General features: G+C 42.8%; 3 protein-coding genes and 1 pseudogene across 8 annotated transcripts; 3 read left to right on the top strand and 1 right to left on the bottom strand.

The window, feature by feature from the left end:
- Positions 1 to 2,388: 2,388 nt before the first annotated feature.
- LOC144462531 (E3 ubiquitin-protein ligase TRIM21-like) lies at positions 2,389 to 8,516 on the top strand. 5 transcript variants are annotated; one of them, XM_078166550.1, is made up of 5 exons: positions 2,390 to 2,641; positions 2,743 to 2,833; positions 5,059 to 5,341; positions 5,481 to 5,549; positions 5,722 to 8,516. In XM_078166550.1, exons 3-5 carry the CDS (start codon positions 5,065 to 5,067, stop codon positions 6,810 to 6,812), a joined length of 1,437 nt encoding a protein of 478 aa, XP_078022676.1. In that variant the 5' UTR covers positions 2,390 to 2,641; positions 2,743 to 2,833; positions 5,059 to 5,064; the 3' UTR covers positions 6,813 to 8,516. The 5 variants fall into 5 exon arrangements, with proteins under 5 accessions (XP_078022678.1, XP_078022676.1, XP_078022675.1 ...); XM_078166549.1 differs by having other exon boundaries at positions 5,056 to 5,341; XM_078166552.1 differs by lacking the exon at positions 2,743 to 2,833 and having other exon boundaries at positions 2,389 to 2,641; positions 5,056 to 5,341.
- A 220-nt stretch (positions 8,517 to 8,736) lies between these two features.
- LOC144462532 (E3 ubiquitin-protein ligase TRIM21-like) lies at positions 8,737 to 17,374 on the top strand. Its single transcript, XM_078166557.1, has 3 exons — positions 8,737 to 8,976; positions 10,094 to 10,651; positions 15,969 to 17,374. Exons 2-3 carry the CDS (start codon positions 10,096 to 10,098, stop codon positions 17,054 to 17,056), a joined length of 1,644 nt encoding a protein of 547 aa, XP_078022683.1. The 5' UTR covers positions 8,737 to 8,976; positions 10,094 to 10,095; the 3' UTR covers positions 17,057 to 17,374.
- A 4,962-nt stretch (positions 17,375 to 22,336) lies between these two features.
- LOC117255924 (mitochondrial import receptor subunit TOM20 homolog) lies at positions 22,337 to 40,212 on the bottom strand. Its single transcript, XM_078166536.1, has 5 exons — positions 39,962 to 40,212; positions 26,559 to 26,605; positions 24,819 to 24,900; positions 24,552 to 24,694; positions 22,337 to 23,009 (listed from the first exon to the last, which is right to left on the bottom strand). The coding sequence occupies exons 1-5, from the start codon at positions 40,083 to 40,085 to the stop codon at positions 22,965 to 22,967; spliced, it is 441 nt and encodes a 146-aa protein (XP_078022662.1). The 5' UTR covers positions 40,086 to 40,212; the 3' UTR covers positions 22,337 to 22,964.
- On the top strand, positions 27,802 to 34,273 carry LOC117255106 (E3 ubiquitin-protein ligase TRIM21-like; annotated as a pseudogene). The gene is made up of 3 exons (XR_013490801.1): positions 27,802 to 27,909; positions 31,012 to 31,297; positions 32,534 to 34,273. The product of XR_013490801.1 is annotated as an E3 ubiquitin-protein ligase TRIM21-like (transcript).
- Positions 40,213 to 60,948: the final 20,736 nt, after the last annotated feature.

Here is a 60,948-nt window from a genome sequence, read left to right as displayed (position 1 = left end):
CAAGTCCACAAGAAGACAAGTCTACAAGTCCACAAGAACACAAGTCCACAAGAACACAAGTCCACAAGAACGCAAGTCTACAAGTCCACAAGAACACAAGTCTACAAGAACACAAGTCCACATGAACACAAGTCTACAAGTCCACAAGAACACAAGTCCACAAGAACACAAGTCTACAAGAACACAAGTCCACAAGAACACAAGTCTACAAGAAAACAAGTCTACAAGAACACAAGTCCACAACAACGCAAATCTACAAGAACACAAGTCCACAAGAAGACAAGTCTACAAGAACACAAGTCCACAAGAACACAAGTCCACAAGAACACAAGTCCACAAGAACGCAAGTCTACAAGTCCACAAGAACACAAGTCTACAAGAACACAAGTCCACAAGAACACAAGTCCACATGAACACAAGTCTACAAGTCCACAAGAACACAAGTCCACAAGAACACAAGTCTACAAGAACACAAGTCCACAAGAACACAAGTCTACAAGAACACAAGTCCACAAGAACACAAGTCTACAAGAAAACAAGTCTACAAGAACACAAGTCCACAACAACGCAAGTCTACAAGAACACAAGTCCACAAGAAGACAAGTCTACAAGAACACAAGTCCACAAGAACGCAAGTCTACAAGAACACAAGAACACAAGTCCACAAGAACACAAGTCTACAAGTCCACAAGAACACAAGTCTACAAGAACACAAGTCCACAAGAACACAAGTCCACAAGAACGCAAGTCTACAAGTCCACAAGAACACAAGTCCACAAGAACACAAGTCTACAAGAACACAAGTCCACAAGAACACAAGTCCACATGAACACAAGTCTACAAGTCCAGAAGAACACAAGTCTACAAGAACACAAGTCCACAAGAACACAAGTCTACAAGAACACAAGTCCACAAGAACACAAGTCTACAAGTCCACAAGAACACAAGTCCACAAGAACACGAGTCTACAAGTCCACAAGAACACAAGTCCACAAGAACACAAGTCTACAAGAACACGAGTCCACAAGAACACAAGTCTACAAGAACACAAGTCCACAAGAACACAAGTCCACGAGAACACAAGTCTACAAGAACACAAGTCCACAAGAACACAAGTCTACAAGTCCACAAGAACACAAGTCCACAAGAACACAAGTCTACAAGTCCACAAGAACACAAGTCTACAAGAACACAAGTCTACAAGAACACAAGTCCACGAGAACACAAGTCTACATGAACACAAGTCCGCACAAGAACGCATATTGAGAACCGGCTTATGTGATAAAGTCATGTCCAAACATGAGGAAGAACAAACCTCTCCATCAGAGCTGCAGTGAGAGGCGGAGTGAAACCGGACATTCATTAGGTTCGTTCGAGATGAGCCAGGCCTGCACAGATTCGATCACTGGCGACCGGCGCACAATGCATGGGTCAAACTATGGGGCTCCCCATCACTTCTTATTGCCTGGGCGAGTGTTAAATGACTACATAGCAAGCATTACACGGCATCACATCACAGATAGTGAGGGGTGAGTGCAGTTGGACCACTAGGCCCTGAAACCCAGTGGTACAGGGTACCAATCCTGCACCCTGACTGCAACGTCAGACCCATTGGTATAGCTATTAAGAATACACTCTACCTTGCTACAGCTATCCATCATAGTGTTGAGCATTGAAGACAGCCACATAATAATTCCAGGGGAGTAAAAGTCCTTTGTAGCTCATATATTTAGAAATAAAAGCATAAAATACCCCATAGTCCCATTGTAACTCAACTGAAACTTATTGACTAACTCTGGAAATTTAAGACTCGACCAAGTCCCAATGTCCTCTACAGAGGACGTGATAAAAAATAAATAAATACTATTTTTGATGGGGGTTTTTTTGATGCAAAATGTGTTTTTCAAGTCTAATACTTAAATTACATAAAACAAATCTTGATATCAAAACTTTTTTTCCTCTGGGTCCCAGGAGGATATTAACATTGGACTTTTTTAATTATTGAAGTATTTAGCAACACAGAGACTTGTGGTCAGAGGGATGTGAGGATTCTCAAACTAACATCAGATGTGAAGCCCTGACTGTATCTGACTGATCTTTAATGAAAGCTGTTGTCTTGTATAAAATATGAACCTTATAGTCAAACACAGTTTATTCAGCCTGTGTAGTTGAGGGGACAGGTCAAACTGATATGATGCTGATTTACAGGAGAATTCATATCAAATGGAGGATAAACCATAAACATAAACTACAGATCACCTGTAAAGCATTTTAATAAATGTATCTATCATAATTAAAACAACTGGAGACTGAGAACAAACTGATATATGGGTCTGATCACTTTTTTAATGAACTGACATCATTCCAGACAGGATGTGAGTGTGTCTGTGACTTCCTGTACGGACTGAAGGCTGCTGCTGCAGCTTTTTGTCACCGCCCCCGCTGCGGCCGCCTGCTCTCGTCTACTTTCCAGGCGGGGCGCAGTTCATCTTGAACTAACGTAACATTTCAACGTCATACTCCTTACATGAAACTACACGTTTGTAAGCGTCGCTGTGGAGTTCAAGCAGTCGAGACGAATCTGTTTCTACCCCAAAGACACATTTCAACAACAACACAGCGCAGTCTCTGCTGAACACTGGTGAGTACAGCTGATCATGTTTTCTGTGATTTCTGTTCACTTGTGTTTTAACAGTATAACATGATGTTGCTCAGTCTGGTTCTTTTTCATCCATTGTACAGAGTGACAAACAGGAAGCTGATTGACTGACTCTTCTTTGTCCTCTGCTTTATTCATGTTAAGAGATGTTAATCGTGTTGAAGGTCATTGAAGGTAGGCGTGTTTCCCTGCTCACATACCTGTTTATTTCAACAGGCAGGTGTTCAGGTGATTTTCACCCGACGTTAGTGTTTGAGAGTAAAATATTTTTTGGGTGGATTTTAGCTGAAGTTAGTGTTTGTGTATTAATTATCATGCCAACAAGTGAGTAAAACACAGCTAAGTTTCCTTTATGTTGGTAATCATTAACTATATTTCTTCTTTGATATGAAAGCTACGTTGTCTAGCTAGCTACAGGTAAATTTGTCGCAGTCATAGAGAAAAAAAATGTCTGGAAAACCAGTGAAATACATGTCCCAGAAAGAAAAAGAAGAGCTTCTGTTCAGGGAGAGCATTGATGAAGATGTTGATGATGTGGAAGCAGAACTGATGTGTGACAGTGACAGTGATAAAGACGACAAACCAGAACTGAGTGGTGATGATGATGGTGAGGAGGATGATAGTGATGGCATTGAGCCTAGCACTTCACGTCATCAGAGAAAAGAAATATAACATCATGATTCCAGTAGGCCTACCACCAGACAAATGGCAGCTCCAGGTGTGTGTCATCGCCACTACTGCCCTGCCTGTACCGACTGTATGTAAGGTACACGGTATTTAGAATGGTCCTGGAATTTGTATGTTATTCTTATTGAGTGTAATGGTTATGAATAAATATCACTTAGTGGTAATTTCCAAGAGAATTCATATGGTCAAAAAAATGTTATACTCATTTTTCCCTTCTAAAAAAAAAGCCATTCTTTGTTTATCTCTCCCACAGTTGTCAGTGATGCTGGGAGACTGTGCCTTCACTAGACAAGGCTCACATGTCCCAGGAACATGTGGACCAAAGAACAAGTTCCCAGCTCCATTATTTATTTATTTTTTTAGGAATCTTTCTTTAACGATTCCCTAATTTTTCACTAATTTTAGAGCCTTTTTATAGGGTCCCCCCATGATACCTTTTTTTCGTTTTATGAGACGTTGTATAAGGAGGAATATAAGAAGGGATGAGAAGTACATTTTATCCGGTATATCGGGTAAAATATACCCGACGTTAGTGATGGTGTTAATAATTGTAATGTTAGTGTTCTAGGGGACTTTGAAGGAAGAGAAGCTAACGAAACACGTGACAGACGTCAGCTCTTTATACGTGTGGTTTTCATTCATTAGCGTTTTGCTTCAACATTTACCAGTGCCGTGCACAGACATTTTGCAGAGAAGGTGCTCAAGTGGAAAAAAGGGAATACCCTTAGCTTGTGTTTTTGGATGCTTAAAGGGCTGGTGTAAACAAACAAATTAACAAACAAAACAAAACAAAACACACAACAGTTTACACATGCAGAGTGCACCCTGCTGGGAGGTTTCTATCCGCCAGCACCAGAGGGTTTCTTGAGCAGGAGAAATGTCTGTCTGACATATGAGTTGTCTCAGTCTCTACACTACATGCACCTCGCAGCTGCTACACATTCACTTTCTACAATCATCATTTATTTATAACATCCAAAAACAAAGAAAACAATGACACACTCTGCACGTTGTCGTGCTCTATAAAGTAAATAACTGTCACAATCAACAAATCTTTACACTGAATTTAAAAATGCTGTTCTCTGAATTAATGAAATAATAAAACAACAATCTATCAATTCAATTCAATTAATTTTATTTATAAAGCCCAATATCACAAATCACAATTTGCCTCACAGGGCTTTACAGCATACGACATCCCTCTGTCCTTATGACCCTCCAAATTACAAAGTAGTCCTCTCCTCTCCTCTCCTCTCCTCTCCACTCTTTGCAGACAGCATGTTAAAGCAGAATGAAACCATATGTCAGATTTGTTTAAACCAGTTATTATTGCTGCAGTGTGGGAGATGAAAACAATATTTCAAGTTGAGTTTTGGTTTAAAAAGACATCCATTCAGTGTCTGTCTCTGCTCACACTGGGCAGTTGGTGAAAACGAATCTGGCAGAGTTGGAGGGAGATGATGTGATTATACACCAGACTAGCTTACTTGTTGTAAAGCTTAATGGTGGTTGACTGCCTGAGTTAGACTCACTGTAGTGAGATGTTTTAATAGTGGTTTAGTTTCATAACTCTGGCAAACAATGACGAGGCTCAGGGTAAACACTATTGCTAGCTGGTTTTTCATGAAGGCGGGTCAGGACGAAGTGATGCTGCTGTGACACATCTGTGTGACAGTTTTCCTTCAGTTGACAAAATGCTCTGATTTTAGCAGGAAGCCATGATGACGGCAGAGGACCTTTTGAACGCTCTGGAGGATCTGAGAGAAGATGAATTTAAGACCTTCAAATGGTACCTGCAGCAGCCTGACATCCTGGAAGGCTACCAAGCCATCAAAGTGTCCAAACTGGAGAAAGCAAAAAGATGGGACACAGTGAATGTGATGGTGAGCAGCTATAAACCTGATGGAGCTCTGAATGTGACCAAGAAGGTCTTAGAGAAGATCAACAGGAATGATCTGGTGCAGAGTCTGTCAGACACCAGCTCAGGACCACGAGGTCAGTCACACCTTTTTATTTTGTATTTTCAGGCAAAAACAGTGAGTTGACATGAGCAACACAATACTTGTAGAGGAACAGGCTCTTTGTACAGACACTTATATTCACCAAACAACAACACATAACCTGTCTCACATAGTGTCAGTGGATGTCAGTGATGATGGAGAGACTTCAGAGAACAGACGAACTTCCTCCTCTCAGAGCGAAGGTAAAGCTGCTGTATTGTCTGAAGCCCTGAGAGACAGAGTTTAGATTTAAAGGTTGAAGTGTATGTTTTATTTTCTTTTGAGACATCATGACTCCATTATAACTGAGCTTAAGTAAAGACAGGAGAACCCACTGACACCAGACATGTGTCTGCATGCTCTGCTCTGTTTCAGGCCAGAAGACACATGATGTTGTTCCTCTGAAAGAAGAATATGAAGAAAAGAAGGCTGAGCTGGAGGCTGAAATTCAGCAGATGATCCAGAAGAGACAACTGAAGATTCAGGAGATGAAACTCTCAGTCAAACTCAGTAAACAAGATGCAGACAGAGAGATAGCAGAAGGTGTTAAGGTCTTCACTGCTCTGAAGGAGTGTGTTGAGAGAGGCCAGGCTAGTTTTACTGACACAATCAAAGTGAAGCAGGACACAACAAAAAGAAAAGCTCAATCTTTCATCAGTGAGCTGGAACAGGAAATTTCTGATCTGAAGAAGATAAAGACTGAGGTGAAGCAGCTTTCACCCTCTGAAGACCACCTCAGCCTTGAACAGTGTGTCCAGTCCCTAAAAGCCCACCGATCATCAAGGACTGGACAGAGGTCAGCATCTGTCCATGATGAGGGGACTGTGGTGAGAGCTGTGTCTCAGCTGGAGGAGACACTCAGTGAACAGATGAAGAAGCTGGTCGCTGAGTCTGAGCTGAAGAGGGTCCAGCAGTATGCAGTGGATGTGACTCTTGATCCTGATACAGCATATCCTAAACTTGTCCTGTCTGATGATGGGAAACAAGTGACTCATGGTGATGTGAAGAAAATTGTCCCAGACAACCCAGAGAGATTTTCTTGCTGTTTTTTTGTTTTAGCAAAGCAGAGTTTCTCTTCAGGCAGATTTTACTTTGAGGTTCAAGTTAAAGGAAAGACTAACTGGGATTTAGGAGTGGCCAGAGAGTCGATCAACAGGAAGAAAAACATCAGAATGAGCCCTCAGTGTGGTTACTGGACTGTATGTATGAGAAATGGAAATGAGTACAAAGCTCTTGCTGGCCCTCCAGTCCGTCTCTCTCTGAAGTCTCGTCCTCAGAAGGTGGGGGTGTTTGTGGATTATGAGGAGGGTCTGGTCTCCTTTCATGACGTAGATGCTGCAGCTCTTATCTACTCCTTTACTGGCTGCTCCTTCACTGAGAAACTCTTCCCATTCTTCAGTCCCTGTAATAATGATGGTGGTAAAAACTCTGCACCTCTGATCATCTCTCCTGTCAGAGTAAAATAATCACTTCTCTTATTTTATGTATTGATTTATTTTTATTCAAAGAAACATTTAGTTTGAAAACTGTAGTTTATATGTGATTTTCTACAGACTTGCGATTGATTTCTACTTCATTAAGATTATTCCTATTACAGACCCTTTCCAAAAAATTAGAATATCATGGAAAAGTTGTTTCATTTCCATAATTCCATTCAAAAAGTTAAACTTTCATAGATTATAGATTCAGAGCCCACAATTTAAACGATTTCAAGTATTTACTTGTTTATTTTTACATAATTTGGGCTTCCAGCTCATAAAACCCACAAAAACAGGAATTCAAAAAATTAGAATACTGTGAAGAAATCACCATTTACTTCTCAGTTTTTGCAGAAAAAAAGAAAGAAATTAGGATCACATCAAATCAATCAAAATATGGTACTTTCAAAACGATATGTCAATCTTCAATACTTGGTTGGGAATCCCTTTGCCTTAATCACTGCCTCGATGCGCCATGGCATTGAGGCAATCAGCCTGTGGCATTGCCTGGGAGTTATGGAAGCCCAGATTTCCTTGATGCTTGCTGTCAGCCCTTCTTTGTTTTTGGGTCTGGTGTCCCTCATTTTCCTCTTGATAATACCCCATAGATTCTCAATGGGGTTTAGGTCCGGCGAGTTGGCTGGCCAGTTAAGCACTGTGATGGCATGGGCATCAAACCAGGTTTTGGTGCTTCTGGCGGTGTGGGCAGGGGCCAGGTCCTGCTGGAAGATGAAATCTGCATCTCCATACAGATCCTCAGCAGAAGGAATCATGAAGTCCTCTAAAACATTCTGGTAGACTGTTGCGGTGACCTTGGATTTAAGAAAGCAGAGTTTACCAACACCTGCACCGGACATTGCACCCCAAATCATGACTGACTGTGGATATTTCACACTGGACCTCAAGCAGCTTGGGTTCTGTTCCTCACCCGTCTTCCTCCAAACCCTTGGACCTTGATTCCCGAATGAAAGGCACACTTTACTTTCATTGGAAAAGAGGACCTTGGACCATTGGCCAACAGTCCAGTCCTTCTTCTCCTTGGCCCAGTTGAGACGCTTCCTACGTTGGCTCAGGCTCAGAAGTGGCTTGACCCGAGGAACCCGACAGTTGTAGCCCATCTCCTGGATGCGTCTGAATGTGGTGGTTTTTGAAGCTGTGACTCCCGCCTCATTCCACTCTTTCTGGATCTCTGCCAGATTCTTGAATCTTCTCTGTTTGATAATCTGCTGAAGCCCACGGTCATCTCTTTTGCTGGTGCATCTTCTCCTGCCACATTTTGCCCTTCCACTAGACTTTCCGTTGATATGCTTGGACACAGCACTCTGTGAACAGCCAGACAGCCTGTTTTCGTGGGTTTTATGAGCTGGAAGCCCAAATTATGTAAAAATAAACAAATAAATACTTGAAATTGTTTAAATTGTGGGCCCTGAATCTATAATCTATGAAAGTTTAACTTTTTGAATGGAATTATGGAAATGAAACAACTTTTCCATGATATTCTAATTTTTTGGAAAGGGTCTGTATATGTATCTTATTACATAGGTAACACATTCGTTTCTGCAAACTTTTGTTTCTGGTTTTAGAAGTTCTGATTCAGAGTGATCTTTCTTGGTGATGACACATGTTGTATTTGTTGTTTGAGCTGATGGTAATATGTCGTACGAAGAACCACAATAAAAATAAGTCTGAGAAGTTACTGTGTTATCGTTGACATGTTGCAGAAATGTGTGATGTCTCCGTCTTTGTGTCCAATAAACTAAACTCTTCTGGTTAAAATAAAGCTGAGGCACCTTAAAGTTCACACACACATAATTAAAGTTAAGCAGCACCTTCTCACACACCTCACTCCTCCCACCTGTCAGGCACAGCTCCACCTTTGCTCCATATTATCCAGAGAAAACCCTGGTGCTTCCCAATAACTGTGTAAATCAGAGGGAGGAAACAAAACCTGACCAACAGAGCTGCAGTGAGAGGCGGAGCAACACTGGAAAGAGGAGAGCTGCAACGTCACACTCCAGAAATGAAAGTAAAGTTAGTCAGAGTGTGAGCCACGCTGCAGTCGAGACAAGTCTCTGTTTCTCTCTAAAAGAAAATTCACACTGACTTCATCAGGTCTTTGTCAACAACACAGCAGAGTCTCTGCCCAACACTGGTGAGTACAGCTGATCATATTTACACTTTCAACAACCAGGACTAACACTAAACTTCAGCTACACTCAGACAGCAAGTTCCACTCTTTTCTCTTCATACTTATGAAACGGATAACAATATAACTGTGGCTGTTTGTCCACAGACCCACTGTACAGTAGCTCACTTTGACAGCTTTAAACAGTCTCTGTGTGTCAGGTAGTGATGTGACGACCGAGTCTTTGAACTGGCTCTTTGAAGTGAACGAGCCAGTTCCTAATTTCTTTGTTTTTTGCTTTCATTTACTCTGTATCCATTAATTTCAGATTATTTGATCCAGATTCATTTGAGAGAGACTAGTTAGTGAGGGAGAAAGACAGTGCAGCTGCTCACTTGTTCACTTCAAAGAGTCGGTTCAAAGACTCGGCTCGTTCGCGAACATCACATCCCTAGTAGGAACTTAACCCACTATCTGCTAACACTTGCTTGTATTGACAGGCTTGTTGTTTATAAAGGGCGTTGCTATGGCTACACCAAACTTTATATCTGCGGAGTCTATTCTGGGTCCATGTTACAATATCCAGATCACGTGATGCGATAAATCAGCAATGCGATTCGTCGTTGAACCCACTATCAACCCCCCTCACACACACAACAAAAACAAAACAAAAAACAACAACGAACGAACTAACGGCATCTTTGAACCGGCTCTTCAAAGTGAACGAGAAATCCCATCACTAGGTCACTTTAACTGATCACTTCCTACATACTGCTTTCTGTACTTCCTCTAGTTGTTTCACAATAAAAGCCTCTAACAGAGAACCAGCAGGAGGCTTTTAATGTGAAGCAGCTGGAGGAAGTGTGATGCTTTGCTTAAATATAAACTGATCTACACAACAAGATGTGAACATATTCTGTGCTGTTTTACCAGTTTGGTGAGTTCGTCAGCACGACTTAAGTGATTGCAGTTGCTCACAGCTCAGTGCAGGTCAAAACACAGCATGTATGATTAAATGCTACATTACCCAATATCATATGTTAAACTTAAAGGAACAGTAATAACATTCCTGTCAGTTGAAACAAATTATTAAAACTGTAAAATGAGTGTTTGTATGTTTTTTTCTTTCCCACTACATATGTAGATATGGCTGCTGCAAACTATCTGCCATCTGAAGATCAGTTTCTGTGCTGCATCTGTCTGGATGTGTTCACTGATCCTGTCAGCACACCATGTGGACACAACTTCTGCAAAAACTGCATCACTAAACACTGGGATACAAGCTACAGGTGCCAGTGTCCCTTATGTAAAGAGACTTTTACCATAAGACCTGATTTGAGGGTTAACACTTTGCTAACTGAGATGGTCGCTCAGTTCAGACAGTCAGCTCAACAGAAAGCCAGCAGCAGCAGCTCACAGCAACAAGCTGCCAAACCAGGAGAATTTCCCTGTGACGTCTGCACTGGAACCAAACTGAAGGCCCTGAAGTCCTGCCTGGTGTGTCTGGCCTCCTACTGTGAGACTCACCTGGAGCCTCATCTGACAGCTTCACGTCTGAAAAGACATCAGCTGATCGACCCTGTGGAGAACCTGGAAGACAGGATGTGTACGAAGCACGATAAACCTCTGGAGCTGTTCTGTAAGACCGACCAGACATGTGTCTGCATGCTCTGCACTGTTTTAGACCACAAGACACATTATTTATTGCCTTTATTTAACCAGGTCGGTCCCGTTGAGACACAATGATCTCTTTTTCAAGGGAAGCCTGGCCAAGACAGCAGCATAGAAAAGTTGCAACAATTATAAGACACACAGCAACAGAGATAAAATACATTACAGAATAGAAGCAACAGGACTAAAACTCCGGATTCACATTAAAACAAGAACAAGTGCGGTATGAAGCTGCTCCAATTTCTCTCACACGAGTTTTCAAAGATCCAAGGTTGATGAGCTCCTTTAACTTTAGAGTTTTCTGCAGTGCATTCCAAGCAGCAGGTGCAGCGTACTTAAAGCAGTGCTTACCAAATTCAGAATTAACTTTGGGCACGTTTAATACATAAAACTCGTTAGAACGCAAGCGGTAATTGCTTTGGGATTTAGAGAAATAATTACATAAATATTGGGGGAGCAGACCCAAGATGGCTTTATAAATAAAAATATGCCAATGTATAAGGCAGCGTGCTGCCAGAGATGGCCACTCAACTCAAGCATATAAAGTGCAATGGTGAGTGAGGGCTTTACATCCAGTGACAAACCTTAAGGCACCATGATACACGGTGTCCAGAGAACGCAGACAATTTGCAGGGGCATACATATATAAGAGGTCGCCATAATCAAGTACAGGGAGGAAGGTGGCAGCAACCAACTTTTTCCTGGTAGAAAAAGGCCTGAGACACCACCTATCCCCCATTTACAATGCGGCCCTTGCTGCTGTACCTAAGAGATTGAACAACAAAGACTGCCCGAAACTAACCTCAAGTGGCTCAAAGAAACTCAACGACAGTTGTTCACTGGTAACCACACATCATGCCTAACGACTGTTGCTCACCAGTGGCCCCACCCACTCCTAACAACCGTCGTTCACTAGTGTGACTCACCTGACCCAAACAATGGTCTAGTGAAACTCCACTAACGAAGTATTGTCTTATGAGGGTGGTGGGTGTACACCTCCACAGTACACCCCAAAGACAGGGTACCACACACTCAGAAAAGCAACTTGGTATATGCTGTCCAATGCAGTGAGGAATGCAAGGACTCATACATTGGTGAAACCAAACAACCATTAAACAAGCGCATGGCTCAACACAGAAGGGCAAACTCCTCAGGTCCAGTTTCTGCTGTTTATTTACATCTAAAGGAGAAGGCTCACTCCTTTGAGGACAGCAATGTGAAAATCTTGGACAGAGAGGACAGATGGTTCGAAAGAGGGGTGAAAGAATCCATCTACGTTAAAATAGAGAAACCGTCTCTAAACAGGGGAGGTGGCCTGAGACACCACCTATCCCCCATTTACAATGCGGCCCTTGCTGCTGTACCTGGCTCAAAGAAACTCAACGACAGTCGTTCACTGGTAACCACACATCATGCTTAACGACTGTTGCTCACCAGTGGCCCCACCCACTCCTAACGACCGTCGTTCACTAGTGTGATTCACCTGACCCAAACAATGGTCCAGTGAAACTCCACTAACGAAGTATTGTCTTATGAGGGTGGTGGGTGTACACCTCCGCAGAGGTTAAAAACCTGAGTCTTACTCCACTGTTTGTCAGACTAGTGAGGACTAGTCAGACTGATGCGTTGAGAACTGATGAAGCCGCTTGGATAAGAGGCGAAACGTCTTCTAGACAAAATCAAAGTCCAGTTGCCTACGATTTAATTGTTGCCAGAATGGATTTGACCTGGATAAATGAGAATATCCACAGACCTGGTAGAAAAAGAAAAACAAGATCTGTGGCGGAAAAATAATCCCAATTTCAGTCTTAATTTTTTTACCAGGTTTTCTACATGTGGTTTAAAAGAAAGCCGATCATCAATTAAAATGCTGAGATACTTGTAACAGGACAAAAGTTCAATCTCACACCCTTGTAATGACAAAATGCTGGGAGGAGACACAGGTACTTCCCTGCCATTGGAAAATATCATCAGTTTAGTTTTGGCAGCATTTAAGACAAGTCTTAATTCAATGAGCTGACTTTCCACAAGGTTAAAAGCAATCTGTAAGTTGCCAAGGGCCTCGGCAAGAGTGGAGCCACAACAGTATATAACCGTGTCATCAGCATAAAAATGAAATTTGGCATTTGGGATGTTTCTGCCCAATGTATTTACATAAATAACAAACAAAATCGGGCCCAGAACTGAGCCCTGAGGCACACCGGTAGAAACATTTAGCAGAGTGGATGAGCTGCCTTCAAAATAAACACATTGTTTTCTATTTGACAAATAATTATCAAACCAACCAACGGCCTGCTCAGATAAACCTATGTCAAACAGTCGTCGTTTCAGAATAGAATGATCGACTGTGTCGAAGGCCTTAGAGAGGTCAACAAAGAGAGCTGTACAAAATTTCTTATGATCCAGCCAATCTATTGTATCATTGGTGAGTTTGAGGGTGGCTGTAATTGTGCTATGTTGCTTCCTGAAGCCGGATTGATATGGGGAAAGAATGTTGTAAGTATGAAGGAAATCCTTCAACTGGTCATTTACTAGACCTTCAAGGACCTTCGACAGGATGGACAACTTGGAGATAGGTCGATAATTATTTAAACAAGTAGGGTCCCCTCCTTTCAAAAGGGGAAGGACATAAGCAACTTTCCAAATTTCAGGAATACAATTCGTAGTGATAGAAAGATTAAAAAGATATTGGAGAGGTTTGGCAATAAAATCAGCAGCTAGCTTTAAAAAATATGGTTCCAAGTGGTCTGGGCCTGCAGATTTAGAAATGTCGAGAGAGAGAATAGCTCTATGGACCTCTTCCACTGAGAACAACCTAAAAACAAAGGAAGGTTGACCAGCAGAGATATGGCCTAGAGACATGTTACCAACATCTAGGGCAGAAGACACAAGATCAAGGGCAGGCATAGCAATCGTGGAAGAAGACCTAGAGAATAGGGAACCAGAGGCAGAAAAATGATTATTAAAACTATCAAGTATAGTAGCCCTGTCAGTTACAGTAGTAGTATCATTAACAATACAGGATGGGAGTTCGCAATGATTATCAGTGGCTGAGACAGATTTGATCACTTTCCAAAAATTTTTAGGGTCGTTTAAATTTTTTGTTATTGCAGAAAGATAAAAACTGGACTTTGCTTTTTTGATAAGAAAGGTAAAACGATTTCTGAGTTGCCTAAATATAAGTTTATCTGCCTCAGACTGAGTCTTTCTGGCCTTAGCCCAGGCAAGATTTCTATTATGCAGTAAATCGGCTAAGTCAGACGTGAACCAGGGATTATCCCTCCCCTTGACCTTATATTTTCTGAAGGGAGCATGCTTATCAAGCAGGGAAGAGAAACCTTCAGAGAAGAATTGCCATGCAGTCTCTACATCATCAATTAATTCAATACGGTCCCAGTTAGTATTATATAAATCATAGAAGAACCCCTGTTCAACAAAGGCCTTCATATTACGTTTTATCAAAATACGAGGTTTGAATTTTGGAATTTTGGCATTTCTGACTGCAGCAATCACACAGTGATCACTTATATCGTTTGCAAAGACACCTGACATAGTATACTTGTGTGGAGCATTAGTCAAAAACAAGTCAATTAAAGATGATTTGTCAGGACACTTCAAATTGGGGTGTGTGGGGCTTTCAATGAGCTGTGTAAGATTTAATGAAACACAGGAATCTTTGAAGGCATCGGATTTAGAATTTAGCCAATCCCAATTGAGATCACCGGTTAATATTATTTCATTATAGTGCAGGTCAGCTAAAAGCTGATTCAGAGAAGTTAGCACTTCAGCAGTGGCTGATGGGGGTCTATAGCAGCCCACAACAGTGATGAAGAACTCATTTGAAATTTCAAGATTTATGGCTAAGAACTCAAACTGTTTACTAATTGATTTGGACTGCAGGACATTTACATTAAATTTTGTTTTACAATAAATTGCAACCCCGCCCCCTTTCTTGGGACGGTCGGCCCTAAATACATTATACCCTTTAATGGAGATGGCTTTATCAGAATAAGATTTACTAAGCCACGTTTCAGACAGAACAATGACATCTGCATCAGTTGATTTTGCCCAGATATGCAGCATATCAATCTTTGAAGGCAGACTACGAATATTCAGATGGATTAAACCTAGCCCGGTCCTATCCTTAAATTCAGCAGGTGTGTTACAAATAGCGGTACCAGGACCAGGATTAGGCTGGATACCAGAAATCAAGAGTAAAATAAACAACAGAAATCTTTTCCTAGTAATTTCAAGGTTGCTAGGTGTTTCTGTTTTAGAGTGTAGTCTAGCATGCAACATGACAAGAGACTTATCGGACAATATGAAGTTTGATTCTAAGACAGAGGTGCAAACAAGACATAACCATTGTGCAAAAATAAAAGGATCCATATAAGAATGGGTCAGCACTTGTTCACTTCGTTCACTGAGCAAGTTATTAGTTTCAGGGTTTGGAGTAATTGGAGGAGAAAGCACAATAGCTGGTGTGCACTCCCCATGGTAGGTAGTTAACCCAAAGTCCAAGAGAGTCACAGTAGCGATGAGGACCATGAAGAGAGAATGCATAGTACCTGCACAGAGTTCAATCCCAGGAGAGAAAATGGCGTGCAGGAAGCGGTGTATCGCAGAGCAGGGTGGATGGAGCAGGCCGCAGGCTGCAGAGCAGGTTAATGAAGCAGGCTTCAGGCTGCAGAGCAGGGTGGATGGAAAGGCCTCAGGCTGCAAAGCAGGGTGGATGGAGAGGCCGCAGGCTGCAGAGCAGGGTATTGAAGCAGGCTTCAGGCTGCAGAGCAGGGTGGATGGAACAGGCCTCAGAAGCAGTGCAGGATGGGTGAGGTGGATCCCAGGCCCCAAAGCAGTGTATAAAAAACTGCTGTATGCTGCTATAATCCAGGACCAACCTCGAGCCCCGACACAGCAGCTCCAGGCAGAAAGTCAATCACACCTCACAGTTCCAAAAAGCTCAGAGCAAGCCACGACTAGCAAACCAGTCCACAAGCAGAACGAGCAGGCCAGAGCGTACAAGGCAAAGCAGCCTTCCAAAGCAGACAAAACATGAAACAATCCACAGACCTTTGAGAGTTGGCCATTCGTCAGTGCAAAAACCTTAGGTAAAAATCCTTAAAAACACTAAAAAAACACTACAACAAACAGACACATGACAGAGACAAAGGACATGCTGCCATCTTGGTGGTGGGAGGAGTCATGATGCAATGATCCCAATGAATCAAGTGGTTTTTTTGTTTTGCATTCATCTAAAACATCCAGTGTGTGTAGAAGAACACAGGACATCAATTAACATTAAATCCTGACCGATCCTGTCAGCATGTCTAGGGATTCTAATCATCATGTTGTTCCTCTGAAAGAAGAATATGAAGAAAAGAAGGCTGAGCTGGGGAAGACAGAGGCTGAAATTCAGCAGATGATCCAGAAGAGACAACTGAAGATAAAGAAGATCAAACACTCAGTCGACCTCAGTAAGGAAGATGCAGACAGAGAGATAGCAGAAGGTGTTCAGGTCTTTACTGCTCTGAAGGAGTCTGTTGAGAGAGGCCTGAATGAGCTCATCAAAATGATAGAGGTGAAGCAGAGGAGGACACAGAAACTGGCTGAGGCTTTAATTAAAGACCTGGAACAGGAAATCTCTGAGCTGACAAAGAGAAGCACTGAGGTGAAGCAGCTCTCACACCCTGAAGACCACCTCCATCTTCTCCAGAGGATCGAGTCCCTGAAAGCCCCTCGTCTCTTGAAGAACTGGACAGAGGTCAGCATCCGTCCATCTTCACATGAGTGGACTGTGGTGAGAGCTGTGTCTCAGCTGGAGGAGACACTCAATAAAGAGATGAAGGTCCTGCTTGCTGAGTCTGAGCTGAAGAGGGTCCAGCAGTATGCAGTGGATGTGACTCTTGATCCTGATACAGCACATCCTAAATTCATTCTGTCTGATAATGGTAAACAAGTGAAACATGGTAATGTGAAGAAAAATCTCCCAGACAACCCAGAGAGATTTTCTGATGATGTCTGTGTCTTTGGAAAGCAGAGTTTCTCTTCAGGCAGATTTTACTTTGAGGTTCAAGTTGAGGGAAAGATTGAATGGTTTGTAGGAGTGGCCAGAGAGTCGATCAACAGGAAGGGAGAAATCAAACTGAGCCCTAGGTATGGTTTCTGGGCTATACTATTGAAAAATGGAAATGAGTACTGTGCTGCTGCCGGCCCTCCAGTCCGTCTCTCTCTGAAGTCTCGTCCTCAGAAGGTGGGGGTGTTTGTGGATTATGAGGAGGGTCTGGTCTCCTTTTATGACGTAGATGCTGCAGCTCTTATCTACTCCTTTACTGGCTGCTCCTTCACTGAGAAACTCTTCCCATACTTCAGTCCTGGTGATAATTATTTTGGTAAAAACTCTGCACCTCTGATCATCTCTCCTGTCAGAGTAAAATAATCACTTATTTCATGTACTGATTTATTTCTATTCAAAGAAACATGTATTGTGAATCCTGTATAGTTCACATCTCACTCTCACTGACAGAAGAAATCACTGTTTGTAAAGACGCCAAATATGTCAGGCTGCAGTTTGACTTTGAACAAATGTTTCTTTTTGATTTTTTTTACTTGATTATTTTGTCTGGAAAGTGGTTTGATAATTACTGGTGACTTTGGACAAGTTTAATGTGTTTTGTGAACACTGGTGAGATGGTTTATGAGTCACAGAAATCTGTAAATATGTGATTGTTGAATAAAATAAACTAGTTGTTGAACACAGGGCCTGAGTAAGCAGTGACTTGAACATTAAACACTGAACAGAAAAACCTGGTTTATACATAAGTTGTATTTCCTGACAAACACACTGTGTTTCCTGTGGCTGCTTCACAATAAAAGCATCTAGTTAAACTTCAGGCAGATTACACAGTACAGACTGTTTAAAGACATTTCCAATTTAACAATAAATGTGTGGTTTTCCTATTTTCTTTTGTTGCTCAAAATTCTGCATGAAAATCAATATGTTTTTGTATCAGTCCTTTCAAGACAGGTTTAAAGAGTTCATCAGTTGTTGTGTCAAAATGGTGCTGGTGTTATTCAGTGCAATATTAACAGCAGGTAAAAACCATAAGAACCTCAGTGCTGAGTTGACAGTTGCTCGTTGCACTACAGTAACAACAGCAACAAGCTTCCACTTCCTGGTGTTATGGCACAGAGCGACCACTGGATGGACCACAACACAAAGGAACAACCAGCATGGAGTCACTGTACTGTTAACCAAACACTGACACACCTTGATGATGCCTTTGGGCTGCTGGTAGTACAGAGTACTCTTACTCTCCCACTTCTTGATTCCTCTTATTCAGAAATAGGTTGTACTGTCTTCAGTTCATGTTGAGCCATAAAGAACTTGTATGTGATAAAATCATGACCAAACATGAGGAAACTAAACCTCACCAACAGAGCTGCAGACAGCATGCCAATAACACACTCCCTCAAAACTTGTGACATCTGTGTCATTGTGTCATGATCAAACATTTTACAGTATCCTTTTATTGTGACCATCCCAAGGAGCACCTGTGTAGTTATGATGCTCTTTATTCAGCATCTTGATGTGCCACACCTGTCAGGTGGACAGACCATCTTGTAAAAGAAGAAGAGCTCATAAGCCAATAAACTAATCTGATCAAATTTGTGACCAAAATGTCAGAGCAATATATCTGTTTAGGGAATGCAAAGGTCTGAGATCTTTAACTCAAAATTGTGAAAAATGGGATCAAAATCAAGTGTTGCATTTAAGTTTTTGTTCAGTATATTTGGGTCCATTTTTTATGAAGGTAACTTGCATCTGTGTTCTACTTGTTAACAGTCATCAGTTGCTTTTTCAAATAATATTAAATTATTACAATTTTAAATGAAACAATGCCAAACGTTTTATCTGCTCCAACATGTAGGAGCAAATGTAACAGCACTGGAGGCATTTTATTTAAGTTAATTTAACATCTACAACTGTGTACAGACATGTCTACAGCTTCTCGTGTCAGAGGACACAGTTAAAATCTAATTTGTATTTATTATTATATTTCTATTCAAGGGAACAAATGTCTGACTGTTACATGTTGGTCATGTCTACAGGATACAGTACGTGTCATTGATTTACTGGACATTAAAAGGTTAACAGACGTTAACAATAGAAACCACGCTGACAGGATTTTCTACTTTGTGTGAGATACAGTTTGGTTATAACTGGTTTTTAATTTTTTAGTGAATAACAGTGAGATGACTGATGAGTCACAGAAATCTGTAAATATATGGTTGTAAAATAAAAGCTGTAACATAAAGTAGCTGTTGAACACAAGGCCTGAATGAACAGTGACTTTAACACTCAACAGAAAAGTTGAATTTCACAACAAATACATTTTGTTTCCTGGACGGACGAACATCGAGCCCTAGAAGGCTTTAAAGGAATACGTCACCTTCAGAGTGATCATTTGTTTATCAGTTACTCACCCCGCGTTACCTTGAATTCTTGAAGGAAATTTCTTTTGCCTTGCATGCCTCCACTGGGAATAAAGGATCCATAAAACCGAGAAATGTCTCCATGAATAGAAGTCACAGGGGTCCACCTTTAACAACAGCAAAACTACATCAAAACACGTGTTTACAAACGCTCACACAACTCATGCAGTTCAATCCAAGTCATCATTTATCCAGTCGTATGCTCAGCACTTCACAAACACTGAAACTGAAGTGTCCTAATTTGAAAAATTAACGCATAAACCGTCTCACGCAATGAGGAGTAGTGCACCTGAGCACGTGCAAGCCGATGGAAATTCAACCACTTGGCCAGGCGCACTACTTGTTTGCCGAAGTGTTTTAATTCTATATGTCAGTGAAAATGTTTGTGTTGTCTGCTGGAGGTGAACAACACTAAAATTAATTTGAATCACACTTCTCTGACAAAGACTAAATTAAAATACACCATTTATAACTTTGTAGTTGTTGTATTGCATTAAATAGAATTTGTACAAAGATGCTGTTGAACTGTTCCACTGATGCTGCGTTCACATGGTATCAGAGTAAACCTGTTTGAAACCTGTAAATAACATCTCCAAGTGAACGTTCGCGCCAAATTTGAATAATAATGGCTCGTCCTGCAGCTATCGCCAGTTTCCATTCAATTTTCAACCACTTACTCGAGGCCGGGTCGCGGGGGCAGAGGGCCAAGCAAAGTACTCCAGACATCCCTCTCCCAAGAGACGCTTTCCAGCTCCTCCTGGGAGATCCCAAGGTGTTCCCAGGCCAGACGAGATATCCAGCATGGTCTTGGTCTGCCCCAGGGACATGCCTGAAACACCTCTGACGGGAGGTGCGCAGGAGGATCCTGATCAGACGTCCAAGCCACCTCCTTTCAAAGTGAAGGCGCAGCAGCTTTACTACGAGCTCCCTCCCAATGTTCGAGCTCCTCCCCCTATCTCTAACTGTGCATTCACAACAAAAGCGTCATTAGCGTCATAAGCGGACGGCAGCCATTCATTTTCAATGTACGCTTGCTATGAAGGGTGTCTGGAGCGTTGGCAGCAGCGAGCCGCAGCGAGCAGCGCGATGCCAGCGATCGGAGCATCAAGTAGAAGTTGAAAGAAGCTCAACTTTATGCAAATGAGCAGCGACGCTGCCGAAGCAGCAGCGAGCAGCAGCCAATTGCAGACCGTGAATATTCTCAAGGCGGGACAGTGAAAGAAAGAGATCTTCTGCAGCGCAGCTTGAAAGCCCTGCACCTTGGCAGCCTTCTGCAAGCCCTGCCAGAGCTGCCAGGCAGCACGATGCCAGGGACGTGAGTGACGACTTGCGCTCATGACGCTTTTGGTGTGAATGCACAGTAAGGCTGAGCCCAGCCACCCTCCAGGAGAAACTCGTTTCAGCTGCTTGTATCCGTGATCTCATTCTTTTGGTCACTACCCAGAGCTCATGACCATAGGTGAGGGTTGGGACATAGATGGACCTGTAAATCAAAAGCCTTGCCTTCTGGCTCAGCTCCCTCTTCACAGCGACGGTCCGGCGCAGCGCCCACATCACTGCAGACGCCGCACCAAATTGCTGATACGTCTCACGCTCCATTCTATCCTCACTTGTGAACAAGAACCAGAGATTCTTTACCTCCTTTGCTTGGGGTTGTAACTCTCTCCCAACCTGGAGGGGGCAGTCCACCATTTTCTAACATTTTCTGGAACCGTGGCCTCAGACGAGGTGCTGACTCTCATCCTGACTGCTTCACACTCTGCCGCAAACCGCCCCAGTGCATGCTGGAGGTCACAGTGTAAAGAAGCCAACAAAACCACATCATCTGCAAAAAGCAGATATGCAATTCTTGGGTCACCAAACCGGACCCCTTCCTCCCCCCAGCTGCGCTTCAGAATCCTGTCCATGAATATCACAAACACAATCAAAGACAAGGGATAGCCCTGGTGGAGGCCAACACCCACCATAATCGTGTTTGACTTTGTGCAAGTATGTGGACACAGCGATCACTTTGGTCATACAGGGACCGGATGGAGCAGCAACCCCAGTGCCATGTCTTCCTGCAGTACACCCCACAAAACTCCCTGTGGGATGTGGTTGTATGCGTTCTCCAAGTCCACAGTGCACATGTAGACTAGATGGGCAAGCTCCCACAACCCCTCTGGCTTCTTTGAGGCCAACCAAAAGTCCATCTTTGCAGCCGCTTCTACAATGAAGGATTTAACATGGGCCACTCGGATTCCATGTCCCCAACCTCCCCTGGGATGCGCAAAAAATTCCTCTGGAGGTGGGAGTTGAAGACCTCATGAATAGGGGACTCCGCCAGATGTTCCTAGTTCACCCCCATTACGTGTTTGGATTTACTAGGTCTTCCTGGCAGCTTTTCCCAGCATCTGATCCGACTCACTACCAGGCGGTGATCAGTTGACAGCTCTGCTCCTCTCTTCACTCAGAGTGTCCAAGACACACGGCCGTAGATCTGACCACAAAGTCAATCATCGATCTTTGGCCTAGGGTGTTCTGGTACCAAGTACACTTATGAACCTCCCTGTGCTTGAACATGGTGTTCGTTATGGCCGATTCATGAATAGCACAGAAGTCCAATAACATCACACTGCTTGGGTTCAAATCAGGCAGGCTGTTCCTCCCAATCACCCCCCTCCAGGTTCCTCCATTATTGCCCACGTGAGTATTGAAGGTTTAAGTCCCCCAGGAAAACTATAAAGACCCTGTTCCGTACCCTTTCAAGGACACTGCCCAGAGACTCTAAGAAGGCCGGGTACTCCGTACTGCTGTTCGATGCATACGCACAAACAACAGTCAGAGACCTCCTCTTAGCTACTCGCAGTCCAACTGGGGCCACCTTCTTGTTCCTTGGGGAGAACTCCGAGTCCCTGTGGGTGGTGGGCAGGGTACCTCCATGTCATTCATTTGGGATGAACCGGGCCCTAGGCCTGGCCACCTGACGCTTGTTGGCGAGTCCCCCCCCCTCCCCCAGTGTCCCCATGTCGGGCGAGGTACTCTTTTCCCTCGAGTGTCGTTTCATCAAGGTCTTCTTGAACCGCTCTTAGTCTGGCCCCTCCCGTAGGATCACTTTGCCTTGGGAGACCCTACCAGGAGCTATTAGCCCCGGACAACACAGCTCCAAGGTTCACTGATACAAGCAAACCCCTCCACTACGTTAAGGTGGTGGAAGCATAATAAAATAAACTCAAAAGACAACTTTATAATTTGTTCACATTTTTTATTTTCTTCCTAAAGAGGGCCGTCCTCTTTATTATGAACAAAACATTTCATCACTTTTTAAAAAGTGTTTCCAAGTGGAGAGCGAACAGAAAGACGACTGATAACAAAAACAATAAATAGTTTGTGAAGCCTTCGAGCAGACAGAAGATTCCTGTTTGTGTCACTTTCTACGACTGATATCATGATAACCATGAACATGTCAGACAGTGTAAACCTGGTACATGATGCTGTCAGGATGTGAGCTACACCACCCTGAAGGAAGGATTCATGTTAACAGCCAGTCCAGCTCATGAGTACAAACCTACTGATGGTGGAGTGGGGACGGGCTCTTGTATTTGTCTGGACGTTGTGATCCAGATCCTCTTTACACCCCAAAACAGGTCATTTAAGTCAAAACAAACAAACACTACTGTCATGGATAAACCAGGAATAAAAAACTAATTCCCTTTGGACGCCTTGATGGGAAGTGATGGACGTCGGCCGGAGTGATGGAGGCCGAGGCGTTGGCAGGTCGTCATGGGAGGAAGGGTCCACATGAGGAGGAGGAGGAGGAGGAGGAGGGTGAGGAAGAGGAGGGGGGGGGGGGGTGTTTCCTCTGCATCCTCTCATTCTATATCGTCTTCGCTCAGACTCTGTGCACTCACAATACGCTGCAGGACAGAAAGACAACACAAACAGAGACAGACACATATTAAAGAGTTAACAGGGTGAAGTTACCAATCAGGATGAAGATGGACTGTCAAATTCAAGGTAATTTCCATGAGTGTTTCCTTTTTATGCAACCTTATACTCCACTACATCTCAGAGGTAAATATTATACTTTGTACACTGGCTCTAGATAGGACCATTAGCATTTTCATGTTTACACATGAGCCGCTGTAGCCAAGCAGTGTCAGCAAAACACAATTTGTTTTTTCATACCCTCAATAATAGCGTACACTTGATTTTAAGGTGTCTAAAACATGTTTTGCTGCTTCCCCGTCCACAGCAGTAGATTACTTAGCTTCTAGGGCTGCCCCCTAACAGTCGACCAGAAAGGTCATTAGTCAGCAAAACTTCATTGGTCGCTTAGTCGCAGGACAAAACAAGAAACAAATATGAAACTCTATTAGGAGCTGCACCTTGTCAAAATATATCCAAACCTACAGTATATGACTGGACCATGTGTGACTTTACTTTGAAAGGACAGACACAGGAAGTGTCCACGCTCTGCAGTCAGACAGGAGTCAGGTTAATTTCCAGGGCTGGTACCTGCGGTTATTCCACAGGCTAGTTAATAACATGTCGGGCAGGAAATCCAAAGTGTGGCATCATTTTGAGAAGGTGAAGGACGAACCCAAGGTGATATGTAAACTCATCTTCATTGGTCGACTACAAACATGACGTATCATCTGAAACATGGAAGTAGCTACATGCCCATTAGCCCACAGCGTCATTAACAGGCGGCTCGCTCAGTGTGTGACGTGCACTTGGAGATAAAATATAGGCCTATATTAATGAAGGTTCATTAGTACGGTTTGTATTTCTCTGTAATGTAGCACAGTGTTAACAATGTTACTGATACTATTCTTTCTCACACCTTCAACTCAAACCACCAAAATATATCATTTAGCGTCCATGTCAGACTCCTGCCTGCTTCACCAAACTGGGCCGTGCCGACTGACATCTACTGTGTGTAATACACTGACTATAGATAAGTGTCCCATACAACCCTCTTCAAAAAAATCCAAGCTTTCCCTTTAAGTGAGCTTTTCAATGCAGGACTTTTACTTGAAGTGTTTTCACTGTGTGGTTTTAGTATTTTTACTGCAGTAAACCATATTTACTATATACTTTACTTTTTCCACCACTAAAATGTGAAGTGAGCTCTGATCAGCTGCTGGTTTCTGGTCCATTAACACATTATATGATGAGAATTGTTCTTTAAAGAACTCCCCATCTTCAACATCAGACTCATCACAAGCAGATTTCATTTCAAAAAGTCCCTTTAGTTGTTTTTGATAAGTTGTTTTATTTGTGAAAATTTTGTTTTCATGTCGAGTCCTTAACTTATTGTCTGATCTTTATATTTGTCTTTATTGATACTGTGTGATTTTAAACTGTTTGTTCTGGTGGTTCTTGTTTCTGTGTGAGAGAACATGAAGACTAGCGGAGAACCATGTAAAGACTAAAGAATGAAGTGTGTGGCCCACCTGGCTGATGCTGGGCAGTTTGGTGAGCAGCATCTGGAAGACGGGTGGAGGCAGAGTCTGCTGCAGCACCTGCAACAGCTGCTGAGGCTGACCGCACACTGCGATGGCGTTGGTCAGGTGGTCCACACCTTTCTCATAGTCTCCTGTGGAGCGAAGCACAAGCACGAGACGTTAAGATGCACTGAGAGACTCCACACGGACCAGAGGAAGGACTCTGACACAAGAACCAATGAAATCCCATGAATCTGACTGTGAAGGAGGTGTTACCCTGAGCCAGCAGCTCCTCCCCCAGCTGGATCTCCTCCAGGAAGAACTTCTGCACCGCCTCAGCGTCCTTCAGGTCTGGGAGCTGCAGGACAAATGACAGGCAGACACAGGAAGTCAAACTCTTCTCTCTGGTTTTTACGGTTTCTTTTTGGGGCTGTGGGTGATGTCACGAAGTCAAGACTCAGTCAGCCCTCACAGAAAGTCATCATCCCATCAACAGTAAAAGCTACAGAGGCCCTCAAGGGTCATTTTGTTTTGTTGCATTCTCTTGCAACAGTTTCACTGCAGCAGATGAGGTGAAAAAAACAGTGGTTGATAGCTCACAGCTGTGAGAAGCCTTTATGAAATAAGAAAATACAGGAAGTCGATGCTAAAACTACAAATACCATCATGTTCTTTCATTTGTGTCTTCACATGCTACATTTTATGCCCACTGTCATCAAACTGTCAGAATAACACAGGAAGTGAAGAGGTTCTGCCTTTAAAAATAAAAGCCCAAAAATAGTGCACACTGGAAACACAGTCAAACCAAACTGTAATTTCATCCATTTTCAGCCACTTATCCGAGGCCGGCTCACGGGGGCAGCAGGCTGAGCAAGATACTCCAGACGTCCTTCTCCCCACTGCAACACTTTCCAGCTCCTCCTGGGTGATCCCCAGGTGTTCCCAGGCCAGATGAGATATGTAATCCCTCCAGTGTGTTCTTGGTCTGCTGCACGGCCTCCTACCAGTGGGACATGCCCACAACGCCTCTCCTCACCCCATCTCTAATGCAGGATTTATACTTCTGCGTCGACGTAGAGCCTATGACGTAGCCTGATGTGCACCATCCCTGAAATGTAACTATACATAGCAGTGACGCAGACCTCCTGTCTGTCTCTGTAAGCTGAAACCATTTCCCTCAGTGGAGACGAAGCTTTGATTTACTTTAATTTCACAGATAAGAAACAATAAATTGTGAAGACAATAAAGCCTCCACTAAAATAGCATTTTAAGTCTTGTGTGTGATTTATCCTGGCTTCATATGAGCAGAGGAAATCTCTGCTCGTCGCTATACAATATAGCTTATACAATGTAAAATGCCATAGGCTTGTGCTAATAATGTTAGCATGTTGTATTTGTTTGGAAAACGTGTTTAGTATAAGACAGTTGTTTTGCCGGTGAACCTTGTGAGTTGTAATGGAGCTGAATTTTGTAACGTTACCTTTGTTAAATGTTGCTGTTGTCCCTGGTTTTATATGAGTAGAGAAGTCTGCTAGCTGCTAGGCTAATTTATACAACGTAAAATGCCATAGGCTTGTGCTAATAACGTTAGCATGTTATATTTGTGGGGAAAATGTGTCCAGATAAAGACAAGTGTTTGTCTGTGAATGCTGCGAGTTATAGTGAAGCTGATTTGTGTTTGAAGACCAGTAAATCAAAAGCTTTTCCTTCTGGCTCAGCTCTCTCTTCACCACGTCAGTCCGCTGATCCATCTCACGCTCCATTCTACCCTCACTCGTGAACAAGACCCCGAGATATTTGAACTCCTTTGCCTGGGGCAGTAACTCTCTTCCAGCCTGTTATAAACTGTTATTTCACTAAAATGTTTTTGCATTTTTGAGTCACTGAGAAATATTTTACTATACTTTACAACTTCATCAGATTTTTCCCCTTACCTTAATGCATACTGATTTGTTGTGAACTGACTGACAGCTGATTTCAGGAAGTGTTACGGCACAGTGTGGTGTTGGTGCTCACCTTTGCCAGGCCTGCCCTCTCTTTGGCTGCCTTCTGCTTTCTCCTCCCTGCAACACAAACACAACACAAACACCACACTCAGTCAGAGGCCATATGATCAGGTTTACTACATTAAAATCCACCGCTGATGCACTGAGAAAACAACAAGCTGTGGGTTTTGTTGTTGGTTTAACTATTCCTTCAAAAGTTGAAATGACTTTGGTCGAAGTTGTTTAATCACTGACAGCTGACAAGTCTCCATTATACTGTCACTTCCTGGTGTTATGGCACAGAGTGACCACTGTCCACTGACAGACATGACTAGACGTACAGACTACATGTTGGTCCATGACCAATCATACCTGGGCGTCTTTCATGCTGTGTGATGTCATCGGATTATTCTTGTCCTATCTTTATTATTATTAGTATTATATCAGTCACTGTGTCTGTTCATGTCTCAGCTGAAATGTTACTGTAGTAACGTAAAAAGCGTCACCAGATGGGCGGAGCTACATTTGAAGTAGCGCACTAAATCTTCCACAGGAAGTTCCTGCAAATGTTTCACAATAAAAGCCTTTTTTAGAAAATGAAGGGATTCTCTCAGCTGAGACTATGAGTGTCGTACGCAATAATCCATTGCTTTATCTTGTGTAGTGTGTCATAGTAGACGACGTCCCCACAGAACGTCTAGCATGTTTGATTTTCTTCTCCCGTCACAGCCGTCACTTTGACCAATAGGAACACAGAGCGATCTGCTGCCGTGGAAACTGTAGGACAACAACAGCCCAGGCTTTTAGATATTTCCTGTAGGGACGTTAGCACACAGAGTAAAAAGGAAACAGCAGAGGCACTTTATCAACCCGCTGAGTACTGCCATTAGCATCAAGCTAGCAAAGAATGTTCTTTCTTCATAATGGAGGATATAAAGGAATAAAATAAAACAATAGTGGCAGAGTTGAGACACCGTACGACACCACATTGGGCTATAATCGGGCTGATATCATGTAGTCTGAACCCGGCATTACTCTTCCACTTTTCACATTGTGCCTACACTGCTCAGTGCTTCCACTAAAAACATGTAACTAGATCACAGGTTAGCTTCTATTCATGCTAAGTCAAGGAAAAATAATGTGTTTAAAATCAGGTCTAAATATGAGGAAGAACAAACCTCACCGTCAGAGCTGCAGTCAGAGGTGGAGCGAAACTGGAAAGACAACATTTCTAAGTCACCTTCCTTAAACGTATCTAAAGGTTGACAAGTGTCGCAGTAGAGTTCAGACAGTTGAGACGGATCTGTGTCTCTTAGAAAAAACATTAAACTGACTTCATCAGGTCTTTGTCAACAACACGGCAGAGTGTCTGCTGAACACTGGTGAGTACAGCTGATCATATTTACTTTTTTCTGGAGATATAATAGGTAACAAGGTAATGTGAGATTTTCATGTCCGTGTTGTCTGAAAACACCCTATTCTATATATTTGTTGAGTTGTGTACTTAAACTGTCCAGAATGTTTCCAACTATACTGAGAAATCTGTAATTTTATTTGAGGTAGCAGTTCACTTTGTGTGATAGCCTGTCAACAACGTCGTACCCCCTTTACTCCCTTTAACGACACGTCATTCCAAATCAAACTATTTCACAAAATTATACACAGTTACAGTAATACCACATCTTTCTGCTACATAGCTTTTTGTCATTTATTGCACCCGACACAGACCTAATAACCCACCCCACGGCCCCTCAGCCTCACTCCCTGCCTATAGGAGATCACCTCGCCAGGGGGGAGAGCTGGTGTCAACTTTGGTGACAGACATTCAGCTCGGTTGAAGCAACTCAAATTCAGCCGGTATAAAATATGTGAACATCAACATGAAGAACATGATTTCTGCCCGAGGCGTGTCAGACAAACTTTTTATCAGTGGTGTTTTAACAAGACAACTCCCATGATCCCACGCTACATCACAACACCATCAACTAGTGGCAGAAATGATGTACTGTGTGTTTAAAATCAAACTTAAGCTTGATTTCTTGCTGCAGCTACTGTTCACATTATTGTCTCTGTCTCTGTCCAAATGAAGACAAAAACAAGTAAAAGCAAAAGCACAATTGAAGTGCTGTATGTAACTCTAACGGCCGGGTTCCACCGGCTGCAAACGTAAGCGTCACGTCAGCGCAGCGTCGCAGCGTTTTTATCTGGGCTCCACTGACTGCGTACGGAAGCGACACGTAGAGAAGCCAGCGGGGTTGTTTACCGTTTGCCGAGCCGAGAGGCTGCATGTAGGCTGCATGAAATGTTAAAGCATTTTCCACCTAAGTTATTACATATATTTGAGTTATCTACAAGTTTACTGTACTGTTTGTCATCTACTCACTTTCAAATGTCCGACACGGACATTTACACAATGTCGTGGATTAACATGGGTTAATGCATGAAAAAAAATCATTACATATCACCTCTGATAATGGTTTATTCATTTAAAACACACTGTGCTCGTTTAGCACACTATTTCATGCAGTTTTTATCTCCTGGAGGGCCGTGTAGGGGAGCGAAGCGCGACAAAAATAGAGGAGCCTCCTAAAATAGAGAGTTGTTGCACGACAGACGGGGGTTGTCGCACCGCTCCTGTAGCCGGTGCAGCCGCTGTAATTGATTAACAGGGGGGCGAGCTGCTACGGGACCTGCGCTGCTGACGTGCCCGGTGGATGTCGGCCATAACAACAAAGAAGATGTTGGCCAAACAGAAGCTTGAAAACCAGCTATCACTGGAAGTCTACCTGGCACATCCTGATGCCTCTGTTCCTGAATCAAATGGAAGAGTAACTGTAAATTAGGGCTGCGTGGTACATGCGGTAGACAGTAGAATTGATATATGTTTGGCCCACGGTAGAGATTTGCGCTCTACCGTCCTATCGTCGATGACGTCATCGCACCTGCCTCAGTGTGAAAATGGCTGCAAGCACAGAGACTGCGGAGCAAGAGGAGCTTGTTTAAAAAAAACGGTGCTTCGTCCTTGATCTGGACTTGGTTCGGCTTTTAACGGTTGGATAGTGAGCAGAAAAACAGAATTTGCAAGAAGTGTCGAGTGACAGTGACAGCAAACAAAGGTAACACGAGCAATTTAGTTTACCATCTCAAGACAAAGCATGTGCTTGAGGGCTGGGCGGTATTCGCGGTGACGGTAACTTACCGCAATAAACATGAGCCGCTGCTTTTGTGATTAACGTTACCTTCATACCGCAGTACTTGGCAGCAGAACTGGGCCCGGCGGCCGGCCGGCCTCACGCACCTCCCTCACTATGTGATGGAGGTAGCCTGGCCGACCGCACCAAACCCAGGCCCGCGGGAGAAGGGGGCCCGGGAGCCGTCGGCACTCCCTCTTCCCTCTAACGTTTATACATACGATATAACGTTTTATACACAATAATAGATGGATTAGCAACTGTTTTACTTCTGACAATAAATAGTTTCCATCCTAGACCTGTATGGCTTTTTAAATTGTTTTATTTAAGGTGGAAAAAAAAAAAAAAAGAGAGAGAAGACGATACCACGATATCATACCGTCACTGCATCCCCCCCAAAATAATACCGTGATAATGATTTTAGGCCATACCGCCCAGCCCTACTGTAAATTAATGAGTTTGCATGTCAAAAGTCCTGTTAACAAGACATTGACATTGCGACACTGCACGGCCTCATTTGTGACGAGGCAACATTTATAACGGCGCCCACAAGCCAAAATGCAGTGAGACAATGTACTTGATTTCAATTCAATTGGATTTTATTTATAAAGCCCAATATCACAAATCACAATTTGCCTCAGATGCTTTACAGCATACGACATCCCTCTGTCCTTAGGACCCTCACAGCTGATCAGGAAAAACTCCCCGTTAACAGGGAAAAAATGATAGAAAGCTCAGGAAGAGCAACTGAGGAGGGATTCCTCTTCCAGGATGGACGGACGTGCAATAGATGTCGTACAGAACACATCAACATAATAAATTTACGGTAATTTAATTGCCTAACATACCTTCTACAATGGCACAGCTGTTGCTTTATATGCCGTGACCTCAGAAGTAGCAGTAGAGTGACCTGCTTGCATATCACTATGTTTATGTTTACATCATGCAAATCCCAAGTTCCATATGGTCTGAGTTCTCTGGAGTGCCCTCCAGTGGAATCCTCTAGTAACACGCACAGTACACAGGTCCTTTGATGCAGCAGGTTCTCTACGTGAACACGTGGTTAAAAGCAAGTATCTCCCTGGCCTAACACAAAGATAGCTCTCTTAAACTGAAAGAAGTTTCCCACATCAAAAGAGCATTAACTCCAGCTAACAGAGCAGCAGCAGCTCTGACTGTCCAGACTCTGCACACAAATCACACCAACACAGCTCCCGTGTCAGCCAATCAGAACCCCTGTTGCTGCTCCGATACATCTGTGTTACACTTTTCCTTCCTACTGTCTGATTTTAGCAGGAGGCCACGATGACGACAGAGGACCTTTTGAACGCTCTGGAGGATCTGAAAGACGATGAATTTAAGACCTTCAAATGGCACCTGGAGCAGCCTGACATCCTGGAAGGCTACCAAGCCATCAAAGTGTCCAAACTGGAGGAAGCAGAAAGGCGGGACACAGTGAATGTGATGGCGAGCAGCTATACACTGGATGGAGCTCTGAAGGTGACCAAGAAGGTCTTAGAGAAGATCAACAGGAATGATCTGGTGCAGAGTCTGTCAGACACCAGCTCAGGACCACGAGGTCAGTGAGACTCTATCTGTATTTTCAACCTGTATTTTTCGCACCTGATTCATTTCAGAAGTGACGGTGCAAAAAGTGTGTGTGTGTCTACATGTGTCTGTGTGAGAGTGGGTGCACACGCACAGGATAGAGAAAGACCAGTGGGCCAGTGCCAGGAAGGGTCTTACAGGCTGATTTTGTGGCACATTGCATGACACTATTGACAGGTGTCGCTCAAAAAAATGAAAGAGCAAATGTTTCAGTCATCTCCATGGTAACCAGACACGCCCTGCGTTTTTTTAGTCCAAGTCTATATGTGTGGTATTAAGTGAAGTGTAATCTGCACAGACAGCAGAAATCCCACAAATATCCCCCAGTATGTGTTTTTAACTTACTGACCAAATATTCATTGATCAATCTGCTCCCAATCTGTCTCTAAGCTGCAGATTCCCCTCCCTCGCCACGGTGGACTGGTTAATAAAATCAATGAATCATTAAAACAGTCAATTTCTTTCCATGGTGATATTAAAGCTATCTTGGTTCAGTAAATGTCTGCTATCAGTCAGGCTGGTGAAGGCAGTTTGAACGGCCGCTGTCCTCTCAGCTCTGCAGGAGCAGAGACGCTGAATGCAGGTCAGAGTCGTCAGGGATTTAAAACTACTATCTCCATGGCGACAACAGTAACACTACCAATCACAAGAGGGTTGTAGCCTATTTTTTGCAATGCTGAAATGGAGCTAAGGTTATCGATTAATAGACTGCCAGAACCCTTCAGAAAAAGAGAGAACAGCTGTTTCTACTGCTGCCCTCTTCCTGCTGATTTTGATCAGATCATTTTTCATAAACTGAAAATATAGCCTCCTCAAATCTCTGCTAGTGCTGAGTTCTTATGATAGTGCTCTGATTAATAAATGCATTTGATTTTGAAGCAGTGGCTCTTTGTTGAGGTTTGGCAGTTTCTGCCCTTTCTATTCATTTGCATGGTTAAATCAATGCATTTTCTTTTAATGGGAAAAAAAGCCCCCTCAGTCCTGTCCACTTTAACTTGAATAGAGACACAGAGGGGAGACAGGTTAGGTCTGATCTGTTCTGTTCATTTACAGCAGTGAGCTGATATAAAAAACAACAACTAATATAAACTAATGTAATGTAAGCTTCCACTGATACCTTACCACTTCCTGCATGTGCATCAAATAATGTGGAGGTCTGCAGTGAAAATATTTTGTCTCTGCTTTTCTTTTCACACAATGTGTGTAGATATGGCTGCTGCAAACACTCTGCCATCTGAGGATCAGATCAGAGAGAGGGCAGAGCAACAAGCTGCCAAACCAGGAGAAGTTCCCTGTGACGTCTGCACTGGAACCAAACTGAAGGCCCTGAAGTCCTGCCTGGTGTGTCTGGCCTCCTACTGTGAGACTCACCTGGAGCCTCATCTGACAATGTCAGGCCTGAAAAGACATCAGCTGATCGACCCTGTGGAGAACCTGGAAGACAGGATGTGTACGAAGCACGATAAACCTCTGGAGCTGCGGTAAGACCGACCAGACATGTGTCTGCATGCTCTGCCATGTTTCAGACCACAAGACACATGATGTTGTTCCTCTGAAAAAGGGATATGAGGAAAAGATGGCCGAGCTGGAGGCTGAAATTCAGCAGAAGATCCAGAAGAGACGACTGAAGATTCGGGAGCTCAAACACAATGCTGACCTGAGTGAGGAAGATGCAGACAGAGAGATAGTAGAAGGTGTTCAAGCTTTTACCTTCATGAAGGAGTCTGCTGAGAGAGGCCTGAATGAGTTCATGAAAATTATAGAAAAGAAGCAGAAAACGAGACAGAAACAGGCTGAAGGATTCATCAAAGAGCTGGAACAGGAAATCTCTGAGCTGAAGAAGAGAAGCACTGAGGTGAAGCAGCTCTCACACTCTGAAGACCACCTCCATCTTCTCCAAAGCTTTCAGTCCCTGAAAGCTGCTCCACCCACCAAGGACTGGACAGAGGTCGACATCTGTCCATCACATGTGGGGACTGTGAGGAGAGCTGTATCTCAGCTGGAGGAGACAGTTAGTAAAGAGATGAAGAAGCTGCTTGCAGATTTTGAGCTGAAGAGGGTCCAGCAGTATGCAGTGGATGTGACTCTTGATCCTGATACAGCAAATCCCCATCTCATCCTGTCTGATGATGGGAAACAGGTAAGTCTTGGTGATGTAGAGAAGAATGTCCCAGACAACCCAGAGAGATTTTCTCTCTTTTTCTGTGTTTTAGGAAAGCAGAGTTTCTCTTCAGGCAGATCTTACTACGAGGTTCAAGTTAAAGGAAAGACTAAATGGGATTTAGGAGTGGCCAGAGAGTCGAGTTACAGAATGGGGGTAATCCCTCTGAGACCTCAGGATGGTTACTGGACTCTGTGTCTAATAAATAGAAATGAGTGTGAAGTTCTTGCCGACCCTCCAGTCCGTCTCTCTCTGAAGTCTCGTCCTCAGAAGGTGGGGGTGTTTGTGGATTATGAGGAGGGTCTGGTCTCCTTTTATGACGTAGATGCTGCAGCTCTTATCTACTCCTTTACTGGCTGCTCCTTCACTGAGAAACTCTTCCCATACTTCAGTCCCTGTAATAATGATGGCGGTAAAAACTCAGCACCTCTGATCATCTCTCCTGTCAGAGTAAAATAATCACTTCTCTTACGTAATGAAATGATTAATTTTCATTCAAAGGAACAAAATGTAAATATTGATTGTTATTACCACATAGTTTGTGTCTTATTTTCTGTTTCATTTACTGCGGTGATTGATTTTTTTGTTGTTAATATGGTGGGGTATCCGCAATGACTGCCTGAATTGATTCGATTCTAATTCACAAGGTTTCAAGAGACTCTCATAGTAGTCGAGCTGTACATCGTACAATGAATTATTAAAAAAAAAAAAAAAAAGAATAAATTCAGAACAGGTTTGAAATGTAATATTTGAAATATGAATAAATGTCTAAAGCAGCAACAGTAATGTTTGTTGTCAATATTACGGTCTTTAATAATTCTGCTCCAGGGTCCGATTAATACCTGTAAGATTAACAGGGTTAAGACTTAACGGATCTAGGGAAAATGCATATACTATTATTAATGCACATGTATATTAGTGCTGGGCGGTATGACCAAAAATTTGTATCATGGTATTTCTAAAGATTCTAGCTTTTTCACGGTATAACAGTACTTTCCCCCTTTATATACTTTATTAATCCCAGAGGGGAAATTCAATTTTTTCACTCTTGTTGTCAATTACACACAGGTCTGAACACACACTGATAGTGGCTTATTCTACTGTCAGGAGATCAGAATATAAAAACATTTTAATATCATCCTATCAGGACGGTCAGGATTCTCTTAAGGCAACACTTACCTTTCTGGAAATTTTACGCTTTTCTTTGTTTAGGTTAAAATGCTATTAATAAGATGATGGCACACTAAAATGTAAGTGAATTCCACCAGAGATAAAAACTCATAATTATACCATTCTCATATGGTTCTAAGAAAACTCCGACCAATCACTGCATTCGGACTGAATAATGTAACATAGGCTGCAACGTTATATATGACAACACAGCATCCAGTTGCTAATGGCTAACGTTAGCCTACTGTAGCGTAGCCTCTGAAACATTAACGTTATCTTCCTTGTTTGTTGCCAGTCACCAGTACTATCTAATGTTAGCGTTTACATTATATTATAAAACTCATCAATCATCACTGACCCCAGATAAGTTTCAAAACTCCGGGGTTGCATGTGACTGTGCAGGACAGGTAACGTTACGTTTAGTTTGCTTCTAATATAACATATAACGTTACACGACAACACAGCATCCAGTTGCTAATGGCTAACGTTAGCCTACTGTAGCGTAGCCTCTGAAACATTAATGTTATCTTCCTTGTGCATTTCGACTTACTAGTAGTGTTAACGCTACTATCTAACCTACTGTAGCGTAGCCTCTGAAACATTAACGTTATCTTCCTTGTGCGTTTCCACTTACTAGTAACGTTAACGCTACTATCTAACCTACTGTAGCGTAGCCTCTGAAACATTAACGTTATCTTCCTTGTGCGTTTCCACTTACTAGTAACGTTAACGCTACTATCTAACCTACTGTAGCGTAGCCTCTGAAACATTAACGTTATCTTCCTTGTGCGTTTCCACTTACTAGTAACGTTAACGCTACTATCTAACCTACTGTAGCGTAGCCTCTGAAACATTAACGTTATCTTCCTTGTGCGTTTCCACTTACTAGTAACGTTAACGCTACTATCTTACCTACTGTAGCGTAGCCTCTGAAACATTACCGTTATCTTCCTTGTGCGTTTCCACTTACTAGTAACGTTAACGCTACTATCTAACAGCCTACTGTAGTGTAGCCTCTGAAACATTAACGTTATCTTCCTTGTGTGTTTCCGCTTACTAGTAACATTAACACTACTATCTAACGTTAGCACTGTAACCTTATTCTAAAACTCATCAGTCATCACTGACTCCGGTTGAGTTTTAAAACTCCAGGGTTGCGTTTGAATGTCTTGGTTGTAACGTTAAACTGGCTCTCTTCTTCCGTGTATCTAACGCTATCATGCCAACGCCCACGTGTATCATAGACGTAATGGAGTGGGGGGGAGTAGGCCTTTGGAGGGAGGTGGAGTTATGGATGTTAAAATTTTTTCTGCTGCTCAGCTTTGGAGTTAATTTTTTTCCAGTGGCCATTCGCAGTATTGCAGTGAAAAAAATCCCCTGGCCCAAACACCATTTTCCCCATAGACCACCATTATAACAGAGACGTCTGTAAAACTGTTGCCAGGACACCTCACACTGCAAACAAGCTCAATTATGTCTCTTTCTATTTTGAAATTTTGAGCAATGATGGTTTAATATTTGTAAAACTTTCCTCAAGTCACATTCATGAAATGGTCAAATTATCGTACATTTGGCCTTTTTTGGGATTACTGAACGTAAATCGTACAGAGGGCCAAATTATCGTACAAATACGATAATTATCGTACACCTGGCAACGCTGGTTTGCTCTGACTGCAGCTCTTCTCACAATGAGAACATTTGTGTGTCAGCTGTGCGCTGGTATGGTGATACATGAAAAACTGACATCTTATGGGAAATTACAACAGATAGAGCACTACTTGTAGACCTCGAATTTTATGAATCAATATTGGATCATTCAAATGAAGATCAATAAGAATCGGCTGAATCCATCACTTCTTGATTTATTTCTGTTCAAGGGAATGTACATATTTAGTGTGAATACTGTTTTAGTTTACATCTTATTTTCTGCAGCATTTGTTTAACACGGTGATTGATTTACACTTAATTGTTAAGAGTTTTTATTATGTTTCCCATTATAGTCAACATATGACCTTGATTCAAACCCCTTCACTTAAGAAGAAATCGCTGTTTCTAAAGACACCAAATACGTCACAAATTTGTAGAAAACGCTCCAAAATAACATTTTAAAGTGCAGAAACACAAAACATATTGCTGAATATTACATTATGTCATGAAGCTTCACATAAAAAAAGTTAATGGTATGTATGAAAAAGGGTTTGGCCAATTACTGGTCACTCAAAGTCACAGAAATGTTAAAAAAATAAACTCGCTGTTGAACACAAGGCACCAAACACTGACCAGAAAAGCCTGGATTACACATAAGTTGTATTTAATGACAAACACATTCTGCGTTTTGTTAAAAATAATTAACCCTTCACAAACTGGAGACTCAAGACCAGCGTGTTCAGAGGCACGTTGGTCCGCTGCCCACTGTGATAAGGACCGAACTGTTACTCTTCAAGCAGCCTAGTGTCACTGTTTCCTGACTGACACCATAATCTCCGTCTGGTTGTAGCCCAGCTGGCAGGACAGTGATGCTGACTGTGTTGTTGTGTAACAGCTTTGTGAATGAGTGTGTGTTGCTGGTCTGCTGAGGTGCCCTTGGGCAAGGATAGCACATTGTGCCAGAGTGTAACTGTGAGTATGGCCTGAGGCTCTGTTTGTAATCAACACACCCACCCTGGATAAACAGGATTACAATACGTCACACCAGTCTGCATTTAAATATCCGTTGATTTAACAGTAACTTGTCACCATCAACAAGGTGCATACCAGACAGAATATGACATTAAGTGTTTTTAATATCTCTTATAAATCATTTTACTAAAATTATATATCCACTGTAGCAGTTTAACTTTTTCTTTCAGTGTTTGAATAAAACACACTATGGACAGCAGCACCAGGGCTGGAGATCAGCACCTGCCTAATGCGGGTGAGTTTGGTCGGTAGATTTCATCAACCTACCCGCCCTGGTGTCAGGTAAAAAATTTAACTAATGATCCAATTGTTCCATAAAAAAGTCGACTCAATCACGGAGCGCTCTGCCTAAGTAGTTGAGTGTGTCCTCACTGCATCTTCTCGACCAGTGTGATGGAGGTGTTTCTTCTTCATCTTCTTGTTTGTGTTTACTTACGGACCGCAAACTAACCAACCAACTGCCGTAACAGAAGACGAAAAAGAAGCTTCACAAAGCTGAGTAGCGTTAGCATGTTAACGTTAACATGGGTGTGTTTGTTAGTCTAATGTGACGTGGTATTTTAAGGACAATGGGGCGACATATTTCTGGTACAAAGAGAGCGGCCGATGTCACAGGGCCCACACAAGACGAGACAACTCCAGGTCATGAAGCGAAATAAAAGGCCATTTTTTTGTGTGATAAATAATAATAATCAAAAATAATATTTTTTTTGCTTGGGTGTCTGCATTTTGCTTTTGTGCATTTTAAGTGTGTGTGTGTGTGTGTGTGTGTAGGAGATAATAAAAATTAAATATGCATTAACTGAAATATTAAACGGATTCTTTTTATGAGAACAGAAAAAGAATCATAAAATCTGTATTGTGTCTGTTTTGGACTATGGGGGTGTTATATACAGAAAAGCTGCTGCCTCTACACTGACATCACTGGATGCTGTCCCCCCCTCAGACCTGAGGTTCATATCAGGTGATTCTTCAGCCGCGTTTCCACCGAGCAGTCCGATACAGTTCAGTTCAGGTCGTCTCCACAGTGAAAGTTGTGGATGGTACCAACAGAAGCGTTCCTTAGCGTCCCCATGTTTGGTCCCCCCTCTGTTGGGGTACCTAGCACACAGATCTGGTACTAAAAGGTGGAGCTAGAAACCCTGCAGTCTGATTGGTCAGTAGAGGACGGTCACTCTGGTTTTATGTAACCTCTGTTCATACATCAGTAAACTACAACTATAAAATGAAAGAGAAAAAAATAACTTTATTCACTGGGCCGACTGCCGGCAACTTTTAAGGTGGAACGTTAACTTGTAATGTTACTCAATGCATGAGTTGATGACGTGAATCCATCAGCACACCTTAAATTTCACTGTGACAACTTTGACTATCACTTTAGTTTTTATATGACACACACTCTTGGACACTCGGCCACTTAAGGTCGTTTAAACGTCTTATTTCAGATCTTGTTCTAACTGAGTGTTAATGCTTTGAACTAAACATTTACACCGTGTTTTTTTAAAACTTCATAACAGCTCGAACACTGTGCATTCAGTGGTCAATACATTCAGGTTGTGTATCGGGCGATAAGTAAAGACCGGAAATAACAAAAAAAAATAATGAAACAAGAACAAACTTAAGAATCGGCGATGCAATCCTACAAAACCAGACAGACAAAAACACACACATGAATGCACACAGTGGTTTACTTAATTAGATATAAAGTAAGTAAAGATTTGCATCAGTTAATAGTTTTGGTTACTTTTTAATTTCATATGTATAAGTCTAATATTGTTTTAAGATATTAATCTAGATCTGATTTTTTTGAAAGCAGGATACGAGGGCCATTCCCTCTGACCCATACCATGTTTAACATCCTGTATTTCTACTTTTAGTGATCATCGCAATTATAGTTTATTGTTTTGTATGATTTCCTTTCTGTTTTACTTGGTATGTATGACAGTTCTTTGTTTACTTATTGATTGTTTTACATGTCTTTGTTCATACTTGACAACACTGAAAATGAGAGTCTCCTTCAGTTGATTTCCCGAGTAGTTGATGCTGTCTATGTTCTGTGATTATTGGTTACACAACATCTTGCCAAATGACTGCAGTTGAATATCAGCCAGTCATTTATAGATATGCTGATTAATGTGTTTTGTCATTATAAATAAAATCAATGAAATGAGTCTTAAATAAAAGTTTGAATGGATGAAAAGTTTAAACTGACCTGACATAGCTGGGCTGACCTGTTGTGGAGCATGGGGGTAGTAGCCTTGAAGAATGTGGCTTTCCTCTTTAAGTGGTGTTTTTTGGTTGTTGGACTATAAGCCGAATTGACCCGGAGACCTTCTGGACTGGTATATGATCTTAAACTGCACTGTGATTTATGGTAATTGCTCATTTACTGAGATGAAATATTAAAATGACTAATAATTGAACGGAGTTCGGCGTCAGAGCTTCATCACGCGAGTCAAAGCTGGTTGTACCGGGACAACAGAGCCTTTAAAGTAAGCTAACACTGAGTTAGCCTTGACCTGCAGGCTGAACCGACCCGACCCGAATCGAGCCACACCGGACCAGATCCGGGGCCCGAGGCCCGATGAAGGTGAGGAAGAGGAGGAAGAAGAGGTCAACACTCACGTTCCCGCAGCCTGTTCTTGAAGTTGGGGTCACTCCGTCTTTTCTTGTCGAAATAGATGCAGTAACCGACGAGCAGAGCGCCGCACACCCCCGCGGCTATCGCACTGGTCCTACCGCCCATCATAACTCCCGGACCCGGTCGGCTGGAGGAGAAGCTCGGGTTGATTTACCGTTTTTTTCTCCGGTGGTTGGTTGACGTCGGGGGACTGGCCGAGCGGCTCAGGGCAGGAAGGACCCGTCAGGCCCCCGCAGTTTGACAGCTTGTAGCCGTCTGTAGGATGCCTGACGGGAAATGTGAAGAATAAAAATATTTCACGGTGAAAGAAGCTGTAAATGAGCTTAACGGTGGAGCGCAGAAGAAGCGGCAGTGTTTTGAGACTCAATCATACCACTTCCGGTTTTTTAAACAGTATAGGTGGTATACAGAGACTGTGAGGTTTATTAGATACACACGGTGAACGACTTAGGGACTGTTCGTTACTTATTAGGGGGAGGGGCGGTCAAATATTTTTTTCAGCACTGGGGAGAGATTGTTTTTAATTTGGCTGCTACTTTGAAACCCAAGCACAATGCTTTGAAAAAGAAAGTTAAAATCAAACCAGGAAATGAGCTTAAAAAATCTAATAATTGTATAACATAGTTTTTTTAATTTATTTATTTAAGTGTTTATTGGGAAGGGACAATGCATATTGATGAACATCAGTATAAAAACAAATGTAAATATGCTGGAGTTAGCAGAACTGCTAATTTACATCCATTGTCCCTTGGCAGGTCAGAGACAATTAAAACCCCCCCCAGTAAGAATAGTTCACAAACAGACAAACAATCATACATGGAAGTAAAGTGCAGAGTTAGCAGTAATGCCATAAAGTGCTATTTAAATTGCGTAGATGGAATAAAGTGTTTTAAAATTTTAAATATGTTATAATAATAATAATCATAATGTTAGAAAGAAATCACACCGGTTTGCTTCAAAGGTTCAAAGGTTTGAATGCTTGTTAAAGGCATCTGAAGGCAGCATAAGAAAAGTGATGTCGCTCCAGGTTTCAAAGGGTTAAATGGTTATATTTTGTATTTATTTTACTGCCAATTTTTGACTCAGCCTGATTAAGCTATCTCTACCATTTAGTTTACGTATGTCATGCAAATCCACTAGATGTGTCTTTAAACAGTAGGCCTTCACAGTTTACCTCCTACAGGAAGTTGGTATGTTAAAAAAAAGTCTCTCCATAGTCCTGTAACGGTGATATGAGGATAATACAAGTACTGGTAATACTATTAATTCCATGGTAACAAACAGATATGTTGATAAACTAACATATAACTATCATTATATAACAGTACATGGTTAGTCATTTTGATTTGTTCTTTCTTTTTTTACGATGATATGAAGCGACTCCTCAACCATTTGGTAGAGGCCTATATTTAAAAAATAAAAAAATGCTATTGCTTACTCGTCGGTGTGGACATTAGATCTATATGTGAAACCATGAGTCAAAAGTTAAAACCGAAATCAAACGTATTGTGTTCTTATTTCACTGTGTTTAGAAGGAGCAAGAGAACATTATTAGACTGATGTGACCTCATACTGGGTTGATATCAGATGTGAAGCTAGCAGATAAAAACAAGCTCTACAGGTAAGAGGAAATCTATGTATTTTGGGGTGAACTGTCCCTTTGAATAAAAAAGATAAATTCATAAAACAGATAATTTCAGCATCTCGGTATAAAGTTTTGTGTCTGAGTCCAGTTCTTTTCAGCAGCAGCAGCAGCAGCAGCTGTTTTGACTCTCAGCGATCACAACAGATTCAAGTCAAAGTGTTAAATATGTTCCTGTCTGACTGACGCTGAGTCACACAGACACCAACAGACTGAAACAAGCATCGTGCCCCGTGGCATTATGGGTACAGCAGGCTGAACACACCAGCAGTGATGCCTGTCCATCAGCAGGGGTAGCTGTTGGTCCATCACAGCCTCCATAAAACACACACACCCTGAGAATACACTCAGTGTGTCACAGTCCAACACACACACACACACACACACACACACACACACACACACACAGTCTGCATCCTGTCAGACGGTGATATCCTGATATTTGGAGGCCTGATGGTGCTCAGGATTTAAACAGACAGTCAGCAGCTCGTATGGCAGCATGAATGAACTACACACAGCACTGGAATGTGTGTGTGTGTGTGTGCAGCAGCGCAGACACACACACACACACACACACACACTCCAGAATGTCCTGCGGCATCATGAGAGAGCAGGACAGCCTCATTGTGAACAGATCGACCCGGGTTATCTGACCCTGCTCATGATCGGGTTTAACGTGGAACTCCACTGTGAAAGTAGAACACAGGTTACTATTAGTGACTTCCCTTCTCTAATTCCTGACTCCATTTGTTTCACAACAAATGACGTTGTTGTCTTTAGATTCAGATTTATATATTTTACATTTTAAGGTGTTTTTTCAACAAAGGGGAGCAGAGGGTGTGCTCCAGCCATCGGGGTGTCATACTGCTCAGCCTCAGCCTGGGAAAGTTTACTCCAGGATGCTGGAAATGAGGCTCCGACCGATTGTGGAACCTCAGATTCAGGACAAGCGATGCAGATTTTGTCCTGGTCATGGAACAGCGGAGCAGCTCTTTACCCATGCAGAGCTGCCACAGGGGTTGCGGGAGTTTGCCCATCCGGTCTACGTGTGTTTTGTAGACTTGGAGAAGGCAACCTCGTCCCTTGAGGAGTCTTGTAGGGCGTACTGCGGGATTATGGTGTACCGGGGTCGTTGATATGAGTCATCCGGTCCCTGTATGACAAAAGTGAGAGCTGTGTCTACATACTTGGTGTAAGGTCAAACATGGTCTCAGTGGGTGTTGGCCTCCGGGTTGGGGACCTCAGAATTGCGTCTCTGCATTTTGCAGATGATGTGTTTCTGTTGGCTTCATCATACTGTGACACCCAGCATGCACTAGGGCAGTTTGCCGCAGAGTGTGACGTGGCTGGGATGAGAGTAAGAACCTCCAAATCAAGGGCCATAAATGTCAAAAACTGACACAGGAGCGTCCCCACAGCGTCATATTTTGACGTGTATGTCCACTGAGAAAGTGGCAGTATTTGACAAGTTGGGATGAGTATGTGTTGGCCAACCCATTCTCATTTCGAATTTGTCAAATACTGCTGCTTTGTAAGTGATTTTGGCATCGGACACCAACGCTAAACTCCACCTGCCACGGTGGCATGATACGCTGCAGTATCCGTTTGTAACGAGCCCAAAACAGAACTTTTTGGGGTGTTAAAATGTGCTACCGGTCGGCTGGATGACACCCACGCGACAGTTTGATACGTGGATGGGTGGCGTCAGTTCAGGTGACCAGAAGGAAGCTGTCGCAGCGGTATGATACAATGCTGGACAGCATCAGTTTGAAACTCTGCCGGTTAATAATATAAGGAGGTGGACAGTCCATATAGGGTGAACGCAAAGGGCAACGGATGGATCCAACAAATCCTGGACTTTCATCCGGTAGCCTGATGCTCGCTTTCCCTTTGAATTTAGAGCTAAATGTGCTTTACCAAAGTTTATTAAGAAAAAGACTGTTTTTGCATCTAATGAGCAAGACTGTACATGTCATGTTAAAACAAAAGTGTATTTTGAAAAGACACAATAAATGTACCAAGTGTTAATTGACACGCTGTCCATGAACGTCCAAAACTGACACAGGATAATACCTAGCATCATATTTTGACATATATGTCTATCAGGGGCGACTGCTCTGAGACAACAAGGGAGGCTGAACTTCCCCTAAAATTTCATAGAAGAAATGGTCAGATATGCACTATTGAATTTACATTAAAATAAGAATCTACATTGCATTAAACGTGCGCTAGGATGCGTTTAACATCACGACTATGATGTTCAAACGTCAGCTGTTTGTCACCAGTTTTCAAACGTGACCTCCCTGTCATACATTCTCATGTCAGCATGGTGGACGCGGAGCCTCCAAGTATTCCTATGAGACAGCGCTGAGCAGGTTGTTTCATGCAGCAAAGCGAGACCGTCATTGGATAAATGCGACAAAATCATCACTTCCAGGGAGGCTCAGCTTCCCTGGGACCTGATGGAGCGGTAGGCGGGAGAGGACGCTCGGTGTCTGCATGATGATTGGAGGAATTGTCTAAAAGGCGGAACCCCTTTGTGATTGACAGCGCTTTGGAAATACACACCAGCATTGGCGAGTGGAGTCCACTGATGTCTACTGACAAAGTGGTGGTATTTTACTGGGATGAGGACGTGTTGGCAGAGCTAAAGACCTGTCTATTTCCACACGTCCACACACCTGACCAATCACAACGCGTGTGATTGTTTTAGAAAGCTCTTTAAGTTGTTGGATGCAGCCTCGTCCATGTGGTGAAACCAGGGAGGAGATGATCCAACCAGCACTTCATCTGAAACATACTGAGACCTTTAATCTTGAAGACGGTCTGATCAACTCAAATGTTTTTCCAGATAACATGAATCTGAAATATAACTGAACATGTTTTTCTGACTTTGCATCTGCATGTCTGAACGTTTTCAGCCAACACAAACACTTTTGGCAGTGTGTGTGTGTGTGTGTGTGTGTGTGTGTGTGTGTGTGTTTTGTCGGTATCTTTTAGTCTGTTGTGCTGTGTGTTTGTTTTGGCAGCGTCCTGCTCTCAACAGATGGCAGCTCTCTGCGTGAAGCCTCTGCTGAGGACCGTTAGCATGGCTGAAGCTGCCGAGACAAAGGCGATGGGAGCTGTTCAATCCCACAAAATGGAGCGAATCAATGAGAACATGAATACCAGCGACACCACAAGTAAGCTCTGTAAAGCTGTGTGTGTCTTTCCTCAGGCCTGCAGAGTCTCATGGTTACCTTTAGACCGGCTGTGATTGTGCTCTTGTTTCTGCTTTTGAGTTCAGGTTTAATTTGTTCTCAGACATCAGTGTTTTCTCTCAGGCTGCATCACTGATGGATTTTAAAATGTATTTTGGCCTAGAGGTCTGAATTAATGACCAGCGTTGTGAGCGTGAGGGCGCTCACCGCCACCTCTCACTGCAATGATAAATTTCACATTAGTTTCATCACGCCACGTTATTACAAAGTTAGCGCTGCGTCTTCTGCCATAATATCTGACACAGCTATTATAAGACAAGACGTTAAGTCAGAACTTTCCTGGCTGCTCTCATGCTGTGTGTTTTCAGTATAGTAATTCATTCATCCTTACAATTGGCATGAACGAACACAGACAATCCACGGAGAGACCGTTAAGACCTGCAGGATAAGTGACATCTTTTATATCATTTCTCAAACTTATCCTTTGAAAAAAATGCGAGCACATCATTTTATTTTTCAATATATCTTTATAATGTTGTTGCCTTTTATTTTATATATTACTTTTGATTTCTATTTTAGTGATTTTATTCGTAATTGTCTGGATTTGTTTCCTCAAATGTTTTTGTTCCTGTTTTAACCATGTGAAACACTCTGTAACTTTGTTTTGCAAAGTGCTGCACTGCAAATTATTTTTATTAAGTCACAATATGTAGCTGTAATATTTCACGATACATTACATTGTTATCACCTTAAAGGCTACAACTGTGACATTTAACTACATTCAGAATTTTATTGTTAAATTCATGCAGGTAAATTTACTTTAACAGAAGTACTCTGCTAAATCACAGTAATATGTGGAGTTCAACTGTGAGATTACTCAGATAACGTCACATCCTGTTATATCACAGTAATATGCAGGCATAACTACTATGAGATCACAGTATACAGCTGTTATTTCACAATAATTTATGGTAAATATGACACAGTAACTTACTGTGACAGTGATGCAACTAGTAGGCAGTAATTTACGTAGAGTCAAATATTTTAGTGTGTATAAGTAAAGTTAATCACTATTATCATTATACTTTTTTATCGTTAGTTTTTATAGACCCTTTTACTATTACTAAACAATATGATGTTATTTGGTGGGCGGGGCTTAGCTGGAGGCAAAACGATTCTCCACAGACATTAGCTAGCGCTAGCTAGCAAGTTCTGTTGTCTTGTTTTAGACGATGGAGGAAGATGATGTGAGTGGTGCGTTCAGAAATACTCTGGATACTGTTGGGTTATCCAGAGCAGCGCACTCTCAGAGTGGCAGAGCGCACTCTGGACACTCTGTCTGTGGAGACGGAGCAGCAGAGCGCCGAGCGGAGTGAATGTGTGATTAACTTAACCGTTGGTTCATTCATGTAGAAATATAACGCTGCGTTTCTTCCACCAACAGGGCTCTCATTTTAGTGTAGAGCGTCAGACTGAATTTACCAACGCACCATGTCAGGTCACTCACTCTCCGGGACCGCCAGTGTTACTTGAATAAGTAAACACTGACCAACGGGACCAGACTGGCCGACCCGTATGCTCTCACTCAGTGGATGGATGATGTCACAGGAAGCCAATCTTACAAAGGAGGACCACACTTGTTTGTTTTGCTATGGAAGCTAACGTTAGCTAATGTGCTAAAAAGTTAGCGTTGCAGAGAAATCCAATCTTCCTCTTAATCCCTCCCCAGTTTCTGATGAGGTGGACATGATAACCCTTAATACACATAACCTTATTCATCCCTACAACAGGAAATACTTTTTCCCTAACCTGATATGAAGTGTGCGCTGCACATGTGAGCATTTTTGATGATGGCCTCCGTCCAGTCCTTTGGTCTTATCACATTTAACCATAGTTGTCTTTGTTTTTGTTGATGGGCAGTGGCGGCTGGTTTTGAGCTATGACTCCTTCTATTCTGGCTCCCAATAACACAACAAGACAAACAGTCTATAGACTGACCTGCTATGTGAAGACTGATCTTTTCAAGATCTTAAAATGTGTTTCCCACTTTAGAAAACTGGTTTTATGCATAAGATGATGGTTGAGATAATTAATGTATTACAGTGCTCTTTGAGGCCGATAGAACACACACGTTTGGTTTCACAGAATCATGGTTTGAGATGGCACGTAATGTGACGTACCCTCTACGTCACTGGTTCCCAACTGGTCCATCCACGGGGTCCAGACCTCTCCTTAGTCATTAGTTCAAGGTCCACTCAGTTTAATATATTCAGGGTCATACTTATGTTTGGCCGTGTTGTTGAGCTAGTTTTCTGTTTCTGTCAAGTCGCTGTGCGTTAGTCACTCACTCTACTTTAGGAAACAACACTTCAAAATAAAAGCTCTGTGCCGGAAAATTAACTTTACTTCAAAATAAAGTGCATTTTTTTTACAAACTTTACACTGCTCAACGTGAATGCAGAAACGGGATGAAAGTGTGCGGGGAGAGGATGCGGGGGAAGGTTTGGCAAAGGCCCAAAGTCTCCCCTGTGCTTCCCAACCAGCAAGAGCCATTTAAAAAAACGTTGCGACACTGAAAAACATTTCTGTTTCTGTCTTTGTTGTCCCTGACTCCTTCAGACTCCTGAGGCCTTTGCAGTGATGAAGCAGTCAGTGATCTACCAGGGACATAAAGAGGATTTCAATGTTAACACTTGGCGAGAACTTCCATTAAATAAAACTGAAAAGGCCCCTTTGCACTGTGTGAAACGTAGGATCCTCACAACACAAACTTGGTCATGTGACTGCTCGGTCAGGAGGTCAATGATGTCTGGCTGAGCGAGAGGAGGAATTTCCTCCCTGAGGGGCGAGTGAGCCGCCGAGCAGAACAGGAAAACATGAAATATGGGTGGGCTGACTGCAGAGTGTGGGACCCTCGCTTCACCGTCTCACACACACACACACACAGAAACACACACTCCTGAGCTGTGGGAGACTCTGGGGGATTAGCGAGGAGTTGGCTGAGCTTCGGCGGAGTTTCCCCCCACACACACACACAAACACATTACCCCCCGGCTTCAGATCCAGGAGAGAGGGGTGCTGGGGGGTCTCAGTTAGTCTGAGGGTGAGAAGCAGAGAAGGAGCGGGAGGTCTGAGGGGGAGTTTAAAGAGAAGGAGTGTTGTTATCAGGAAGTGATGGAGCTCCTCCAAACAAGCTGTTGTTTGGATTTCCAGCCATGTTTGCGTGATCCTATGTGATCCTGTGTGTGTGTGTAAACAGAACCATGTGGAGCTGCGGGGTTGAACATGTTATCTCATGTTCGTCTGTTCAGTCACACACTCCCTACACCTCGCAAACTGTACTGTGTATTTATTATTAAATTTGTGTCATAAAAAAAAATAATACAAAAATTTAACATTTTTTTTAAATCAGATTTTACAAAATAAAAACATTTTAAGACAACAGATTTTTAAATGTAGAAACATAAACAAAATATCTCTTAACACTAAATTATTTGAGCTAAGTCTGTCGTTGAGTTTTTGAGAAATGCTTGTTTTTATGAGCAGAGTACAAATGTGTTGTGAAGGATTCATTATTTATTTCTCTGACACCACTTTGCATTTTCGTGTGCACCACATGTAAGGTAGCGCAATGACGTTTTTATGTGTGTACAACGTGATGACACAGAAGCTAAAAGACTTGGCTTTCTGCTGCAAAAAGAATGAACGTTCTAGCTATTATGGTTTTAATTTAAGATCGGTATATATATATACAGGATTATGCAACAACAACAATCTACCGCGGCCATTACTGGGAAATACCAGCATATTTACGGTGAAATACCACGTATGCACGTAGCGTATGGTAATGCAAGGTAATGATATAATAGGACGGGGAAGACAGAAGCCTTAACTTTCTGCTGCTGCTGCTGCTGCTGCTGCAAAAGAATATTTTAGCTCTTATGGTTCCTACTTTAGATCAATTTGTCCAAGATAATGCAAACAACTATCTGCAGCGGCCATTACAGGAAAATACCAGTGTAATTACCTCTTTAATTACCTTGTAATTACCGATTTGCTGCAGTGAAACAACAGTGAAGCGTCACGCTACGCTCATCATTGACTCTGAGAGAGTAGAGAGTATACACATATTCATACAACTAATAGTGGCTGACATTTAGGTTAACTGAAGTGTTAAAACAACAACAACGACAAAAAAAAACAATAAATGTTCTCATGAGAAAGTCTAAGAAATTAACAAATTAAGTAAGTACGTAAATAAGTAGTTAAAAAAATCTGTTGCAGAAAAAATAAGCAAGCACAAAGGAGTGACAAAAAATAAATTTAAAGACTTAAATTGTAAAAGAACACATGGCGAAATGGTAAAATAAAAAATATAAAGTAAACTTTACATAAGATGTAAAAAAGTTGCTTTACAAACACTTAAATGAAAATACAATTTATTTTTTCCACCCGTCACATTCATATGTGAAATTGCATATTTATGCTTACATACTTCAAACAGTCAGCGAGGCTCCTCTGATCTATTTTTAGTGAGTTCATGTTTCTAATGATGGAGGTCAGCCTTCTTCCACATCACCGACTCTGAGCTGTGACGGCAAATTATTCCTGCCAGCCACAGTGTGTGTGTGTGTGTGTGTGTGTGTGTGTGTGTGTGTTCAAACCACAGTCTGCTGCTGAGGAATGCAGAGTTTGACCTTGTAACCTTCCACCCAGATTTACCCCAAGAAAAGGCTCTGTGTGTGTGTGTGTGTGTGTGTGTGTGTACAAACTTGTGTACCTATCCAACAGGGGACCTTGGCGTCATGAAAATTTAGTGGGCCAATGAGTCAGCAGGGGACATATTAGATATTACATTTTGTTGGTTAGGTTCTAAATCATGTTGAACTCATGTCTGGTGGATTCATTTAAAATTTTAATTTTAGCCAAGAGGGAGGCTGCAGGTGTGCGTATTAAAATTCGTATTCAGCACTGCCCCCTGCAGGCCAAAGGTAGGATTTTAACCACTCACGAAGGGTTGAAACACATGCTGCACCTTTTAGCGCCTGGAAAAATGAGATTGGGCACTCAGTGCTACTCTTGTTCATACACTGTGTCAACTTTAAAGGGCTCAGAGGTAGGTTGTGCCTGATGTTACCCAGTGACTATATCCAGCACCATACCATAGCCTTCTTACCAGAAAACACAAGTTCAGGGCTGATCTTCTTCCATCTGCTGTTTTTTCAGTGTGTCGGTGTAACAGAGTTAAAAGCATGCTTACTTAATTCTTGAGAGGGCCTCTTGCAGAGGGCTGTGGGTTGGAATCAAACCCACGGCCGCTGCGGCAAGGACATGGTCTTTGTACATGGGGCACCTGCTCTACCAGGTGAGTTAGTGGGTAGTAGTGTGCAGGCTTCAGACTATAGTGGGCCTATTTAGCAGATCACGTACTAAACGAAACAGTCTCCTCACACATGATTTTTTAGTATGCTTAAAAAATCAATGTAAAGGCTGAATCTTACTTTGGCCATCCTACCTAGTTTCAAGCTTCACACCATAACAAAATGAAGGGCTCCTAAAAAGGCAGGAGAGTAAAATGTATTTTAAAATCTTAAAAGAGAACTCGGGACAGAAAGAAATGAGCTACCATCACATTTTCATTAGACCTTTAACATTTTTTACAAGGACATGACTTTAGTCCATTTTAAAATGTGCTTGAATCCTCCAATCCAATCTACTCTCTCTTTTTGTTTTTGTTTGTTTGTTAATGTATATAAAAACCTTATACACTTTTATTGTAGTGATCCCCTGTTGGCTAGTACATAACACAAAATGTGACTACACCTAAAAGAAAATAAAAAATGAGGTCACTGTTGTGATCCAACTGTTAAATATTATGTAAAATATATTTGTCATATGATTAAAACCCAAATACAAGTGCATGTGTTTTTAATTCTGAAATACTTGATATATTTGTGCATGTAGACATGTAACTTACAGGTAAAAAAAAATATTCTATTAGATAGTGATGTAAGTGTTGTAAATATTACAATTAAATTATTCCCATTTAAAAGATATCAAGGAAGTTTTACACCTACCCTTTTCAGTTTGTTTTCACCACACCCAGTTCCCCAGCAGGATATGACATCTTCTCTTTAACAGGTAGACATCAGCAGCCAGGGCTACAGGTCCCCTCTTGGCAAGTTAAAAAAATTATTGTAGAGCATTTTTGCACTTACGTAATTTAGAAAGATATCAAATGAAATAATTAATGAATTAGTTATTTTATTTTTTCAAAATGGCTCAAAATAATGGTCCTCACTTGGTCGTGTAAAATATTGGTCCACTGTTGGTAATGTAAGACTGTGTATGTGAGACGCTCCTGCCTGAACCTGATTGTTGTATAACAGGATAGACCTACCATGCAGGCTGACCTTTGACCTCTTACCGGCAACTTAAAAAAAAAAAAAAAAAGTTATTGAAGTAAATTCTGTCCAGGTCTCTCCGTCACTGTCTGACTCTGTCTCTCCTTCTTACCCACAATCCTCTGGAACAAAACAAGCCTTTCTCTCCCACACGGCTGAGCTGACCTTTCTGGCTAATGAAAACCTGTGAGTGTAGCATGCGAACATCTCTGTGACCTCTGACCTCTGTGCAGCACATGGCAGTGATTACAGGAGCTGGGAAAAACAGAGTTGGTAAAGCCGCTGATGCTTTTGTGTGTTTGTGTTTTTTCTTGATATCTGATAAAACCAGAAGTCTTCCCACCTGGATCATCAAAGTCTCCAGTTTCTGTTGTGTTGGGAAGCTTCAGCTGGAGTCATTGATTCATCCAAATTTGGATACTGAAGCTCCTTTCGATGGTATGAGTAAGATAAGATAAAACTTTATTCATGCCATGGGACATTGCTGTGCAGCAGCAGCGGCAATATAAAGTGGTGAGAGGGGAAATATAAAGAGCACACATATGAAAGTCTAAATTAACCCTAACCGAATAACCGAAGGAATACGGGCCCTGATCGTTATGTCTCCAAAAATCATCAATTGCCTCCTGTGAAATGCCGTGTACTGTGACACCTGCCATAGTGCTGGTCACTGAATGTTGATAGTTTGTCCGAGTGAGTGGAGGGGGGCGTGGCTTATCCATAGGTCAATTAGGAAAACAGTCGTGTGCAGAGCTCCACTGTAGTCTGCCAGATGAGCTGAGTATTGAACCTCACAGCTTCAGAGCGTTTCATCAGCAGCAGAATCCTGATCAAGAAAAGCCCAGCGAATAAACCCTCTGACGCATTCACATGAAGATGAACTGCAGGATGTGGGCTGTATAATGTGTGTAGATACACACATACTGCGCCCACGCTCACATTGTGTCACCGCCTGAAGCAGCGGAGTGATTCAGCTGCCAAATCACATGTAACATGAGATGATTCTCATCGCTCAGGGTTTCATGTTAATAATGCAAAACAGATGCAATCGTCTGATCAGACATGCAGAGTGACTCACAGACTTCCTGCAGGGACTCCAGAGCGTGAGGTCTGGAGCTGGGGAAGAGGTTAGGTCAGTACAAAGTGAGCCAACTATACAAGGACAAGATGATGTAGTTCTGTAAGGGCTCTCCGTCAATCTGGCGATACATCTTTTTACCCACATTACCCAAACCAAATCTAGTAAAGATTTAAACATTTACGGGCCACTACAATGATCATTTTCCACCTTGTAAAACTCCTGATATTAAAGTCTAATTGTTCACTTTAACTGTGAATCTTTAGTTGTTTTTTTTTTTAAAGAAAATATCAAAGAAGCAACAAACATGGCCTCCTCACATCTGCTCAAGTGCAAACTAAATCTACTTAATGCTGATTTGATCATGCATAAGTGTATCGATGTTATGCTTCTCTTAAACCTTTGTTCTTCTTACATGATCCCTCACTGGCTTCCCACTTGGACGTGAAAGACGTGAACAAGCTTTCAGCTTCACTGAACCGGGATCTGTGGTGATGTGTGTGTGATATGTGCCACCTGTACAGAGGAGAAAGAGTCTGATTCGCTCTGATATGGGTGGAAAAACATTTGATATAAAACTATGTTAGAAACATACTCATGTTTAACTTTGCAATTATTTCCTGGGCAGGGAGTATGGATGCTCTCTTCTCTTTAGACGCAGAAGTTAGCATCGTATAGGTTTCCTTGTCAAAATCCTTTAAGAGTTTTCAGTTGGGTTTCGGATTATTGCAGAAAATAATCTCTGTGGCAAACAAACGTTTATGATACTTACACATTTCGTTCAGCAAGATAATCTTCACAAATTAACAAAACTTTCATAACTAAAGCCTAGATGTAATCTCCAGAAGTAAAAAACTAACATTAGGCTAAAAACCAACTACACTACAGTCGCATGACCTACCGTCAAAAAAAGTGTCAGCAGGATGATGCCTTTAGAAGGAAATTCTGCAGTGGGTTTTATTGTCAAAGTGTCATTGATGTCTTGCAAAAGAACACCCAATTTTGGTGGCACAATCCAGTGTGTCACTAAAGAACAACTTGTTTATTCTTTGTTGGTCTCGACCAGTGGTGTGCAGTGGTCGCCTGCTTTGCAGCCTTCTTGCCTAAGTGTCACACCATCCACCATCCCCTCCACCTCCTGATGACAAAGTCAGCTCATACACATGTGATCAAAACTACGTCACTTTAGAAACGCCATGATGCGTATGAAATGAACAAACGTAAAAAAAAGTATCTGTGGTTTGCAGAAACGTCTGGGCTCCTACTCAGTGAATGAATGTTATGAATTGAACCCACAGGAGCGTAAGCACCTTTACACGTTTGTTTACCAGCCTGCTGTCGAGGGATTCCCGTCTTTAAAGGTCACAGTTCACAGTGTGCGAAGGCTCTTAGCGAGAGTCCAGAGGCTCTGTGTTCCCTCCTCCACCTGTTGTCTTAAAACACACAGCTGAAGTAGGTCAGGGAATCTCAGGTGATGGAAACACCCGTGGTTCCGCCCCTCTGAGGCACATCACCCATCGACTCCTCCCCTCTGCTGGTTTCCAATGAAATGAGGACATTCTGCTGTGATGTTGCTGCCAGAGAAGCACGCCAGGTATCAAACGAACACACCCACATGGCTCGACTAAGTCTCTTATCTGCTGGAGCTGGGAGTGTTTCATTCAGTCGCCTGGGGGAGGAAACGAGGCCAGGAAAAACTGAGAGCAGAAACAGTTGCACGAACTGTCGCCTCCTCAGGATTCTGAGCACACTTTTTTCCATCAAAGGATTTTTGTTTGGGTTTCCTGTCCCACACGACCTTAACACACATCACCAATCATGTCTTCTTGTCATCTGGCTGACGAAGGGAAAGCTTAGTGTATTCTTCAAATCCTCTTGTACGTGTTGTAATCAGTCACATGCCTCTCATGACAGCATGACACAGTGACCTCTGACCCTCTGAGAGCCACCAGACGGTACCTGCAGCCTGACAAATTAGCTTTGACTTCAGTCTGCAGACGACGTAATAAGCCCTCTGATCGTAAAACCTGATCGGCTCTCGTGTCAGTGAGGGAACCACAGTGAGCTGTGGTTCGATTCCCATCACAGCCTGGCATCTAAGTCCAAACCCTGTGTTTTTTAGTAACTGATTTTAAGATTTACCTTTCTGATCATTTACAGGTGCAAAGTTTTAGTCTTGTTTTAATCAACAAACACAAAAGACATTTTAGTCCTGATTCAATGTGCTTCTCGTCTTCCACTTTGCTCCAGACTGAAACATTTCTCTCTGTGTGGACTGCCAAGAATTTTGGTTCAGACATTCATGTTCCTCAGAGAATGAATGCAAGTGGAATCGGTGGTAACCTGACCTTTTCCCTCTAACCCCACCCTGAGACTGGCTTGTTTGTTTATTTCTTAAATATCTCAACAGCTATTGGATTGATTGTGATGTGATGTGGTTAATCATTCATGTTCCCATCAGGATAAATAACTTTGGTGATGCTCTGATGTTTCTAGTGTTATCACAACCCAGAATAAATGTTTGCCTTGTGCGTTTTTGCAAACCTCAGATAAATTGCATTTCTATGTTATTATGTAGCAGATATATTGAAACTTTCAACAACGTTGTGATTAATGCGTGGTTGGGTTTAGACGCAAACATCACCTTGTTATGGTTGGGAGAGATCATGTTCTGGCTCAAAGTGCCTTGTTTGAGGGCACATTCACAACTCCTTTTGTTGTTTGTTGGCTTGGAGCAGTGGTCTGCAGCTTGGCACACATCGCCATCCACCGTCCTCCCTCATCTTCCAGTGACAAAATCACTTTGCCACTTGGGGGGGATGATGGATGGCGTGACACCTAGATGAGACACCTGCCAAGCTGCAGCCACTGTTTAAGACCAATAAACAACAGAAATGGTTGTTGGTGGTGAACACCAAGCTCCTGGGTGAAAGTCCGGGGTTTGTTGGACCCATCCACTTTCAAGCTCCTTATACTATGTTGTCACTGGCAGCAAACTGATGTCCATGTATCATACTGCCGCAACAGGAGCCAGAACGTGTATCATAATACGATAAGTTCCATCTGGCTGTGTTCAAACTAACACCACCCAGCAGCATATCATACCACCACAAAAACTGGCATTTGTCGTCGTTGTTTGACACTGAAATCACTGAAAAAGCATTGGGATTTGACGACCCCAATGTCTACAAACCTCATGATGTTAAAGTATAACTTCGGTATTTTTCAACCTGGGCTCTATTTCCCCATGTGTATGTGTGCGTATGATTCATTGGTACCACTTGTTCTAAAATTGGTTCAGTTTTGAGGCGTGAAACGAGCTAAAATGGTAATGGGGGCAAATGCGTCCCGTACAAAAGTGCTTTTTTTTTGCCACTGACCGGTTCAGAGCGCCAGTGCTATCTCTGTAGATAGCATATTGTAGCGGCCCTGGGGCAGTGGTGAGTGTGAATGAGTGGAGTCAGCTGTCAGTCAGTGTTGGAGCAGAGAGGGGGAGGGCGTCCCCGCTGGGTACTGTAAGTGAGTATGAGTGTATGAAGTGTGTGTGTTACGCTAGAAGAGTCAGAGTCAGAGGACGGAGTCTTTTACGTGCTACCCCCTGGAGTGTTACCGGAGTTTTTGGAGTGCTCAAATAAACAGGCCTTTTTCCCAAACGCAAAAACAAGATATCGCGCAACACCCTGTACAGCTTTCATAGGCTGCCTTTGTCGGACGGCGAGATGCTGAAGTTGTGGCTAGTTGTGCTACTAATGGATGCTAACACTCCTGTCCAGACACTGCGCCTTGCAGACCATCGGGTCTGCCGTGCTCACTTCTCCCAAGATGACTACTGCCAGCCGAAGAAGAGAAGACATCCAATCCCGAGACACCTCTTCCTCAAGAAAACAGCTGCCCCACGAGTAGAGAGAGCTACAGACACAGTGGAGCAAAGCTCAGCCCAGAGGTAAGGGAAACGCTTAGTATGCTATTTACAGAGATAACACTGGCGATCTGAACCGGTCAATGGCAAAAAAAACACACACTTCACACACACATACTCACTTACAGTACCCAGCGGGGACGCCCTCCCCCTCTCTGCTCCAACACTGACTGACAGCTGCCTCCACTCATAGCACTCATAGCACTGGCGATCTGAACCGGTCAGTGGCAAAAAACAAAGCACTTTTAATGCACAAACTTATACGGGACGCATTCGCCCCCATTACCGTTTTAGCTCATTTCGCAGCTCCCGGTTGCATCTGCCTCCCTCAATACTGAACCAATTTTAAAACGAATTGTACCTATGAATCATACGCACACATACACATGGGGAAATAGGGCCCAGGTTGAAAAATACCAAAGTTGTCCTTTAACATCCACTATCAACGTATGCTCATAAAACGGTTCATATGATATCCTATGAATTTTGCGCTCCATGACTGATGTTACGTCCTCACACACAGTTACGTAATTAATATAAAGTTATGGAGGTTTCATTTAGAAGAAGAAACATGGTGAGGATGTACCTTAAAATGAGTCAAAGTTAACACAGATCCAAACACACAACTCCAGGAGAAAGTCCTGAGCGAAAGTCCGTTTTTTTGTGACCCATCCACCACCCCAACCTGCCTTCTTACAAGGGACTGCTTCCTTGTTTACTACATATCAGTCATGTGATCGCAGCCTTTCAGAATACGTTGGGTATGTACAAATTTGGGTGCATTGCTTTCCAACAGCCTGTTACAGTATACCCACCTATCAACCAAAAAGTCATTGGAATATAGGACAGTAAACCCACTTCCTGCTTGGTAACCTACCCTTTTAAGTACGCCTGCTCTACCAACTACCACCACGCCACCTGTACTAGTTTGTTATTCGCTGAGAAAAAAAGTTAGTCAACAAATATTTTCGTCATAGCTTTAGCTGTATGAAATTAAATTGATCAAAAGGTCCTGAGTCATCCTGCCTTCGATTTTAAAACCACTCCTTACTTCATCTTGGCAGGACCTGAAGCTGATGAGATGGGCCCTGCCTGATAAGGCTGGGTGAACGCGTGATGTGATACCTTGTCAACGGAAGAGTATTTGTCTTTTCTTTCCTTTATGCTGATGCAGGTTTTTGTTGTTGCTGAAGTGAGCAGACGCCAGCCTCCAGAGGACAAGGAGTCCGGGACGCCAGCCAGCAGCGATGGCTAACAGAGAAGCAGCCATTTGTTTCTCATTTTGGCCTCGCGGAGACGCTTCAATGACCGCGACTCTCTTTTCTCCGGTTACACAGCTCCGTCCTGTTTTTGTTTCGTGCCAGAAAGATGAATGCTTTGAGCTCTAACGCACAAAAAACTCAGAGCCCAGGAGTTAACTGTTCCTTAGGAGTGGGGAGAAGCCGGGGGAGGGAGGTAGTGAGATTTGGATGATTTGGGAGGTCTGTCAGATTGACTGAAAGCTTACGGTTTACGGCTGAAGCCTTTCCAGCCCATCTCGGATGTGCCAAGTGTAATTCTTGGACTCTGTTTGGTCTGCAGAGATTTATTAAAGAAAAAAGAAAAAAAAGAATCTGATTTGTGCCTTGACTGTTAGTTCTGGTTGCTGGCAGACAGGACGTGAGATTTTTCCTTCATCACTGGGACGCTCTCCAATCTGCAGCCTTTGGTCTTTGGCGATGGTTAAAACTCATCTGAATGTGAATGTGAGCTGATCCCAGGGCAGGCTAATGAGGACAACACATCAGAGCTGTTGGACTGCAGGTTAGTCAGCGACTACAGTCTTCAGTTTCACTTTCACTGGGGACGTTTTCTGAATCATGCAGGTGTGAAATGAGCCATCAGTCAAAAGAGAGACGTTCGTAAAGGAAAAGTCAGACAGAAAACATCTTGCTGTGATGGGATGAAAGAGTGCGAGTATGAGCATGCAAATTTTAACATCTTTAAGAGTGAGGATACATAGAACTTCAAACGCACGACGAAATTTAACAGATTATTTTTCCTCTTATCTATTCTGTGACTACATTATTTAATTGTTGGGGCTTTTTAACATTAAACTGCAGTGTTACCACCGTTCAAGCTGTCGGGGCGTCCAGTAGTCTCTCTCATCTATAGCCTAATTTAATCTTCCTGGTGGTCACTGGGTCTCACTCATGAAACGTGAGCAGAACAGATTTGTGTGTCAACTGTACGCAGAGGGAAATGAACAGTATTTTGGCATTCATCAATATGTTAGTAGCTCCTATCGTTTCGTAGGTACTAACAAAATCTACTCCTGCTTCTGACTGCTGCTAGTGCTCATGAAAATAAGGAATGCACATAAATATTGCTTGACATTATGAGAAATTACAGTTGATATTGTTACAATTCATATTATGCTCTGTTATGTTCACTATACGCCAAAAAGTTAAACATGACAAAGGGTTAGAAATACAACACATTTATCTAAATTAGTTGTCATTTAAACTTCAGATTAGGTTTCTTAAAATGTTAAATAGTCATTTAAATCAACTTAATACATGTGTCATCTAGATTTCTGGCATCCAATTCCCACTTGATTCAATCAGGAGAGAGAACTCCACAGATACCTTCTGTTATCAGTGATGGCAGCCAGAATGTACAGTGATTAAACACTTAATATAACACGTACATCACCGTACCTTCTGAGTTTGCTGTTGACTGCTCCAGTGGAGACATGGCGTCTCTCCAGTGACACAAGGAATGCTCTCATCTGCATTTTTTATGTGTGTATATTTATGTGGGGTTTTTTTGCACCGTTACCTCCTCTCAGGCCTCTGACTTACCTGTCCCTGTTGAATTATTCAAGTAGAAAATCTGTTCTGATGCACATTGTATAATTTGTAGGGAACAAAATGACGTAACAACGGTCAGTGGAAACCAAAATCATCAACACTCAAATCACACCGAAAATCAAAGTAAAAACTTGAAATCACAGACTGATCCAACTCATCATGTGACTCAGTAGTGTGTTCGGCCCCCGTCTGCCTGTATGACCTCTTGACAACGTCTGGGCTCCTGATGAGTCTGAGGATGGTGTCCTGGGGGATCTCCTCCCAGACCTGGATCAGGGCATCAGTGAGCTCCTGGACAGACTGTGGCAGTACTTGGTGGCATTGGATGCACCGATACATAACGTCCCATAGGTTCTCAGTTGGATTTAGGTCAGGGGAACAAGAGGGCCATCAATGTCTTCATCCAGGAACTGCCTACACAGTCTGGACACATGAGGCCGGGCACTGTCCTGTACCAGGAGGAACCCAGGGCCCTCTGCACCAGGAAGAACCCAGGGCCCACTGCACCAGGACGAACCCAGGGCCCTCTGCACCAGGAAGAACCCAGGGCCCTCTGCACCAGGACGAACCCAGGGCCCTCTGCACCAGGAGGAACCCAGGGCCCTCTGCACCAGGAGGAACCCAGGGCCCTCTGCACCAGGACGAACCCAGGGCCCTCTGCACCAGGACGAACCCAGGGCCCTCTGCATCAGGAGGAACCCAGGGCCCTCTGCACCAGGAGGAACCCAGGGCCCTCTGCACCAAGAGGGACCCAGGGCCCTCTGCACCAGGAGGAACCCAGGGCCCTCTGCACCAGGAGGAACCCAGGGCCCTCTGCACCAGGAGGAACCCAGGGCCCTCTGCACCAGCGTAAGGTCTGAGATCTGAAATCTGAGGATTTCATCCCAGTACCTAACAGCAGTCAGGGTACTGTTGGCTATGACATGGAGGTCTGTGCGATCCACTAAGTATATGCCTCCCCAGACCATCACTGACCCACCGTCAAACCGGTCACCATGGCGTGTCCAGACTCTTTCAGGCCTGTCACATGTGCTCAGTGTGAACCTGCTCTCATCTGTGAAGAGAACAGGGCTCAGTGGCCAACCTGCCAATTCTAGTGTTCTCTGGTGAATGATGGAGCTGCACGGTGCTGGGCTGTGAGCACAGGTCCCACTAGAGGACGTGGGGCCCTCATGCCACCCTCATGGAGTCTGTTTCTGACAGTGTGGTCAGAAACATGCACACCAGTAGCCTGCTGGAGGTCATGTTGTAGGGCTCTGGCAGTGCTCCTCCTGTTCCTCCTCACACAAAGGAGCAGATAGCGGTCCTGCTGCTGGGTTGATGCCCTTCTACGGCCCTGTCCAGCTCTCCTGGTGTAACGGCCGGTCTCTTGGTGTCTGGTATCAACCTGATTGGGCTGCAGGTAGCGCCTCATGCTACCAGCAGTGACGAGGACACTAGCAGAAGACCAAACTAGAGAAGAATCAGTCAGGAAGGATAAGGAGAGAGCAACTGTCTATGGAAATTCTGTAATCAGTAGGTCTTTACTGCAGAAACAGAATGATGACTAAATCAAGTCTGTTGAGCAGCAAAGTGGTGGAGACATCAGGAGACGCTTTCAGCTTGTTTTCACTCAGGAATTTATTTCCTCTGCGGCAGCAAAACATATTACACCAGAAAGTCTTTAAACTGGTTAAACTGGGCCTCCTAAACACACTTAGAGGCTGATTAACTTTGACAGACTCACTATAAACGGACATAAAGAAACTCATTAGCCTAAAAAACATTAAGGCTACATGGAGGACACAGTGCAGCATTCTCTTAAAGGTATACTGTTCGGATTGTACCCCCTCAAAAAACAAAAGAAAACCAATGTACAGACTCTCAATTCCTCTCA

This window comes from Epinephelus lanceolatus, chromosome 3 (genome assembly GCF_041903045.1).
Source record: "Epinephelus lanceolatus isolate andai-2023 chromosome 3, ASM4190304v1, whole genome shotgun sequence".
Lineage (NCBI taxonomy): Eukaryota > Metazoa > Chordata > Actinopteri > Perciformes > Serranidae > Epinephelus > Epinephelus lanceolatus.
The sequence above is the reverse complement of the archived record's forward strand: the minus strand, read 5'-3'. Positions and strand labels throughout refer to the sequence as shown.

What these genes read in the sequence shown, in the direction of transcription:
- LOC144462532 (XM_078166557.1), top strand. Translation starts at nt 10,096, where the DNA reads ATGGCTGCTGCAAACTATCTGCCATCTGAAGATCAGTTTCTGTGCTGC. An exon ending in AGACCACAAGACACATTATT is followed by an intron (nt 10,652 to 15,968) that starts TATTGCCTTTAT and finishes CTAATCATCATG; the next exon opens with TTGTTCCTCTGAAAGAAGAA.
- LOC117255924 (XM_078166536.1), bottom strand. Translation starts at nt 40,085, where the DNA reads ATGATGGGCGGTAGGACCAGTGCGATAGCCGCGGGGGTGTGCGGCGCT. An exon ending in CAAGAACAGGCTGCGGGAAC is followed by an intron (nt 26,606 to 39,961) that starts GTGAGTGTTGAC and finishes TTTGTGTTGCAG; the next exon opens with GGAGGAGAAAGCAGAAGGCA. An exon ending in AGAGGGCAGGCCTGGCAAAG is followed by an intron (nt 24,901 to 26,558) that starts GTGAGCACCAAC and finishes TTTGTCCTGCAG; the next exon opens with CTCCCAGACCTGAAGGACGC.
- LOC144462531 (XM_078166552.1), top strand. Translation starts at nt 5,065, where the DNA reads ATGATGACGGCAGAGGACCTTTTGAACGCTCTGGAGGATCTGAGAGAA. An exon ending in CACCAGCTCAGGACCACGAG is followed by an intron (nt 5,342 to 5,480) that starts GTCAGTCACACC and finishes TGTCTCACATAG; the next exon opens with TGTCAGTGGATGTCAGTGAT. An exon ending in TTCCTCCTCTCAGAGCGAAG is followed by an intron (nt 5,550 to 5,721) that starts GTAAAGCTGCTG and finishes GCTCTGTTTCAG; the next exon opens with GCCAGAAGACACATGATGTT.